The sequence below is a fragment of the Pholcus phalangioides genome, unplaced genomic scaffold (assembly GCF_987345545.1).
Source record: "Pholcus phalangioides strain wild (caught in Gottingen) unplaced genomic scaffold, Ppha-v1.0 ptg000024l_1, whole genome shotgun sequence".
NCBI lineage: Eukaryota > Metazoa > Arthropoda > Arachnida > Araneae > Pholcidae > Pholcus > Pholcus phalangioides.
Genome location: NW_028301616.1, coordinates 12,990,747 through 13,062,835, shown reverse-complemented (window position 1 = coordinate 13,062,835; position 72,089 = coordinate 12,990,747). Strand labels below are relative to the sequence as shown.

The window sequence follows — 72,089 nt, the reverse complement described above, 5'->3', positions numbered from 1 at the left end:
TAATAATGTGCATAATATACAGTCATATGTATCCGAAAAATATGAAATAAAAGAAAACATTTGATACAAATCAATAGACATAAAATAAATTCTAATTTTTTACATACCAGTATCTTGAATTAAGTATCCAAGAGTGCCGGCATGGATAATCAAATTTTCTGAGGAGAGATAGAATAGAATCAATACACTAGTAGCAAGTTACATTGTAATATATACAAGGAATAATTTTCAAAGAATATTCATTCTAGCATGCTGTTCTCCAAAAAAGGAAAAAAAATCTCATCACCATCATTCTTGAGAGAAGGTTCCTATGTTGTACCCATAGCTACTGCTGCTACCCAGATATATTCCAACAACATTGTTTCCCCAGAGAGTGACACTGATTTTGAGAAATACCTATCTATCCCATAAATTTTCTTTTGTTAGGTTTCTACCGAAAGCTTTTTTCGGGTTCCACGATGGTAAAAGCTAAGCACTAAAATAATACATAAAGTGAAATCCACAATTTTTCAATAATAACCATACTGCTAACAGCATCCAGTAGCTTGCACAAATTTGACAACTGATGCAAGATATAGCCAGATTTGACAAAAAGGAAACTAATTATTCAATTAAACCAATTACTTCTGTTATAATACATAATATGTTATGATTTTATTCACAAATAGCAAGATGGCATAAACACACATTATTAGCCTGCACTATATCTTGAACCACTAACAGTACAATCATACACACCATCTCCATAGATTGCTCTACTTTTTGTCAGTTTGAGTGCAGATCCATCACTAGAAGGTGTGGCCTCAGACATGCCAATATTTTCCACAAATTCACAGAAAGTCTGGATGCCTTTGATAAGCTTCAGCACCTGTATCATAAAGATAAAAACATCCATTAGATAACAAAGAATCAGTTCTGTAGATGAACTACAGGGTGGCAAACAATGTTCTATGTCATACTGCAAATGCTTCCACTCTACAGATACACCACTATGCAAAGGAACGTTACATTTTATAAAGTGACAATTTGTTGAACTACAATATGATGCAGAGTAACAGGGCTGCACAGGAAAATATATATGTGCATTAAAGGCAAAAATAGGTGGCACGTCTGGTATCATCCAAATAGAATTGATAACCCTTTCACAATGTGCATCCATTGGTAGCCAAGCATTTAGTATAGTATAGACTATTGGCTAAAGTAAATACAGACTACTTTAAAATTTTTCACTTTTACATAAAAGCCTCAGATGAGGTTAATGGAGGCTAGATGGCATCTAAAGTATCAAGTGCAATTTGTACATATACAACCATGACATTATTTTATTCAAGGATAATGAGCGACATGCACACAGTTAATGCAGACCACTAATTTGAGATGCTATAGTATTTTCTCATCACCAGCAGAAAATCAAACAAGCAAAACTTTGGCAACATGTCAAATATGTTAGGGGCCACACATACACTCACAGAACACACATTCCTTCATGTACCAATTTGTTAGAAATTCTGTAAAGGAATGTGTATGAGGTGCATGTGCGGTTAAGTAATAAGTAGCAGTATTCTAGTATGCACAAGGTGCAATATCAGATTGCAACTGATTTCAACAGTTTCGACAGGGTGACTTTGACAAACTTCTCTGAATCATCTGATTTACTACTTACATTTTAAGGTGTCTATTCTGCTTCAGATATAATGCCTAGGGACTATATCTTCTAGGACTGCCAGAATTGGGGAAATTTTGTACATGGCTTGCAGAGGATTCATAATTGTAAGACAGTCATCGCTGTAAAAAGCATGCTTTAGAACAGGATATGTCGAGAAATGTCACAAAAGCCCTCTAGTACTATTTTTCTTCAATCACCGGTCTGATCACTGGTTCAAGATTGCTTACTGGTCTGGGAAACATTTCACAGAACCCGGATTCCCGGAAAGAGAGTCCGGGTTTTAATTTATAATACATAGAATATATTTATTTAAACAACATGCAAGACCATTGTTTATTTATAAGAACCCGGATTCCCAGAAAGAGAGTCTGGGTTTTAATTTATAAAACATAGAATATATTTATTTATACAACATGCAAGACCATTGTTTATTTATAAGAACCTGGATTCCCGGAAAGAGAGTCTGGGTTTTAATTTATAATCATTTTTATTATTATAATTATGCTTGTTGGTTTTAGCATTTTTATGCTCGCTCAATACAGCTCTTATTTATGTTTCCATTGTTTTCTATGCTGGCAATTTTTTTTTTCGGGGCCGTAATGTGTCTAACGGCCTTGGCGACTTTTGATAGGGTCGTCGGACATGTTTGGCGCCGAAAATCGCCAACCTGTCCCTTATACCAAAGCTGTTTCCATTTCACCCCTTCATGTACCCATTACAGAATGTAAGATTAAGTAAGTAAAATACTGTAAAATACTTTATTGGTTTTTATTTTACTAAGCTGTCAGCAGGTCTGCAAATTATTTATAATTTCCCCAGTCTGTGAAATCATTAAAATGTTTTCACTGGTTAGTACGAGTAGAAAAGTTAAAGAACACTGATTTAAAAAATTTATTTTCAAGGCATTTATCTTTTCATCATGATCTGATATTTGTATTATTTTCATTAAACATTGCATCAATTGCCTATGTGAGTACAATGATATCTCGGCGAGTGAAGATAATTTTTTCCAGAATCAGATTCATTAGCAGAAATGTAATTTCTCATAGGGTTCTATGGAAAATTGTTTGATTCTAGGAACTTCCCAAAATTTCAATTAAACTTACGTAAAACACTAAGCAGCACTGCAAAAAAAGACAAATGCTGACAGAAGACTGAAATTAACAACTTCTCAATTGGATGGAGAATTCAAAGGAAGATTAAAAACCAAATATATATTTTACTTTAAGCTATGCAGTCGGGTTCATGAGCCATAGTGAAAAAAAAGTGTGTGTGGTGTTGTCCTATGTGATGTAGTCAGCTCATTTCTCTCTCGCACACATGCAGATGAAAAAGATAAGTTCCTGGAATGTCCAGACTGTTCAGTTTGCAGACGTGCCAACTTTTGGAATCCAGAAATTCTCCCAAAGGGGATAGGCATTCATATATCCGATCAAAAATTTTTTTGAAAACAATTTTTTTTTTCATCTATTAAAAAAAAGTTCCAACCATCCTCCCCTCCCCAGACAGGTTCTGCATTGTCCCTGAGCAGAATATAATTTAATGTGTCTTTCCATGCAGAGTAGAGAAATCACATCTACATACTGTTCATAAAACATAAGTGTTTTTACAAGATATACAGAAGACTGGATGTTGTGAAGATATTTATTATTTGAGATGTTAATTTTTTAAGGAAGGAAAAAACTCATCTCTGATTTTTTTGAGATGAGTTTTTTCCTTCCTTAAAAAATTAACATCTCAAATAATAAATATCTTCACAACATCCAGTCTTCTGTATATCTTGTATTAACAAGTGGAGAGCGACATTCATGTCATATATATAGCCCTCTGGTGGCTCGTCGTCCATGAGCTATTAGCTGATCGGTTTCACCGTCCATTGCACGGTTTCGTTCGGCATATATACGCTCTAGCGAAGGAAAATCTCTATCTCCTCTGTAGCTTAGTGGTCAGAGCACTCGTCCGGCAATCGAGGGACCCGGGTTCGACTCCCGGTAGAGGCAGAGATGAGTTTTTTCCTTCCTTAAAAAATTAACATCTCAAATAATAAATATCTTCACAACATCCAGTCTTCTGTATATCTTGTATTAACAAGTGGAGAGCGACATTCATGTCATACATAAGTGTTTTCTTTCGTGGATGCTATCAGTGACTGATAATCTTGGGTATATGAACTATTCTTAAAACCTTTATATTTAGCTTTATATAGCTAAAGTTCATATTTTCTTTCTGAAGACATATTTAATCAGAGGAAACAATTAAAAACTTCAAAATACAAAGCTGCTGACGAAAAACTTGTGTTTACCGCATGGCTGTAAATGAAATACAATAACGATTATACGGGATTTGAGCAACCAAGAATTCCTCTGATAAATGATTGCCGATAAATGCTACATAAACAAAAAGTCAAGTGTCGGCCATTTGCTTAAATGCAGTCACCAAGACTTTTTTACGGCTGCTCGATGGAAATTACCACAGCTGTCCTCTATGAGTGTTTTCCCTAATTTGACGGCGGCAGTCATTCACGTCACGACAACGTGAAAGCTCACGTAAAATCTAATTTTTTGCCAAAATCCACACAAATTTTAACAAATCTGTAAAGCAGGAGGGAGGATAAAAAATCCGGAGTCACCTGCCTAAATCTGAAGAGTTGGCAGGTCTGAGTTTGGTATTAAGAGTCTTACCATATCCCCGGAAACCATTCAAGTCTAAAGCTTTTATTATTTTTTATTTATTTTATTTTTTGCAAAAATGCATTTTTTCTTACCTTAATCACGCATTTCACATGAAATGACTCAAAATTTTTCTGAAAAATAGAGGTATATAAAGAAAGCAATTTCATGGTGGAAATGAACTAATCTGGCTCAAGTGATAGTTACCCATTAGATTTGTTTTGATTGGTAAAAAACTTTAGCTCATGACGTGGCTGTTTTATGTTAGTGCATGCATTCATATCAACTGAAATTTTCATCTGTATTCATTAGCCAAGGCAGAAAAACTTCAAAAAAATCGTTGTTAACCAAAAAATTTGTAAACCGAGGAATCACTGTACTATTATTTTACACATTACCGTATTTTACTTAAATTTCATCCATTAAATTTTAAGGAATGGAAAGGGTTATTGGTCTTGTTTTTACATGAAAAAATTTCAAATTGTTTTTCCAATTGTTGCCATACAGTTCATATACACACACAACTATAAATCTTTTAAAAATAACAATTTTTCTGAATTTGTTTTCAAACGTTTAAAGATAGTAATTTTTATTCCACACCTCTCAGAAAAAAAACCTGTACATAAGCAGCAGTATATAATGGCACCACAAATCTAATGTGTTTTCTTTTTAATGTATAATCTGCTCATTACTTGCAGAAAAAGACATATACAGTGTTTCTCCGAAAATAAGACCCGGTCTTATATTATAATTTTTGCTTTGAAAAATGCATTAGGGCATCACACGCTAAGTCTTATATTTTGATAGAATACTCTATCTTTTTGAAGGCATTTTTGAATGATAGTTACAAATTTTCAACTTCATAAACTATTTGTTTAAGGTATCGTCGTTTAAATTAAACAGGAGACGTTCAGTTTAAATTTTCAGAACCAAATGAGAGGCAATGTGTCCATGCGCATCGAAATACTCATCATTTTATTCGGTTCTCAGCACTGAACAATATTGGCTGTTTACTTATGGCCGAGATTAAACTATAAAGTTTGATAAAAGATCTCTCACAAAACTTTAAAAAAAAACCAATAAGTCTATTGGTCACATTCACAATCGAATGTAACTGATATACTTATTGGTTGCATTCTTCAAGTTTCATCAAACCTTTTATAAAACTTTTATAGTGAAATCCCGGCTTATGACAATGGCATTCATTTGGAAGCCAGAATATGTCATATACCGAGATTACACTATAAAAGTTTTAGAAAAGTTCGTTTATGAAACTTGAAAAGCAATCAATAAACCTATTTTGTTATATTTGCTTGAATGTAACCAACCAGCATTTTTTAAGTTTAATAATAGAACTTTCTAAAACTTTTGTAGTTTGATACCGGGCATATATATTGTTTTTTTATTTATCATCAGAAACACTGTGAGTAGTAATTTCCTTCGTTTTTCTTCAATAAAAGTCTCACATTTATCTGTTTATGTAGGCATTCACCTCTCATCCAAGGAGGCCTGCTTGGGTGTTAACGAAAATTTAATTTTTGTTCATAACTTATTTCAAGTACAAATTTCAATTATATTTATTTATATTTTTATTTGATAATATATAATAATAAAACCATTATCATTTTATATAGTTCAATACATCCGTCATGTGTTGCAAAGACATACTAAATCCATCTCATTGGCGATTTTAGGTAAATCTTACTTTTGGGGTAGGGCTTTTATTAGGAGCATCCTGAAAAACCATGCTAGGGCTTATTTTCGGGAAAACACAATAGTATTAATACTTAAGTATCATATTAAACTTACTTCAATCATTTAAACTATATAGTTTATTTTGTCAGTCATTTTATAACTTCATGCATAACTATTGGTGGCACAAATTTTTGTCCAGACTATGATTTGGCACATCTTTCTTATTTTATCGATTCAAACATATATTATATAGATGTATTATATGTATATGATTTCAAGCACATTTTTTATATTACATATAATTAAGGTTAGGTCATATTTCTGGTGCATTTTCAGATTTCATTAAATCTGTGTAAAAATCTATACTTAGTTTCTGGGAAATTCAAAAAATATAGACAACACATCTATTGCAAAGAAATGAAATCAGTTTCATACTAGCTAAAAACATATATAAAATAAAATGTCTTCAACACATTTAATATGTTTTGTGAAAGAATAAAACTGCAGGTACCTTTTGTGAACTTTGTTTTCCTGATTGGGCCAAAGAGCATGAGAGTTTCAGCAAACACTGTAGTTCAAGTGGAAATAAATCCAAGCTCTTTTTCACTAGAACACCACAGCCATTATCAATACCCTGTTATTTAAAGGTTGAAATATTTTGTGAAGTATACTGAATAATAAAGTCATCATCTGTTACTTGCTCGCAGTCATAGAAAATCAAATATTAACTGATAATGACTGAATAATTTAAAAAAGTCATACTTTTGTCCAGAAGTCTTTAGCAATTACTTCAAACTGCAAAGCAGATTCTATCAGCTGAAATATTGGCTGCAAATAAAAATATGAAACTTTTTTTCAATGAGATTAGACATAATAGAAGAAAATAAGGCATAATAGAAGAAAATAAGGCATAATAGAAGAAAATAAGACATAACAAAGAAATTCATTAAAGAATGAAAATAAAAATAGGACTCATAATATTTCAAAAGACTTGGCCTTTAGTGAACAAAAAGTACATCTCAAAAATTAATAAATTAATCCCATGTTATATTATGCATGTCAAGGGGGAGGGACAAAAGTTTAATGTGCTGAAAGCGCATGAAATGAACACCAAAACTCGGCCACTAGAATAATGAACGTGCAATATAACCCACGATTCCATCTTAGTTACATTTCTAATTCTAATGCAAGTTAAATTTTTCACTGTAAAAAAGAAAAAATGAGAAAGGCCCAAATATCTAAATATGTGCTACAACAAGGCGTGATTTAATAAGGAGCTGTGTCAATATACATAATTCTGGAAACATGCTGAAATCTACTTAAATATACACATCTGTAATAGGCTTTTCAATTTAGCCATGCAGTGGAGTCTGTATTATCTTGTCAGCCGTCTCAGTCGGACAACCAAGAAAGAATTAATTTTGCTACCATCACTTGTAGATGAACACAGAAAAAATTTCTTCTGTACCATAGATCCTTAAACCAAATCTTCCAACTACTATACTACAAACTGTGAAAGTCCATAAGATATCAAAAGCATTATATTACCTCAGATTTCCCAAGAGCACTAAGTTCAAATTCTGTCAGCAACTGGCAAAGCAATTCATAAGCGATGAGATTCAGAGTCTCTGTGACAACCTGAAGATGAAATGATTGAATATTATGAAATTTGAAGAAAAAAAAATACAAACCAGGCATACTTCTTTTTCACTAATAAGACACTATCTTAGGTTTGGAGTTAGGTGCAAATATAAACATGAATTAGTGCTCATAAAAAAACAATTTTTTTAGATATAAAAATACTTACTCCTTTCTGAGAAAAAACTGTCAATTTTGACGCAGTTAACAAATATTCAAAGACATTCATTTGTAGAGCAGAATTTCCAAGTGCAACTACGTTATTAAGATCAAAAGAATTCAGTTTTATATTAATCAATGCCCATGCTATCATTATAGGAGCATGCGGTCGTAAAGTGCCAAGACCATGAACTAAAGTATCCAGCATCTGAAAGGAATTAAATAAAGAGAAAATATGAATTTTAAATTGTTGTAATAAATCAGTATTTCAGAAGAAAAATTAATTTAAGAAATTAAATTTAAACAATGCTATTCATTAGAAAAACAATTTAATTTCACAGTCTAATCTATTATCCCCTCATCACGCCAAATCTTGTTATAATATGCATTTGGATATTCATGCATGTTATTAAAGCCACTGTTGAAAAATTAACTAGCATTAGAACCTATGTTTTAGAAAAGTAAAATGCTTTATACTATATGTTAATCATGACATGACAAATGAAAAAAAAAGTAACCTTCATTGCATCCTTATCTTTCAGCAAAAAATGGTTGACAGCATTCCTGGAGGAAGAAATATTGTAAAGTGAATCATGAAATTAATTCAACTACAAAATATGAAAAATCCAAAACTTTAAATAATTAATGTAGGAGAAAATCTAACCATTCTAATAGTATCTTTCTATAATTAGTAATTTTCCTACTGTAAATGGTCGATGGCATATTCATCATGAAGTTTTATCATGAGCTTTCAATTATGAATGATGGCACTTATCAATTTTGTAATGCCATTCTTTTAAGGATTCCAGAAGTAGTAACTGATACAAGCAAATGCTAACCACTTTCCACTACTTAGCAAAGCTCAACTGTATTTCGTTTTTAGAGATTTTTTACATTACTGTTTGATTTAGTAGCTAGTTTTTACTCAATAGTTTTAAGCATTATAAGATATAGGAGTTGTAAAGGATAATAGTATTGTATGCGTAGAGTAGCATAATAACAATGATTTAAAAACAATTTTAACAATGATTAAACTACTAAAAAATTTTGCATGTAGTACTGAATAGTTCTGGAAGAAAAGAAATTACATGGTGTCTCCAATATTCTCAATCAGCAAATCCAAACGAAAACACTGAATCACATTCATACATTCCAGATATCTAAAAAATAAAATACAGTTCAACTGAAATTAAGTCTGCAAATTTAGGAACAAAAAAGTTATACAGATAATTTATACCATGGTTCATACTCTTTGAAAGTAAAACATTCTAGGACAATTCAAGCATTTTCCCGGGGAAAATTTAAAAATTCAAGGACATTCATATCAGGATTGAAAAAAATCATGATTATTTTCAAAAAATAAACTTAAATAATTAACTTAATAATTTTAAAAAAATTTCAAGCACTTATAAGCACTTGAAAATGATTATTATTGTTTCAAGGACTGCAATGATTTTTCAGACTTTTTTCTTCAAGGATTTTCAAGAACTGTATGAACCCTGTATACATTGGTTTTTATAACTCTAAGAAAACATGGAAATTTTTTCGAATATTTTACCCTATTGCTTCTACTAGAGTATGATTCTCTTCAGATATAAACTGGCGAAATGGCTGTCTGGTGCCAAAACCATGCTTCTAAAATATTAAAAATATATAGTTTAAGAAGATTCAGAGCACAAAAAAAATTACAAAAACAAAAGAAAAAACATTATACAGTAAAAACCTGTCTTTAATGGAATTGGAAAGAACAAATTTTTTTCCATTGAACACAGGTTTCTCTGCTAAATACAGGTTCAATTGATACAATATGTGAAATTAGTTATCTCATATGTAATTGAAATAAAAATAGAGAGAAATAAATCAATGGAAAATAAAGTAACTAAATTAAAAATAAATAAAATAATGTAAATTTTCTCTACAATTACTAAGTATTTATCACTTGATATGATACATGCATATTTACTTTAACATGACAGTATATATACAGCAGATTACATACATTAACTATTTGAATCGCTGAATAGTGAATGAAAAGTTAAAAACAGTAGCCTGCCAATAGAAAATCAGAGTTCCCTATATGCAGTTCATATCCTTTGCTGCCTGACTTTTGGTAAAAAGTTTTGCTTCAGAAATCATACTAAATATCACCGAGTCAGTATGATGTGAAGCAAAGCGCTGCAGTTCTTTCAAGGTTTTGACAGTGTCTATATACATAAAAACTTTATCCTACACTGTTCTTCTGAAATGACAACATTCATCTTATGTTCATACTCCTTTTTTTGACTTTCTCTAAAATTTTCAATGAGAGTGTCAATATGCTGTCATGTTCAGTTTTATACAACGTCGTCTATGTTTATGTATTCCTTGGCACTGTAATCATGGAAAGCAGCTTGCATGCAATTTTGTGAGTCTTTCATATCATTTGGAAATCTAACCCTTTCACTGATTTCTCTTGTGGAAAAAACTACTTTTCCAAAACAAAATTTGTTAAAATTTCAAGAAGCAACTGCTTTACTACACATGGCTTATTACTACCACAGCCTTAAGTACAGAAAGTTTTTTGCTAATGTTAGGGGTGGATGATGTAGAATCCACATTGGCAAGTAGATTACATAAAAAAATTTCCAGTACTTTGAAGACCAGCACCTTAACACATTGTATGGTCCCTTAGTCACGAAACAGTCGCCGTGTTTCAGTGCAATTTTCTGTTAAGAGGGCAAAATTTCCCTTTCTATTTCCAGGTAAGACAGATTCTGTTTAATCCGGGTTTTTTAATATGTGTTTTGACATTGAAATCACAGGACCAAGTCTTTTTTTCATTGAAGACAGGTTTTCGCTTAATACAGGTTTCGTCAAAGACAAGTTTTATTATATCTATATATTAGTAGCACCCCTATTATCCAGCCTAACTGGGACCAAAAAACAGTTTTTGGAAAATGTCTATGCATCTATTTATCCCCAAACTGTCTCCTTTTGAGAATTACTATGCACTATATGATATCATAACTTTGATGTTCATCTGTGCAAGTCTGATGAACAAAAAATTCAACCTATGGTCTGATTCTCAGAAAAAAAAAACTGCTCATGAGTTGAGGAGTGGCTTTATGTGTGTATATATAACTACTTCAAAAAATGAGCAAGATTACTGTACTGATAAAAAAAACATAATGAATTACTTTGAAAAAGAATTAAGCTAGAATATCAATAGCAAATAAAAATATTCTTCACAGGAAGTTCTTTAATTTTCCTAATTTAATTAAAAAATATAAATCTCTTACATGAATTTATACATTTTGAAAGTATACAAGTATAAAAAAAATAGATAAAGAAAAAACTTTATATTACTGACCTGGAACATATTAAATATTTTTGTGATGTCTTTTACTTTCAGCTCATTAGTTCGACAGTACAGCAATAATATCTGAAGGATTTCACTCTAAAGAAAGAAATTTAAAAAATATTGATGAACACAAATTATTGAGGCCACAAATAATATCTGACACTGATAATGGTCAATTTAATTTGGTTATTTCATTAGTCAATTATGAAATTCATGCTGACAGATTTCTAATTATTTTTTATTCTTATTTTTTGATAAATCAGAGATGTCAAAATGCTTAGTTTGAAATTATAAAAAAAAAAGAAAAAAAATGTTTACACAACCTACAGCAGCTTTGGGTCAACAGTGCTATCAATTGTTCATAAATTCAAATGCAGTAGCAAATCGGTTACAAAACAGGTGATGAAGAATTAAAAGATTGATTAATGAAAAGGATTCAACAGAACTAATACAAATAAAATCACATGCAAAAAGCTCAACAAATACCTGATGTAAAAATAAACTCTAAATATTCGAACATTTTATTTTTATCTTTTTTATTTTATTTTTTGTGTAAAGAAAAAAGCAATAGTAAAGATAATTACAATAAAAAGAGCAAAAACAATATTCAAGTTTTTTATTAATGAAATTTAAAATTAATTTTCAGCCTCCCCATTCAGTATTTTGCTTGTTGTGGCCTTTGTATTTGTAATGATGATACTCACTTGTTCTCTCAGAGTATACATGATCCAACTATTCACAAGACGATCATACTGTAAAAAAATAAAGAGCCATTAATTTTTTTTTCAGCTTCTTATTTAACAACTCAAAATTGATAACAATAAACTGAAATCAAGGTAGCAAAGAGATGTTGAAGAATACTCTTTACTTCATTTTATGCTAGTGTACGTCTGGCATGCAACACATTGAAATTGAACAAAATGAAGTTACAATGCAACATACTAGATTTGGTACCTTGATTTTTGCTTTCTGAAATTCATTTGCATGCATGAAGTCAATCAAATGCTTAAAAATATTAAGAATTTTTTTTTTTGGATTTAAATCATTGGTTGGCACTCAGTTGAAGCTTGGAAAACACTCATTCTTTTTCTTTACAAGCTTCAAAATTAAATCACACAAGACTTCTTGAGTCATTAATGAAATAATGTTGCTGTCGTTTTATATCTATTTCAATTTTTATCATTTTACTAATTTCAGTTCCTAAATTCCCTTACATTGGGAAGTAGAACATGCCCAACAGTTGTAATGATATATGTGCACAGTATTGCATCACAAATTCCATTTATGTCATCTACAATGCAACTCATAAAACTTTCTTTTCTTTGGAGTTCTGTTCATTTGTTTACCCACATGTAATTTTAAAATGAATTACCAAAAAAATTTCTCTGGTTTTCTGGAAATCTTTAATTCAGATTGGAAACGCTATGACAATAGATTCTGAATAACACACAAATTTTATTTTATTTTTTTCTGAAATTTTTTACACAAAGCTCCAAAAACTTCTTTAATTGCATACCCTTCCTGTATAATAGGTATGGTTCATCTAATAATTACATCATTATATACACATTCTCAATATATGATAATCATTAAATATATTCAATCATTTCAATACATATATTTATTTAATTATAGCTTTTTGGGTCCATAATAAACTCACCAAAGACGTCCAGTAAATGTTTTTGACTGGAACCTGGGAAGCAAAAGAATCTTCTAATTGACCGATAACCTATTCAAATTAAAGAGTTTAGTTAATATGTTTTCCAATCAAATAGTGCCTAGAAGCCATATTAAAAAAATGTTATTCCATAATTCTCAAAGAAAAGTAGACTCTCATTTATCCGGCATGTATTGATATCAGGGTTGGTAAAAAAACCGTTTTTTTAAAAAAAAACCAAAAACTGGGTTTTTTTGTTTTAAGTAGTATTAACATTAAAAACAATAAAATTTTTGAAAAATCATTCAAACTTCTAAAATAATTAAAATAAAATGTTTATTAATGTAATTAACACTTCCTATATTAAAATGTAAGAAATATTTATTGATTAATTAACAAAAACAAACTTTTGCAATTTAATTATTTTTTGCTTAACTTGATGAATTACTTTGTGTTTGAAAATTCTTTTAATGTTATTATTAATTATATATAATATAAAGATGTTTTTTCGTAATTTTCAGTATGCTTAATTAGGAAACTATTTTGCAAAAACTATAATAACAATTAGGTGAATATAATGTATTTAATGAAGCGTAAATAATTCAGATTAATTAGCGATGATTTACGATATACAGGGTGATTATAACTAAGGTTCTGATTTCAAAACACTGTAAAAAAAAAGAAAAAAAGAACAATTGTCAGAATGACTTGAAAATTGACATGAATATTCCTGAAGAAATGGAATTTTATTTGGTAAAGGGGAAAAAATGAAATGTTACTTAAAAATGTAAAATTAATGAGATCATCCAACACATGGGAAATTTGCTCGCAGAATGGAAACAATAACCAGTCATGGTAAAATGATAACTTAATTATAGCATTACACGATTAGCCTTGTGCTTGTTGTTCTGGCTATGAGGTGAAAGCATAAAAATTCTTGTTCAACAACACATCAAAGTATGTAAGGTCATGATGTGGATGCTCTTGCAATTCACCTTTATTAAAACAAACGCGCGCCCCCACATTAATATTCCTGAGGAACTTCTAACATATAGGGGATGTGCTGGAGCTTGCAATTCACCAAAGCTTGCGATCCGACTACTGTTCATAACATTTTGAGGTACCCCCCACAGCCAGAAGTTGCAAGGGTTAAGGTCAGGTGAACTGATGGCCGGCCACATGTCGTGTCATCCTGTTATTGTTAAAATGGGTCTTCAGCAGCTGCTTTGCTGGTATTACAATGTGCATCTTGACAGAGGTTGTTCTATCCACACACTGATGCTATGGAAGTGCCGAAATGATACAGTTGCACAAAATAGATTATACTGCTGGCCAAATACAGCATCATCTACTTGCACCTTTTTTTTTCTTTTGCCAAAGAAATTTCCATTGTTTGAGGAGTATCCACGCAAATTTTCAAGTCATTCTGACCAGTACTTATTCTATAGTTTTGGGATCAAAACTTTAATTATAGTCACCCTGTATATAGCTGATTATTTTTCATAAATCTGTTACTACTACTATACAGTAGATTAACTGGACCTAACAGTGAAAGTATAAAAGAAACAACTATTGAATATTAAAACTGAGAGATATACAGTAGATGTGCTACTTCTTATGGGAAAGAAAATTAAAATGTCTGTGAGGTTATGTAACTACTAGTACACTAGTCTTTGTCCTTTAGGGACAGCTGGTGTCTTTATTGGATGACAGGACCACCTGCCCCTAGCATGATGGTGTCACCACTGTTGCTGCTTCTTTGTGAAGGGAAAAAGAAACCCATGAGATAATACACCACTACATTTAGATGTGTGAGAGGCAATCCTTATTCATTAATTTGCTAAAGATAGAGCATCAGAATGCAGCCAAAAGTTAGAAAATGTGGTAAGAATGAGAAATATTTTGGCTTATGTATATCACTTTAACTAAGATACTTTATATGAAAAAAATATATATATTCAGACCACTTTTATGAGACTTTTTGAAAAAAAACACTTATACCATCTTATGCCATTTAAAAATATACCATCAGCATGTACCCCAAGAATATAAAATGTGGCAAAAATGAAAAATTTTGACTAATAAATGACATGAAAAATGGTATTTAGTCCACTTTTATTTGATTTTTTGAAAAAAACCACTTGGTTAAAACCAAGGTTTAAACCAAACAACCCTGATTGATATGATACTGAATAAAAGTAACAGTTCAATTTATAGATGCCCATCCACACCCCAAGCAATGTTGAACAAACATACAGCAGGTCCCATGTGCTTATAACCTTTTTCAAAAAACAGTCATGAAAAAACGTTGCAAGAAGTATAATGTTTGCAACAGGAAATCTCAGAGTTGGAACCATGAAAATAAGTCATACTAAGCAGAGGAAAATGTTCTAAGTGGAAAGGTTACAATAAGGAATCTACTGTATATATTTTTTTGATAAATTGAAAAATGTTGGTATGAATTGCTTAAAACCCTTAATTTGAAAGAATTAAACTTATTGCAATATGAAAACGACAATCACTTTATTAAATTAATAATGTAAAATAATCAAATTAACTAAATAGATTATTCACCTTTGCAACAACAGCTTCATTTTCATTGATACATTTCAAAAAATCACCGTATAAATTCTGAAGAGAAAAAACATATATTAGAGTGAAATGACCTCAAAAAAAACTTTACCATTTAAGGAATTCAATTATCATTTGAAAAATAAAACTTTTCTTTCCAAGAAAAAGTGAATGAATAGACAAAGAATTACATTTTAACTCACCTTATATTGATTCTTCTCATCCTGCCAGTGCTGAAGGATGTGTTTCAAAGTGAGCAAACAATAAAGTCTTTCACTATAGTAGTAGTTCCATAACTTGAAAAATATAATAGTTTTAACTGCATCTCATGTTTCTTCTCCAATCAACACAAGATAAACAATATGACTAATGAAGTTTTTAATTGCATTCAATATTTTTTTACATATTTGAACCATATTTATACACACAAATGTAAAATAATATGATTTTTTTTTCTGGTTCATGTGCATGGGAATATATTACAAATCATCATGTACAAACTTTTTGGGTTGGTGTTTCTATTTCACCTCAGATTACTTTAGAGGCAGCTGCATAAGGGCTAAGTTACTTCTTTGAGGGCCAAATATCTCAATGAGAGATAATTACACTGATAAAATGAATTTGAGCAGGTTTATTTGATGCAGAGGTAGTGTCTGCATAGTTACAATCACATCAAAATCAATAACACATTATATAATTCAATTTCGCATTCATGGTTTCTTTTTACTACACATGCTAAAGCATATTTTGGAAAGTTTTCAAAAGAACCAGATTGGTCTATGGGATGAAGTTTATGCACCTACATTATAATCAGAGTTTGGGCATTTTACGAAGCACCAAGACTTTATACATTGGTTGTGCATGCACACACACACGCACAAAAATGTGTACATATCAAACCAGCATTCCCAAAGCTTTGAACAGCTTCTGGTGTGATTTATTGGTTTTCTCAATCATATAAAAGTTTGCAACAATTTTGTTTTACTTCAGTGTTTCACCATAGGTACACAGAATTCTAATAACTAGAGATGGGACGAATATTTGGTATTCAGCCTATTTGGTCTTTTTGCCAAATAATATTTAGCTATTCAGCAGAATAACTGTGTAAATTTAAGCCCAACAAACTAATTTTTAAAAATTATATTAATTGGAATTTTTGCCATAAATTAAAAATTTACTGATTATATTTTACTATGTGGTATATATCACTTTCTGTGAAAAAAGTTATGTCAGGGTGAATTTCTAGGATAAGGAAAAAATGAAACTGCAAATAGAATCCTATTGCTATAATGTGGAAGTGAGCATGAATTACTCAAGTTGACTAACTGAAGGATGTACCCAGACAAAATATGTATTGAGCTACTGAAAGAGGCAAAAGGGGCAAAGAACATTTAAAGAGGGAAAAATAGGGAAATAAGACGTTAATTTTATAATGCATTTCTAGTTGAGTAAATAATTTATACTCTTTTAATTAGATGTAAAATTGTAACAAGAGTCGAAAAAAAAAATGATTCCGTGAGTAATACTATAATACAATATATCATTGCTAAGTTTGATTGTCAGTATCATGGCAATAATAATCTTTAACCTACTAGTTTTTTAATATTTAATTAATAAATTGCATAATTGAAATGCAATATCAATCATTTGAAATTACCAATAATTTTATTTTCAATTGAAGACACCAATTTTATAATTGTGGTGAATTTTGAGAAAATTGATATTCAGCTACCAAATAATCAGCATTAGCCAAATATTGGGTTTAGGGCTATTCTGCCAAATCCCCATTTGTCCCATCCCTACTAATAATAATCTTTCACCTACTGGTTTTTTAATATTTAATTAATAAATTGCATAATTGAAATTTAATATCAATCACTATTACCCACTTGTGATTGGTTTTTTTTTTAGGCAGATTTTTCTCTTCCTTCCCTATATTTGTGAGGCTATTTTAGTGAAGAAATAATGATACATAAATCATAGTGAATACGATTGATTCACTCATTATCTAATTCTGTGCTCAGATGGCAAAATGTTATAAATCACTTTTCCCAAAAAATAGAGTTGTTGGCATTCCAGAGTCTAATTCGTTAAAATTTTGGAAGGTGACAAAACTTTGTCTTTTTCTCTTTTAGTTCATGAGGAAACAACAGAGGCAAATTGTAATGAATCAAAAACCCACAGTGTCACATGTTGGCAAAATATTATTTACAAATTCACCATCATGAAATTTTAAAAAGTGACTAATAGCGTTTTGCCATCTGAGAACAGAATATATACTTGTATTCTGTGTGTGAATATATATACTTACATTATATTAATATTACTTACTTCAAAGAGCATAGTCTCTGTGTGTCTTTCATTACTTAGCAATTTCTAAACAGAAAGAGAAAAAAATTCTGTTGATGAATAGTACTGAATATCTACAAGTTTATGATGCATCATATACAGGGCATCCATAATGAAAAGAACCTATATTAAAGTAGCCTACAGGCAAAATGCATCATATATGTATATTGCATCTATATAGTTTCTGAAAGCATCATCATATATACTATATATCTTGGTATTCCTCCCCACCTCCAGACTTGTTAGAGTGCATTCGGATATGTCGCATCTTTCATTAGAAGTATTGAAAATTTAACTAGAGTTAGAGCCTATATAACAGTGTTTCTCAACCGCCGGGCCGTGACATCATTCATACCGGGCAGCGAGTGATCAGCCGTTTTATTTCTCCTCATTCATTTTCTGTTGGCCTTTCACTCAGAAAAATGAATGAAACCAGGCCGCATGCTTGCCAAATTTGAGAACCACTGCTATATAATACCATAACTATTAGTCATTACTCATTATTAAACTTCATTGATAGCTATTAACCAAAACAATAATTTTTGTGTATTTCTGAATCACTAATCCTGCCTACCCAGCGGTAACTACATCACAAGTTAGGATCACTTCAGAAGCTAGATAATGGCAATATTTTATTTTATTGATAAGAAATTTATCTAATTTTTATCTAAATATGATCTAATAAGAAATAAATGAAAAAGCCTTTAAATCAATAAGAATTCGTGTTCATTTGATCAGCAGTGAAAACACAGCAACATTTTATAAATTCAGGTATAGTATTCACTCGAATCTAACAAACCTTAACTCTAACACACACCTTATTCTAGAGCTGTAAAAATGTATTGTTCTTTGATATTGACACAGATTCTACAATATTATGAACAGATTTGGAGAGAAAAAAATGCACAACAGATTACAGTATCAAGGAAACAGTTATTTTCCTGATATTTTTGCTGAGAGTAGCCTCTACTTCAGCTCCTCACGCCACAGTGCGTGAAATAAGGAAGGCAGGGTCATGTCTCCAGTGGTGTAGATGGTAGCATGCTTGCCCAGTATGCAAGAGGGCTGGGTTCGAGTCCCGGCGAAGACGTGGTGACTTTTCTTTCTGAGTTCACCTCAGCAAAAATATCCGGAAAATAACTGTTTCCTTGATATCTCGGGCTGAGAAAAAAGTCATCTGTCTCAGATTACAGTATATCTGTGAAACAGACTAATCATATTATTGGAATTTCAAATTTTATGAAAAACAACCTCCAGATTTTTTTTGGTTCCTTTGTACTCTCGGCTGACAAAAGACCTGAAAAGTTCAGAACACTGGACGACATCAATGTCCTATGGAAATAAATATCACAATTAAAAATTATTCTATAAAAAATATTACACAAAAATATTATCATTATCTGTCTATTAGGACTTGACAAATCAAAAAGTATTTAGGTGCTAGCCTAATTTCTTAGGAGCCAAGCATGGTTTCCTCTCCTCGCTCCAGAAAAACATTCCTAAATAAGATTTTTTTAGACTTTTTGGGACATAATGACCACTTCTCAGGTTGAAAGACACACTGCAATGAAATGTGACATTTTTTGTCATACTTGGATTCTAATCTAGAAATAACCAATGCAAAGAATATTAGGCCCTAATGCAGATTTTCTAGTCACCATAGGATTTGTCTCAAGTTCTGGTCTATATATTCTGGCCTAAGTACTCTAACTACATAGCCATAGATTTAATCTCATTAGCTTGCAATCATTCATATTAGCATAATATAGCTCATCAGTTTTTTTTATGTATCAAATGTGAATTTTAACACAAGATTCATTATGGTTATTTTTTTTCTTCTAAGAATTTTCCATGATTTAATTATAAAGCCTTTCATAAAATAAAACACTGGACAAAAATAAAAAATGGGTATATAGTCATATATTTGATGATTACCAAAATTTTGTGTAGCTTTCCAATGAACTCAATTTCTGCTTCTTTATGAAGTTCTTTGATTTGTGCTGTTGACGAGTTCCTGAAATATAAAGAGGAAAAAAACAAAGGACATCAACAAGCATAATTACTTGAATGAATATGACAAATCCAATGATCAATACTTTATTAGTGGAAAAAAGCCTACCCTGCTTTCCTGTAGTACAAAACACCATTGAGAAGCCATTCTGCATTATTTTGGAGTTCCAGAGCAATCATTTCCTGGAAGTAAAATTGACTTTTTCACTCACTATTTCAGCAGTTTCTTCAAAGAAACATATTTTTTCATTATTTTTCAGGCTGATTATAAGAAAAACATTTTTTCCCATAGAAAAAGTTTTCTACGTGTAACTACTAAATTAAAATCTGAAGAGAAAGCAAAATTTTTAAAAACATCGTCATTAAAAGTAAAAAAACTCATTTTGTATCATTCTCCTTGGAAAAAGTATGCTTGGCTTGAATAAAAATCTGGTGCCCCAATGGTATTTTGATTTGTCAAGCTCTGGTTTATGCACCTCCTGTTTAAAGACCAGAAATAGCAAATATGTACTCGTTCAAATGTGCGAGAGCACAGAGACACTTAACAACTGGATGTTAAAGAGATCATTTATAATGATGTTTCTCATCAAAAGACAGCTGATTCCAAAGGTAAAAGAATAGTTTAAAATATTTAACCTTTGTTGAAATAACGTAAGATTTTCAGAACTGGCTTCATGAAAGTAAGCGTTCAAATTTTGAATTATTTTAACCTTCAGCAAAAAATACAGTTGCAAAAAATATTTTTGCCAGGGCAGTTTTTTTCATGGTTTTTATCACTTTTTTTTCCACTATGGCAAAAACTTGCCAACCCCACTTCACCAGAATGTATAAATGAGTCAGGCACCATCCACCGCCCAGTTTTTTCTAATCCAATGCACCACTAATGGGGTCACAATGCACCACACCGGTTAGGAATCACTGATTTAGAGCATACATAAATATCACCTTTTGAGAAAGACAATTTTTTAACATGCAAATGATAAAAAAAAAAGATTTTAAAAAAAAACTTTTTTAACTGAAGGAGCAGTAAAAAAAAAAAAAATAGCAAATCTTCATGCTGCAAATGAATTAAGCATTAAATGTTATAAATCAAGGAATCACACATAATAAGAACATTATCATAAAAAAAATTAATCATTAGAAAAGCTGTATACAATGGACTTCAGAACAGATGTTCCGGACACCAAGGAGTAGAGGCTTTTAGCTGACCTAGAAAATAAAAAGAAAAATTATTCAGGAAAAATAATTAAAACTAAAAAAAAATTATTTGCATTTTTTTAAAAATTAAATCTGTCTTGGACCAAAAAAAATGCTTTTATAAAATATAAAAAAATCAATTTTAAAAAACATGCCGCCCCCCCCCCCCCCCCAGCCAGGCCTTCAGAGGCTCCTGGAGTAGTATGTAATAATGCAAACATTTGCCTCAAATCTTAGAAAAGAAAACTTTTGATGCAAAATCACATATGAGCATAACCATCAGAATTAACAAATTTTCAATAAGAGGCAACTACAGTGGAGTATGCTTAACATACCCTGGATATAACATACTAAAAGAATGGTCATAACAAAGAAACAAATTGTGATATAACAAACAAAAAAATATATACAAAAATACCATAAAAAAAAAGACTTTTTGCACAACACTCATTGCATGTGGGTGATATCTTGACGTTTTCGCACAAAAACACCTAATTTTTTCCAATAAACGAGAAATTACATTGTCAAAAGAGTTACATTTCTCATCAACACTTATTCATTTTCACTTTAGTGCTACTTCTCAGTAATATAAATGTAACAATAAAATTTACTTAACCGACTGACGGTTTGAGGGTGTTGAGAAAATCTACTTGAAAAAGGTTCAGGTAATTGTCACAGAACTGCTTCGAAAAAAATCCAACAATTTTTCCTTCCCCCCGTACAAACAGCGGGACATCGGATTTAGTGTTGTGTGGTTTAAAATTTTTGTTCCGCCCACTGTTGAATGCTTCTTTGTAGGAGAGGAAAAGAAAAGGTGTGTTCTCTCATAAAAGGATTCAAACTAAGTACAATACTTGGCTTTTTGTGGGCTCGTCTTTTTTCCCATTCCTCTGCGAACATAGTTTTTACTTTTCAAGTAAAGATCTGTTACCAAATTATTTCACTCAAAAATTTCAATAAACTTACCGTATTCCCACGCATTGGCCAGCATGCCGCAAAACACGAGGGGCACCAGCTTTTTGTATGTTGTGGTCTTGACCACTTTCGGCATGCCGGAAAAAGTGAGGTTATAATAGGATCACAGCATGCATTCAGCTGAATCAGTGGATTTTCCGAATAAAGTTGATATATATATGTATATATTTTTCTAAATCACACTTCCTCATTTTCAAAAAAATCAGTTTTCTTTAGATATTAATTTGTCTTGTTCTTCCTCAGGAATAAATTGAATCTATGCATTATCTTGTGTTCATAAAACTTTGAAAAGAAAGTATTTTACTTACATAGTTCCTGAATTTTATAGCTCTATGCCATCTGATATGAATTCAACTGTCAGCCTTCATTCATACACAGGGCCGCAACTGAGAGAGAGCAGATGGGTCTCGTACCCCGGGCGCTGAACCCGAGGGGGTGCAAATCTCATTCTGAAACCTCTCCTTTACCATTACAAGGGGGCGTAAAAATGTGCACTTCTCCCGGGTGACCAAGCATCTAGTTGCGGCCCTGTTCATACACATGTATAGAAGACTAATCAAATTTTACCTTTTTTCAATTACAGTACCGACATTGAACAATATTTGTGATTCTCTCTGAAATGTTTCATTTCCTTCTTCCTTCATTTCCATTCAGTTATTCATTCCAATATTAAATATTCAACTGTTTGTTTTCACTAACATCCAGTAAGAGCCATCATTGTTGGCTCCGTAGATATGTATAATCTATTTTCCTGATAAGAAATTAATAAAAAATAAAGATATTCAAGAATTTTCCAGAATCCGTGAATCGAATTTATCGGCATTCCGGAAAATACGGATATTTTCAGCATGCTGGTCTGCCTCACTGTTTCCCGGCATGCCAGCTAATGTGGGGGAGTACGGTAATTATTTTACTAAGAAATTAGTTTTTCCTCACTAATTGAATTCAATTGCTGTGGCCCGTTTTACACCCAGGAGCTGAACTGTTTTTGATCGTTAAATTTCTTCCTAAAAACATTATTGCGCAAATAAATGTTATGTTAGGTTGTTTGACCTCAAGACCTGTAAGACCTTTCTATTATGTGGACAATGGTGCTATTGGAAGAGCCGTAGCCAGAAATTTCTTGTGGGTTGGGGGAAGGGAACTGACAGTGCAGTACTTAGTCAAGATTTCACAATATATAAATAAAATTCTGGCATTTAGGGGGATGACTGGCAGTGGGGGTGGAGCCAGAGGGTGCAGTGAGTGCTCGAGTACCTACAGTATTCTGTACCACTGATCTGAGCACCCCCAAAATTCATTCAGGGATCAATAGTTTCCATGTAAAGCTCATGTCAAGCACCCACGGTTTCGTAACTCTTCCGATGTATCTAATGGCTGGGCCACCAGATCACTATCTTAGATGGAAAAAAAAGAAGTCAGTCAACCATTTGGATGTTTCGTTTGTAAAATCAGCACACATTTTATAACAAGTGTGATAAATGACCAAAAGATACAATAAAAAAATTTTATTTTATTTTTAAATTTAAATGTACTTTTTTTTTCGTTCAATGTTGAGGCATTGTGCTTGATGAGCACGTACAAGCTTATTCATGTCCTGTCACATAAGTGTGAGGAATTTATAGATGAGCTGAACATTTTTTTTTCTTTTTTCTGTATGGAATGCTTAATCATAAGCCGTGGCTCAGCTTTTACAGCACAATACTTTTTTACTGGATTTTCACTCGTGGCCGTGTATATTCTAGAGCTACTGTGTCGTCCCGTGGACATCACTCTGGGATCTCATCACGAGCATCCAGGTTTGTACCTCACTGGCGGCAGAGTGGTGGTCTACCGAAGTTCGTTTTCTGTGGTTTTTCAACTTAATGAATGGTTACAGCAGCGGTTCTCATCCTTTTCGGACTCGCTGAGCCCTTTTCAGTATATAATTTCTGTGGCGGAGCCCTGTTTCACTCGAAGAGCACTTTTTGCATATAATTTTTATGGTAGAATCTTGTAGGCCTCTTATTTTTTATTTATCTATCAAAGTTACTGATTTGTTTTATTTTCTTTTGTCACCGCGGAGCCCCTGGGAAGTGTACACGGAGCACCGGTTGAGAATCGCTGGGTTACAGGTTTATCCTGCTTGAAAGTTAGAATTTACTCATGACCGGTCAACAATGTGATAACATGCTTATATTTATTTCCACTTCCAACTGTTTTTTTTTTAAATCCTTACTATAACCGATAAAATTAAAAAAAAAAGCCACACACGAGTGCCCTTGCCTTATTTATTTTCTAGAGCATTGCTCAGCGAAGCGATGAACAATGATATAAAAATGTATATATTTGTATAAGGACTGGTACTAGCTGAAAATTATCAACTGAGCAATGAAATGTTGCAGAGATTGAATACATGCGTGGATTTAGGTATTGCAAATGAGCCGCATTCTCGATTTCACTGAACATTATCAAGGCATAGTTTGCAAAGCTAATAGAATTTCATACATGTTATGTACGCCTTACCACAAATGTGATGCGCATACGTTCCCATATGCTTTCTCTGTGTACGTTCGCCCAACTCTGGTTCACAAGTATGGGATGATTCAGGCATAGTCCGGGGGATATAATGTCTTCATGGGGCCTACATGATAAAATTCTGGCACACAATAATTTTCGAAAGTATGTAAATATGTAAGCTGTTACTTCCATCGAAATACTGAACCCCCCTTCCCGAATATCACTTTGCACGCGGGAGGGGGTGGGTTGGCGTGATCTTTGCATCACTGCCCAGCATATAACCTTCACAAGAGGGAAGCTCGCTGGACTCTAGAGACAGGAGTCTTGACAGACACTATGACCATGGCCCCCACATCCTGAAGCAGGGCCCCTAGGCTGGGATCTTTTACGGGCCCCCCGACCAGACTTTCACGGGGTCCCTTTATGATGAATTTATAGTGTGAAAAAACAAAAAAATAGATTAAAATCACACCGGACCCCAGGGCTGGAGCCTTGTCAGCCCACCCCTTGGGGGGGGGGGCATGACTATGACAGTCTTTGTTTATAAAAATTTCGCTTTCACTATATAATTTTTCAAAAAGAAAATAGTTTGTATACTTAGAAATGGTTTAGTCTGCTGGGTGAGGTTAGGGGCCCAGGCAAAGGCGGGGGCCAAGAAAGCAAGAAGTGAGAAGAAAACATGGTCCAAAGAGGGTTACCCTACCCCCTGGTGTAGGGTAAAGGAGTTAAGAAACACTGGTATCAATTATGCTTTGCGTAAATAAACATGATACTGTATTTTTTTGGTTTTCTGATGTAGGGCTTTCCAATCACATCGGATAATTGAGGTTCTGCCATATTGTACTTGAGTAGTGATAAAGAGGTAAAGATAAACAAATGAAAAATAAAATTAAAAAATTTCGCCTATACTGTAAAAAATTAAAATCACTGGAAAGCCAGGATGTCACAATTCGGGGGGGGGGGGGGAAATCCAGTTTATCTGTATTTTGCATTCAGTGTTTCGCCGTCAATGAATTTAGTACGATGAATTTTTTTTCATGCCAAAATAAAAGTCAGTACATATCCTACAATCAAGCGATAAGAATTTCTATAATAAGATAAAGACGTGCCTTTTAGGTGGGGCATTTCTTGCTGAAGAGCAGCCTTTTTTATACTTTCTGAAAATTCCTCTTCGTTTACAAAATGATTAAGGCTTCTTTGAACTGACTATTCGAGAGCTGCTTGTCAAATGTCTATCTGCTAAGTTAATTGTCCCCTCCCGCCGAAGAGGCAGAAGCCATTTTGTCGTTTTCAACGCCCAGCGCTGTTGCGAGTACAATGGTCATTTTGTGGAGAAAGGAGAGGGGCGTATGCTAAGCCAGCTTAGTGATTCTTTATGGGGGGAAAGCAAGGCAGTATATTTACGGCCAGGACCATTTGGAAGTCGAAAAGTTCACACGTGAAAATACGGCCTAGACCGTTTGGAAGGCATCAACTTCACACGTACATATACGTGCAGGACCGTCAGTCGGTTAATAAAATTTTTCATGCCAATTAATAAAATCCTGTCTTTCAATGCACACTGCATCAATGATATGTTTTTTTTTTACATTACACAAAAATAAGATTTTAAATGCAGACTTTTGCAAATTTTTTTGGAAGACATGCATTCAATTACATCCACATCTGCATCAATTGAGAGTATTTTCTCTACTTTTCAACTAGTATGGTCAAAACTGAAAAACAAACTTGGATGTGAAAAAGCAAAGAAATTAATGAAAGAGATCACTCAAATCAAAAGGTGTTATTGAAAAGGATTGGTAATTGTGATTTGGAAAACATTCATGAAAATGTTTATTTTCTTTACTTGTAAAAAAAGGACAATGATGGACAAAAAGGTGTAATTTTTAATGAGTTTTTCTAACTCCTATAATCTAAATAGCATTGAATACACAGATTTATTTGTGTATTTCTTTTGAGATAGAGTATGACAATGCAATGACATCGTTAGAAAGTATACTGTTTGCGAGTAAATGCAGTTTTGAGTTGTAGTTTTTGTTGGGTTTTTTCATGGGTTTTTTTAAGGGTTTTTTCGGGTTGGGCAAAATCAGACCAACCCTGGTTTTTAGGCTAATGCCAGATGAGCACAATTATCATGGAGGCCAGGGGGTTCTCAAACTGTGCACAGCCAACATTTGTCAGGGAGCACCACAGAGTGGTGATACTGTCAAAGGTTCTTCAAAGTGATCCTTTGTTACTGCTTGGGGAAGCCGCGGAGAAGCATTGATTAGGAAAAGGGACACAGTAGCTATGAAAAAGGCGTAGGCCAGAGGAACAAGTAATATAATAGGAAGAAAAACTGCCTTCTGTCAAGTTATGTGTGATTTTTGCCCATCCGTGATCATCTGGCAACTAGTTTATTCTTTATCCCCCCAAAGGTTTTACTATTTTGAAGTACAAATGAAATATTCTCCTATCCTGTATTGATATAACCTGTAGGTTGTTGAAAAATAAGATGGCGAGATACCTAGTTGTGTTCTTGAATGAGGGCTGTATACAGTTTTCCAATTTTTGAGTGTTTTTTCCCCCTGCAGATTACATACTGAGGGGAAATTACTGTACGCTCACAGCTATCTACTGCCATTCAAAGACAGCATCTATACGACGTACTTTTGCTACAAGATTGCAAATGCACATTTTTTTAAAAATCTTAAAGGACTGTGGAGCCTATCAAATAGCCTATTCAAATAGTTAAAAAAATTCTGAAATTGTTGGGGAAAAAAACGAATTTGTAAAAATTCTACCTTGAATATCCAGTTTTGCCATCTAGCTGCTATGTGGTCGTCAGTTTCTTATCACGAAAATCAGAGGGTGTGTATGCAGAATCGGCCTTTGGAGGGGTACACAGAATTTCTTCCACAGAGAAATTTTGGATCACTAACACTCAAAAGAATTTTAAATTAACAGATAGTATAAAAATGGCTGGGTTTTTTTTCAATATTTTAATTTTCTACAAAAATATTTTCCCTTTTTGACTTTTACCCCCTCTGCCCTCTTTGTATTACACGTTTGGTGAAAATTTAAATTTGGAAGCAACAATTTCACACTGGTAATCGGCTAAATTAGACTTTCAAAGGTCTTCCGATTTTGAGTTAGCTATCCGTTTGGGAAAAAGCTCTGTTGCCACAATGATGATCACAGACCTACAACACAAATATGTATAAATTGAATTTCAAATCCAAACATTAGTCATTTGTAGGATAGATGGCCACCTCTACTGAACACAAAACCCACCACAAGTGAAAATATGTGGTAGTTAACTGGTGGTAGATCAGAGTCGCGGCCCATCAGGAATTCCACCAGGAAATTGCTTCACAAGGATTTACAGTCGAATCCCGTTTTTACAAATATCGTTATAGCAAAAATTCCATTGTATCAAACACTTTTCTAAACCCCCAGATAAGATTCCATAGGAACAATGTAATTCCTTTATAATGAAATTCCATTATGAAGAAGTTATTTCTCCGTTCTCTTGGTGTTCGTTATAACAGGATTCAACTGTACTCGCACACTATCCGGAGTGATTGGAAACGAGAGACATAAATAATATAGTTTCTACCACCATTTCATAAGATTTCTTGAAACAATTCACCACCCGTGCAAGCGAAACATCAAAAGGTAAAACTTTATTTCACATCGGCCTAAAAACTGTGAATTTCGCAAAGATGGTAAATACTTGAATTTTCATGTTGTGTAAGTATCCTATTGAAGGTCTCCCTGCTCTCTGTGAAGAAACTTATTTCAAATGGGGCCAGGTTGCATTCACGCCTAAAATTCAGAAAATTGTAGTATACCAACTTCAGTGGACCACAACTGAGTTCAAATCTGGATCCTCACTGTGAGAGTCCAACAATGAGCGTTAGTGAGGAAACGAAAAAAACCATCACTTTTACAGTTTTTATTATAATCCCTTTTCGTAATACCCTGTGCCTTAATGTTTGTGGGAGGGGGCGTGGATAGTTATTCTTTGTTGCAGCTGCTTGAAAGACGTGATAATAATGACCAAGGGAAGAATTTTTATGATCATTGTTTGCAATTACAACATGGCTTCATTTCACCGGGCAGTCCCTAAATCACTTATCAACCATCCCGAGCAACTGAAAACCGAAATAACACATTGAAGCTTGCGAGCGGCGAATAGAAGCATTGTAAAGCCTGGTTTTCTTAGAAGCAGGTTTCTACAGCGCGTGCAGAGTGAAAACTCTGATTGGTCAAAAACACCTGAATTTCAAGTTTTTAACCAATCAGCGTTTTCACGCTGTACACAGCGAAGTTCTATTTCTAGGAAAACCCGGCTTAACTTTCATGATTTACGGAATCATAGATATGAATATATAACATGTCGCTTCTATCATATCTTTGAACACATTTTATAATAGCAACTGAGAATTCTGGATACTTATCGCTCTTCAGCGATATAAATATTCATAATATTATAAATTTTTATAGAAAATCGCAGTACCTAACATTTCCCGCCATGATTGTTTTTAAACATTGAAGAACTGGGAAAAGGAGGATACGTCGAGCAACACAATTTTGTAGATTCATTTAATTTTGTCAAAATTCTATTCGCAGCTAAAAAAAATATTTCTCATTCCTTTGGCGAATTATTTTTCATTTATACATAAATTATTACTCAAAATGAAATAAAAATTGAGAATGTTCCAAATTAATGTCCCGGTTAAATGGTTTCAAGATATGGTCATGTGTTTTGAATCGGATTTGTTTTCTTGTCTCCCAACCCGTTTTAAGATTTCAATATTCACGTCTCCTTAGGCTGACCATATTCTCTCGAGAGAAATACGGGACATTAAGATCCCAAGTACGGGAAAATACGGGACATTGCCAATTATCGCCAAAAATGACGCCAAAACCAAACAAAGTTGCCAAATATTGTTGAAACTACGGAAAAATCAAAATGGCGGGAAATGAACCATTACTGCAAATTGAAGTGGATTAAAATGAATTCCACGAAGAAAAACGTTCACCAAGATGAATATGGGAGATTAATATTCTCTTTTATAGTTGTAATTATCATAAAATAATTTATGAGTTGAAAAATAATGTCAATCTTTGACTTCAATAAAGAGTAAATTTTGTAAGTAGGCTTCGTGTAAAATACGGGAAAAACCGGGACACTTTTGCCAAAAAGTCGGGACGACCAAAAAAACAGAAAATACCGGGACTGTCCCGGGAAATACGGGACGTATGGTCACCCTACGTCTCCTCCTTGTTTTTTTTTTACGGTTACTGTACCGTTAAAGTAAATTTTCTGCTTGTCATTGTGGCCGGTGTTTTCAATTTTCCTCGACAGTACTTTTGATTCCATACCTATCAGACGACAGAAGATAGTTTTCTGATTCCTCCCGACACAATTCTGATTCTCCAGACGACTCAGGATGAGTTCAATCGGCACGGGTTATGACCTCTCGGCGTCCCAGTTCTCACCGGACGGTAGAGTTTTTCAGGTCGAATACGCTCAGAAGGCCGTCGAGAACAGCGGTACCGGCATCGCATTGAAGGGCCGAGACGGCGTCGTTTTCGCCGTCGAGAAGCTAGTGACGTCCAACCTGTACGAGGTAGGTGCCAACAAGCGCATCTTCACCGTCGGCCGCCACATCGGGATCGCCGTCGCTGGTCTGCTCGCGGACGCGAGGCAGATCGTAGAGACGGCCAGGTCGGAAACCGACAACTACTTCTCCGATTACGGCAGTCCGGTCCCGATCAAGTACCTGAGGGACCACGTCGCCATGTACGTGCACACGCTCACACTGTACAGCTCGATGAGGCCTTTCGGCGCGAGCATCCTGCTCGGCTCGTACGAGCACGGCGAGGCCCACCTGTACTGCATCGACCCGTCCGGCACTTCCCTGGGATGTTACGGGTGCGCCATCGGGAAGGCGAAACAGGCCGCCAAGACGGAGATGGAGAAGCTGGATCTGAAGAACATGAGCTGCAAGGAACTGATCAAGGAAGCCGCCAAGATCATCTACATCGTGCACGATGAGGTCAAGGATAAGAAGTTTGAGCTGGAGTTGAGTTGGGTTTGCAAGGAGACCGATGGGAAACACCAGTTTGTTCCTCCAGACGTGTTCAAGGAAGCCGAGAAATATGCTAAAGAAGCCGTTGCCGATGCTGATTCTGGAGATGAGGACATGTAGATTTTATGTACTTTCCTATTTTCTTTGTTTCTAAAATATTGTCGACTTGTTATTCATTGAAACATTGTGGCCTTGCGGATGCATTCTTTTCTTTCTTTTTTAAATAAATCATAACATTAAATGTAATAAAGATGATAATTATGTATCCTTTTTGCATAGCGAATCAATGTTATGTCAGATGAATTCTATACTTTTGGTAAAACTTTCACGGGAACACAATTAGCAATGCAGTGGAACCTGTGTAACAAACACTCCCTGTTAGAGGACACTTTTAAAATCTGTGAAATGATCTCTCAATGTATTTCGCTAGACATTGAAGTATATTCCCCCTGTTAGCAGATAAAACTTTTGATCCTGTGGTGTCGGTCATCGAGATATTCCACTATATCACTTCCAACTTGATAATGTGGCGATATGTTGCCAACAACAGCAATTTTCTTAATATATTAGCCATGGGTGGAGCCCAGGCCAAACTGGCTCAGAATTTTATATGGCACGCAAAGCGATTCCAAAAATTCACTCTAAAAATGCAGATTACCATGTTTTTGTCACCAAGTATCCAATTGTGTTAAAACAATTATTTGTTTAAAACACGGCCATAGAGGCTGCTGTATGCCCTTTTTCTAAAAGGGGTCTGTGCAGACTTCTTTTGTAGATCTGGTTTTTTTTTTGAGAAAATTACCCATAATTGGTAAATTCCCAATTGCAGTGTACCATTGCTTGGCAACTATGTTTTATTGCCAGTCACGATTTGGTGTTTAAAAATATGGCAGAGAGGTAGGTAGGTTAGCGTTGGAAATAGTCGAAATCTTGCTGAGAGAAAGTGTATCGTATATTGTGAACTAATCCCATCATTTTGTGGGAAGCTAAGCAATCTATTTTGCACAAAAGAGATTAAATTTCAAATTTATGGTTTCATTAATTTGTATTTCGTTAAAAGTGGTTTTTTTAAGGTCAGGAACTTTGTCGAGGGTCCTGAAACCTGATCTAAATTTTTAGATAGGCAGATCACTGATTTCTTCCTATTTTGTTTTTGTTGTTATACTTTCATTGCCTTTGTGCCATGGGTTAATGCCCAATATACAGTTTACCTATTTGTCACCTATTTTTTGCCAAAAAAACGATACATCGCCAACACTGTTTTTTTAATGGCTGTTCCTATTCTTTCAACAGTAACTCTAGCAAATTGCCTCAAAGCAGGTCTGGCAATGGGGCGAAAAAAAAATTCGCTGAACAATGGTATACTAAAATTTTGCTTAAAAGTTTTCAGGTTTTTTCGCCGACGTGAAGTACAGTTTACGTCTTTCTATGTTTCGTTCGCATGAGTGGCGAACATCTTCAAGAAATCTTACATTACCAGACCAGCATCAGATGGTTGCCCCCATGCCCAGCCAAAGAGGCTGATAGTGGGATTACAAACGGGTCCTAGATGGGCCTATGAAGAAGAGAAAAATATGTTAGTCAGTAAATGCGTGCATGAAAGTGTAAAAAAAATAAATTTTGTCAAAGTCGGGAAAGTAGGTCAAATTTTGGTCTAAGACGAAAAATGCCGCCAATAACACTTCAGGAAGCTGTGACGTCACATCAGGATTATCCTCATTGGTCCAAAACAGGTAGCTGCTTCCCCATTGGTTGAGGAGCCGTTGAACTTGAAAAACATGATGCAAGTCGAATTCATATTCGTTTGGGGTGGAATCAGGGGGAAAAACACCTGCCCTTAAGGGCTGTAACGCAAAAAAACCCTTATTTTTCGTGATGTTCAGTCCTTCTTGATGACCGAAATCAACTTTCTGATGAGAAAAGCAGATTTTTCAATACTAGTTTGTAGCTGGTGGATGAGATCCGTTAGATTCAACTCGCTATTATCGCTGATAAACTTCATGATGAACAGCTCGATTTCCACAGCAAGTTCGTCGATCGGATTAGCACAGCTGTCGATGCTCTTGTCCCAGGAGAATAATTGGGAGATGCAGATTTTTGCGCAAAATTTTTCAGATTGTCAGATTTTTTCAACTTTTTCAGATTTTTGCGCAAAATTCAATTGCAGATTTTTCCACAAAAGGCTACTACTTGGCCTTCTCCCTGCTTGAGTCACGCAGCCTCGTCGGGATTGGTCTGTCACAGACCAATAGTAAGTAGTAGCCTTTTGCCCGCTGTAATGTAAGATTTCTTGAAAATGTTCGCCACTCATGCAAACGAAACGTCGAAAGACGAAAACTGTACTTCATGTCGACCACGAAAAATTTTAAGCTGAATTCTAATTTACACGATGGCCACAAAAGTCTTTTTTTGTTTCAATGGTATACTGTTTGTTACATTGGTCGGATGAGCTCCAGATAGCAGAAAATATTGTGATTAGTTGACTTTTTGCCGTGAAGTTTGCAAAACAGTGAACACTGAGTCAGGTCCAGGTGCCGTTGTAGAAATATCCAAATGTAAATTCTCAAAAACAAAATATAATCATGATAATTAGACCTATAGTTTTTATTTCATTTCATGGTGTTTTCAAACAGTTTTTAGAGTAACTATGTTGTTATGTATCATTCTAGTAACTCTAATAGCACCACATCTGGTCAAGCTATGGTCAATTAACTTTAGATGTTGCTCGTAATCATTCCCCTGTGGAATTTCTAATGAATTGGTACATGCCGGAATTTGCATTCTGAGTGTTATATTGGTCCCCCCCCCCCCCAATGTATTAATGTTATCAGAGATAGACTTAGGCTCAAATTGTTTTCTGGTGAATGTGTATTCGTTGCAAGGCCAACAATAAAAGAACCCATCTGATGTCAATTCATCAGAGACTTGTGTCTCACCTCCCAAATCATGTATTGCGGTTTTTCTCAAAGTAGGTTGTGCATCACTGCTTCTAGGGGCATTGCAGATATTAATTTGTGTGCCTATTTGCACTTTGATGTGGTTCTTTTATAAGTGAAAATATCTACTAAACTAGAACTGGTGAGATGCAGATGAATCAAAAAAGGGAGCAGATGGTGACAAACGTTTGAGAACCACCGATGTATTGTGAAGAAGATATGCCAGCTATCAATTCATGCACTGGTAAAAAACTTGCCCTTTTGTCTGACAAGAGTCAATCTGAGAAGTAAGTGTCCCAAGCACTCATAATGTGATTATCTTCAGTCTTCTTCATTTGAACAATTTGAGTAATGTTCGAGTCCGAAGCTAGAATATTTATGGGTTAATGTGTAGTATTGATGCTCATCAAATGTTTTAATTTTATTTTGGCTGTTTGTTAATCAGTGACAATGAAATTGTGGGATATTGCTCCCTCAGTCACGAGTTTTTGCCAACTCTTCAATACTGATTTTTTAACAATCAAAAAAGAAAAACATCTGTAAAATTGCCAACCTACGCCCAATAAGTAACTTCAACTTATTTCTGACAGTGATTAACCTTTTCGTGAAGTGGCTGGAGTTCAGACATTCACCATGTAAATAACAGTATGAGAGAAATATTTGAGTGTCCGATGGAAACTTTTAAAGGAACTTGTCAGATTGACTCGAGAATAAGATTTTCCTCTTACTGATCAAAAAAGGGGGTGTTGGAATCTTATAACTGCTGCTTGACAAATCAAAGTATTGAGGTGTTTGCCTTTTTTTTCCTTGAAAAGCAAAAATTTAACTTTACCGAAATGTAATGCATTTCGTCCATTTGTATATATGAACTGTATTTATACCATAATGAACTGACATCATCATGTGTGTACCCCCCACCAGACGTTCAAGTCTTTCTCTTGCATGAGGGTAGGGGGGACCCTGGATAAGACGAAGTAAGCCACAAGATAAAATATATATATATATGGTTTTTTTTTCAAGCCGAGCACAACTCAGGTCTATCGCTATGGGCAATTTACTACCTAGTGAGTTGTGCCGGAAGTGTAAGTGCGTGTGCCTAACAGTCTGAGTGCGTATCTAGTGTTGTGTATGATTTTTCAGTGCTGCCATCTATATCTCAGAAGTGAAGCGAGTGATGTGTAATGACTGAATATTTGTACCGTTTGTAGGACTGTTGCTCTCTGTGGCGAGACTTTTTAATGGGGAGATCGGCTCGCATTTGCGCCTTGAAGTTGGGAACTACAGAAACCCAACTTCAGCCGACCACCACTGTGGTGACAGTGGGGCTCGAACCAGGGTTCCCGCGATGCGAGTCCGTCACTATGACCACTCGACCACCACAGCAGCAAGATAAAATATTGTCTAAAGGGAGCCATATGCTGAAAAAGATTGAGGGGAGAGAACACTATTAGATCACCCACACACACATCATTGTTGGGGTGGCTTCTGCTCAGGGGCCCATTTATGGTTTTGCCACCTTTCTCCCATTTTAGTCCAATTTTCTTCACATCTTTTTTCCTTGAATTTGCTGCCCAGGCTATAACCAGCTTGGCCTCGCCACTCCTGCAAGTAATCCAGTGTCTTTAACTAGAAAGGTGTGTCTTAACAAAACTTGAAAATTTAAACCAGATCTCATTTTCATGAGCCCCTGTTTTTGAGGGTGTCCGGGTAGGCCCATGTGTTAAGTACTGCTTGACAGACAGATTTATATATATATATACAGGTAGAATTAAATGTTTCCACCCTTCTCCCATTCTACTAATTTTCCTCGACCACTCATTCCTCAAATTTGCTGCCCTGGGCCTGCTAAGCCCCTGTAAATTCACCTCTGATTCTGCCCATGCCGAAAAGGCATAATAAATCAAAGGCAAAAGAATTTATCAAAAAATGGAAAATCTTTCATATTGAGGTTAAAATTCTGTAAATAGTTTTGAGGCCTATAATCTGACTCAAGTGTGTGGGCCTTATTTCAGGATTATGAAAATCTGTCTCGCGCAAAGAAAGTTTTGAAGCTTGGAGAAGAGATATAGAAGTCTTCTCTGATGAAATCCTCCTCCCCAACAATAGGATAAAAGATATTTGTAAATCACCTTGAATATATGCTGTTTTAATTAGGGAGGGTGCAGCACCAGATTTTTTTTCCCACACAGTTTGTGATCAGTGGCGTATTTACAGGAAAGCTTAGCGTGCTATTGTGCGGAGCAGCAATTTCAAAGGGGCAGCAAATTCTGGTAATTGGGGGTGGCCAAGAAAATTAGTAGAATGGGAAAAGGGTGGCAAAATTTGTATAACCCTTAATAAATATGCCTCTGCCTAGCGAGGGAGTGACCTAAAAAAAAAAATTGTAAGTTAGCCAGCACGTGAGTGAGCAAGCATGTGAATGACCAAACGATTGACATAGAGCGAGGAACCAGGCAAGTGAGTTACTTAGAGCATTTGCAAGTATGTGAGTAAGCATATCAATGAGCAACCTACAGAGTATGTGAATGACCAGACGAGCATAGGCGCACATAAATTTTAAAAGGGGGGGGGGAGCATGGTGATGATGTCAATTAATATATACATTATATCAGTCGACTCCACCTTTGACGCTGCTCCCCCTGTATCTCCACCCATGCAGACTAGTGACCTGGAGCGCGAGGGACCAGATCAGTGAGTATATATTCTAGAAACCTTGAGTGAGTGACCTTAGAGTGTGTGCAAGCATGTGAGTTGTCAAAACAGTGTGCAAAAGAGGCAGCAAAAGCAAAACCATTGACAGACCGGAAAAAATCAGAAAATAAAACCAATTATGGAATAACTGCTGCCATCTAGTATTTGTCATTTATTAACTAAAACTCAAATATAATAGACCTTGAAAACTAGATCGCAGTAAACGTTTAATCAAGAAATATTTTTCAAACCATGTGAAATTGTATAAGTCAAAGCCGTACAGCTATTTGAAGAAACTGCAGTAAGTCAAGACCGACCATATTTACATCAGTGACCGGGATGTTAAAGCCTGGTTTTCCTAGGAGCAGGTTTCCTGTGTCGCGCGCAACGTGATTCGCCCAGCGCGACACGCCGTCCACTCACCAGTAAAGCCGGGTTTTCCTAGGCGCAGGTTTTCTGTGCCACGCGCGACGTGAATCCCCCAGCGTGACACGCCATCCACTCACCAGTATGCAAGGATGACGTCACTCTCCGCTACCATATGAAGGTTTTTAACTGGCTACAGCGCTTTACGTCGGGCGTTATTGGCTGACTGCTTCTGGAGGAGTCAAATGCGTCGTGCGTTTCACCGATCTTCCCTTCATTTTTGTTGTTTTCTTGCCCTTCTCTTCAAACCGGAGCATGCAGACGACAGAGTAACTGTGCCAAGACCATATAATATAATGTAGCCGTCCTGATCTGATGCGCCACCCTAGGAAAACACAAACGCGTAGCATAATTACGTAACACGTTTCTGCCGGTCTAATTCGGTTCACGCGGCGCAAAAAACCTATTCCTAGGAAAACCCGGCTTCAAGGCAGGGCCTTCAATGGTATTTATGGCAAATAATTAAAAAAATTCCGTGAAAAATCACTTTCAAAAAGTAGCCAAAGATGCGGACGAATTCGCTCCGCATCCGCATCGTGTGAATAGCGCCGAAAAACCTATTGTCAAAACTTCTATGTGCGGATGCGGAGCCCGCACTTAGGTTTTGACACATGCGGACGACGTCCGGACCCGCATGAATATTTCCTAGGTGCGGAGATTTTTCGGCTCGTCTGAAAGGCGCAGTATATTCCAATTGTTAAAACTTCTTCCGGACCCGCATCCGCTCTGTGTGAAAGGGGCCTTAATTGGTGAGTGGACGGCTTGTCGCGCTGGGCGAATCGCGTTTCGCGCGGCACAGGAAACCTGCTCCTAGGAAAACCCGGCTTTAAGGCAAAGCGCGAATTGAGCCGCGTGCAGCGTTCGCGACACGAAGCAGGGCAGCACTCTGTTTTGCGGCCAACGGAAATCAGAAAGACAGCGCAAATTGAGACACGAGGTGACACTACGCTAAGCGCGTGTACTCGTTGGCACTCCTGTTGAGCCGCAGATTCTCGTGTCCCGCGCGCACGATTCTTTGTATTCGGTAGGGGTTTTTTAAAAATAAACCGTCATTTTGATAGAGTTCGTATTCTCTTATGAAAAATGTTGTTTAATATCAACGTTATTTACACGTATAATAAATTATTTCTTTAATTAAAGAATTAATTAATTCCTGAATTATTTTCTTTCTTTCCGAGTTTTTATTAAATATTATTGTTCTTTCCAAGGTTTTGACTTTTCATTAGCTCTAAATTTTAATTCATTATGGAGTTATTTTTCGGAATTCATTTTGGGATTCATTAATTTCAGAATTCATTATGGGATTCATTAATTTCGGGATTTTCACTAATTTTTTGATTCCAAATTTAAAAAATTGTCATTAATTCTGAATTTTTATTAATTTTTAGAGGAAAAAAATGTACTCTTGTTTAATAGCCTACAAAATATTTTCCATTAAATTTCTGAATTCGGCTTTAATTCCGAATATTCATTAATTATATTTTATCGATCGATAGAGGAATAATTTTTCGTTAAATTTGAAATTTAATTATTAATTTCACTAATCTATTTTTCTATTAAATATGAATTCCCAGCAGTTTTGGAATTATTTATTAATTTTAAATTGTGATCAATCGTTTCATTTGTTTTAACTTTTCAGAATTTCCAAATTTTCATTCTTTATGGGATTAATTTTGGAAAAAATCAAGGGTGGAAATGTACAGTGCTTATGAATGACGATTCGAAGTTTTCATAATGCCCACAGGATGAGCACCGACAAAGGCAATGTAATCACTAATAAGAAAGATGACTATGGGTCAGTCGCCGCATAGATACAATATAACCATTAATCTTATGTTTATAATCAGTCACATATCTTTGGCTGGCTTGTTTGAATAATTTCACATAGTTTTCATTAGCGTCTAAGCTTTTGGTACAAGGTTGGTGTGCTTGGTCTACATATTTCTGTTGTCATAAACATGGAATATTGCAAAACCGAACGTGGAAATATGTTGGTTTAAATGTGTGTTTAAAAGTTTTTCCCCCATAATTCATGTTCCGAAATTAGAAAAACTTTCAATGCAATTCAAAATTAATTAGGCTATAATCAGAGGCGGATTTATAGTTTTCCCACCTGTGGGCTATTCAAACCTTGCCTTTTCCTTCTTTTCTAATTCATGTTCTTGATCACCAATTACTTAATTTTGGTCACGCCCTTTCACTTGAACTTGTCATCTTGGGATAAAGCCCACATACCCCTTCCCCACCTAGGAATTATACCTCTGAACATAATCTTACATTGTCTGTTAATGTTAATTCACTTGTATTGTAAGAAGAAATTTTTACTAATCGTTGACTGGAGCCGTAGACCAAGCACACCAACCTTGTACCAAAAACTTAGACGCTAATAAAAACTATGTGAAAATATTCAAACAAGCCAGCCAAAGATATGCAACTGATTATAAACATAAGATTAATGGTTATATTGTATCTATGCGACTGACCCATAGTCATCTTTCTTATTGGTGATTACATTGCCTTTGTCGGGGCTCATCCTGTGGGCATTATGAAAACTTCATCGAATCGTCATTCATAAGCACTGTATAGTCCTCCTACCACGAGATGAGATTTGGCTACGGGACGTCATGTCAAACGATTCTATTTTATCCTAGAAGGACATGCCAATCGTGAAAGCTCAGTCACTGATGAACTTTTCTCGATGTGCAATCATTTTACCAAAAAAAAAATTGAATAAAATCATCCGACGTGACGTGACGCAGCAAAAATTCATCTCGTGGTCACAGGATGATACATTTCCACCCTTGATCTGCACCCAACTCCCTTCGCTGTGAGAAGTAGAAATCCCAACAAAAACGGGAAGTGTGGCTTATACGGTGAAAATTAAATATTAATTTAATAGAATTGTTAATTAATTAAATATTTCAGGTTCTTATGGAGATACTGTAATGGTAAATGTCGGTGACTCTCAAAGGGGGGGGGGGGGGACTCTCGAGCCCATGGGGCAGACAGAAATTTACCGTTAAAGATAGGCTCACTGTAATTTGGGGAATATCATACAAACTGAAATTTTTCCACATGATATTGAAATTTTATCACGTCAAAAATCAATTATTTAACATTTCAAATTTTTATAACCGAATTTTCAAATATAATTAAACTTTTATATGCAGTTAAATTTTTAAATGTAATTGATATTGTAATTTTAATTTTGAGTATCATGTACATGAAGTTACATACAATGGGCTAATTAAAAGTCATTTCATTATTTTTACTCGAGAGTTGTTACTTTAGAGTTGAAAAAAAAAAATCAAAAATCGATTGGCATTTGCAGTGGTGTCAGAGACGCTGTTGGTGCCCAGGGTACTTTATGGAATGGGTATGAGCACCCAGAGAATTGGTTCAGAAATCAAAATTTCCTACTTCAAGATCAAGACAAGAACCCACAAGTTCCAAACACTTCCGGCATCCTTTTCCAGTCAAAGGTGCCGACATGAAGGAAACATTAAGGAGGTGGGGGGTGCTGAAAATCGCCATTCATTCCGTTTATAAGGGACTCAAATCCCGACAAAAAGTGTGAAATGCGGCTTACACAGTGGAAATTCAAATTTAAAAATTTACTTGATCTCAATTTTTTATTTGGGTGAGCTCTTCAACATCCCTCACTGCGAGAAATGGAAATCCCGACAGAAATGCGGCTTATATGGTAAATACAACTGCATAAACTTACATGGCTGAAGTTATGTACCTTATTAGAAATTCTTAATTTACACATACCCGAATTAATACTGTACAGTGGAACCTCAGTTAAATTACTTTCAGATTTCTACGACGTTTGGCTTCTGTAGCAATTGGTTCCTATACATTTTAATATAAAAATTTATTTGATGCAAAACCACAATTATTCAATGTTTTCACTTTAAATCAAACTCCAAATCTTTTAAAGAAAAGGTCATTTATATCCACCAAATGAACACAATTTCTGTAGGCAGTGAAAACGCATTACTTAAACAGTTCTTGCATATTGTCACCACAAAAGCCATAAATGTTAGGTCGATTCCTGACATATATGAAAATAGCCAGTTAGCTTGCTGATGACTATTTAGAATGAATACACGAGTGATTTGTTTATTGCTTGTTTCTGCGAATATGCAGATGTGGTAAGCCCCAAAGAAACAGGTTTCTATTGTTTAAAGATGGCACAATGGCCTTCTAGAAATTTTCTACCAATGTTTCAATGTTATCGCCATAGGGTGGGGGAAAAGTCTATTGTAAGCATTTTGAATGGTACAGGTATGCCAATAAAAGATACACATAGTTCTGTATCAGTTCTTTCAATTATTTCCTGTGGAATTCTCTTTCGTTGTGGTGCTTAGCTTGCTGGCTGTGCTAAATCCACCGTTCACAATGTCCAGAAAAACAAAAGATGCTTTCTCTGAAAAAATTAAATTTTGGAAGAATCCGACAAGAATTTTAAATTGATAAAAGTTGATCATACAAAACAATTGAATATCCATTTTAACTGCGAAAACAATCATAAAGCAGAGAAATGAAATGAAAGACCAAGTTGCAATTAGAAATGTGATTTAAAAAAAAAAAATTTCTTTTCCTAGGTATGTGTATGTGAAATGATTTATTCTTATAACAAAATTACAGATGCAATCAAATGCAGAGAATTTTATGATATTTTGTTGGGAAGGGAAGTTATTTTTTTATTTTTTTTTGCAAAGAAGTCTCCGTTTTAGGACATAAATTTATACACTGTTTTGACCCCACCTCTTGAGCATCGTATACACGAGATTCCACTGTATATGGCAGCATCAAAATGCATGAGGTGGAAAAAAAATACATTACCGGTTAAAACTTTCACACACCCTATGAAAAAGATTTATCCAGCCCTGATTGGGAGGTGTTTAATTTTTTAAAGAATTAGCAATTCTTTAAAAAATAATGCTGCAATAGGCAATATTGCTTTTGCGATCATCATGTACATAGTTTAAAAAATAATTTAAAAAATGAACGTCATGAAGACGACACTATGTCCTTCCAGAAATTTTCTCCCAATGTTTTCAATGTTGCTGACCAATAATTGAAGTTTGGTCACTTCTCAACAGCAAAAGGGGAAAAAACTCAAGTATTAGAAAATTCATTTATTATCCATGATATTTATGAAATGTTTGATGAAAAAAAGGCCATATAGTAGGACATAATATTGGCAATAAATTTCACATGAATATAAATACTGAAAATAGTTCTGCCTTGATTATGGCGATTTAAACATCTTTCAATTGATAATTTGTTAAGAGAAAAATGGAGTGTGTGAACTCACAATTAAGCTACTTAGTAGCTGTTTACGTTAGCTCACAATAATATAATCTAAATCAAATATGTGCTAAAGAAGCAAATTCATCGTTCATATGAGAAGATAACATAAACCCAGATTTTTGAAGGAAAAAAAATGGGAGCTTTGCCACGAGATTATGGAAGGTTTTTTGGAATAATATTTGATTTCTTCAAAGCTGAGGCAATTGATCAACTGGTGTGAAAAATTTGAAGCCGTCTGGAAATAACTGAGCAGCTTGAGAATACATCAACTTGTATGACTGTCTTATGGTAACATCAGCAACACCTGCCGTATCTCCAATGTCTGAAGAAGAAAAAACAAATCTTACAATCATTTCAATTTTTTCATTAATAAATTAAAGGGAAAAATTTCACATTATCTTTTCAACTTTAAACTGTAAATTGGGATTTGAAAAATTTAGGCATCAGCCAAATTTCTTAGGATCAAAGCGTTTTTTTATCATTAGGAACTTGGTAGTCTATTTCTAAGTTGGAAGATGAACTGACACAACTTCCAAAAGTTTCTTCCCCCAACACTAATTTTTTCATTATGATGCAACTTTGCACCCAGTGTATGTAAGCCAGACTGTTGTTTCCTAGAAAAAAATCAGCATCGACTTCACGACAAAAAAGCTTGAATGCCTGATGCTTCAGTTTTTAATGAATGCATCACATGGTGATCTAAACTATCCACCTCCCACAATCTAGGAAAAATGGCTAAGATATGCAGGGTACACAGATAACAGGACATATCACATGTTACTGGCAAACCGCTAATCCTATAGGTACACTTCCAATTATAAAAAGCATCCAAATATCAAGTAGTACTCAGATATGTCATTTATGTTGCAAGGGGTTGTATAGTTATTAAAATAAAAATATTAAATTCTTATACGGGCACCCTGTGTGTGCCCCAAAACCCAACAGCATTTTAAAACTTAAGTGTTATCAAGATTAACTGACTAATCAATGTTTAGTTACATAAAGTGATTCCTCACTTGTACATTTATCTCATTTATAAGACAATTATCTGAACTCCCAGTCAAAGATATAGGTAAACAATGACCTGTATGTGACTCTCTTATTTCTGGGGTTTTTTTTCTTGTTCCCTTGCACTGATGCATAAGTGAGAGGCCACTGTATTTTATTTATTGTTGATTTTCTCTTCTGCTGCGAGATGGCATCAATGTTTTCAGTGAAAGTTTCTGAGACTGTGCTTTCCAGTTGCATCTATCCTTTGGGAATGTTTGAAATCACGTAAGTGATGGAAACCTAGGTGCGGCTATTCAGGTTTGGTGTACATCAAGTCATGTTGTAAATACTCATTTACATATATATATACACATGCAAGAATATATTTTTTTTACTTTCATACATAAGTGCTCAATGTGTATTAAAAACTAACTCAGTCGTTTTTAACGAAGGGGAAGAGATGGGGAAAATCACATACGAGTTGTTTATTCTATAGATAATTATTGTTCAAAGGGGGTGCAAGATTGCAATTTGAAACCCACTGGGGGTACAGAATTCAAATTGAAATTCATTTTGAGAAGCAACATTTCAGTTTAGAACCACTGTTTTCGATCATGAAACACTAATGTTCTAATATGAGGAAATGTGAGTGAGAACACTAGAGCCCCAAGAGTGTTATAAATGTATTTTTTCTATTTTCCCCCTCTTTCACGAAAAATTTTCTCTTCCATACTATAAGCATGGGCAGAGATACGGGGTCATGGGGCCTCCCAAGATCAAAGGTGGAGTCAACTGATTTAATGTATATGTATATACGAATTGACATCATCGTGCCATCCCCTCCCCAGACTTTCAAGTCTATCTCTGCCTATGACTAAGATGCTACAGTGAATCCCACTTATAACGTTTTTACGGGAAATTTCAATGAGTATTAGTAAGAGTTGAGATGACAAAAATAAGTCCACTAAGCAAGAAAAACATATTAAGTGGGAATGCTATAAGTAGGATCTACTGTATATTGTGTATATTATACCTGTATCTTCACCTCTAACAGATAATATAGCTCACTTTGAGAATCGCTGATCTAGAGCCTCAACAGGAGGTCGGCTCAAGCTTTTCTCGGATAGGGTCCTATTTTTTTCAAAACAAAATTCCTTATTTTCATTAAGATGGTCACTAATTTTGGGGAAAATGAAACAAACTAGTTTATTTTATTTGTTTTATGTATTCATAAAACAAAATGCAGAGTTTATGGTTCCGTTAATTTGTTTTCTGTGAATGGTTTGTTTTTCAGATTCAGAATTTTGTGAAAGGTTTGGAAAACAGACTCAGATTTTGGCTGAAAAGACTCCTGCACATACTTCTTTTCCACACTATATATCCTCAGTCCCCAGAAGACTCCATATTTTGGGATACTACTAGACCAAAGTATAGGTTCAAAAGTGGTTTTGAAATCATAAACAAAGACTGTTGATGATAGAAGGGAGACATATATAAAATCCCTTACACCACCTTCCCCCCCCCCCCATGAGGCCTGTATCTCTCTGCCCACGTTTATGAGTAGAAATGTTAGATATGGATGAGCTTTACTATATCAAGACTGTTTCTTACAAACCTTTTTGTGTCCTCTTGTCTTCTGATGCTTGCGATGCCATGTAAATTGCAGCTGCGGCCACCGAAATTGGACTTCGGCTAAATTCAAAAGCAAGAAAAATGATAACTATGAAATTTTTGAATAACAGTCAATATTAAATAACTTTTAGGGGTCATTCAAGTATTACGTAAGCAAATTTTTAGCCATTTTTGACCCCCCCCCCCCGTCAGCAAAAGTCAGCAAAGCACTGACCCCCCCCCCTTTGTCAGCAAAATTTTGCCCCTCTGAATCCTAACTCATATTTTCATAAAGGGTGGTTGCTGACGTAAGCATTATCCAAACCCCCCCCCCTCGTCATCAAAAGTCAGCAAATCGAAACCCCCCATCGATGATGACGTAATACTTGAATGGCCCCTGAAATGGTAAGAAATATGCCATAACTGAAGAAACCCCCCCCCCTAGAAATTAATGTGTTGAAAATATTAATAAATGATTCAGTAGCCTACTAAGCTCATCATCTACGAATTAAATCCAATTTACAGAAAAAATTAAATCTACTGATAAAACCCATCACAAGATATTTTCCTTATCTGAACTGTAGGAACAGATATGACACAGGCTCTGTCCCGCAGGTAACCCTTTCATGCGGAGGGGGCTGAATTATGCAAAAGGTAATGCCAACAGCACGCACTGTTTCCAGGTGGTCACCCACCCAAGTACTAACCACTTAGGGTGCTGCTTAATTTTGGAGATCAGATGAGAATGTGTTCTTTCAGCCAATTTGAACTGGTGCTGTTTGAAATTTTAAAAGAAATGAACCAATAAAATGACAACAAAATGTTAATTTACCCAGGAACGATGTCCATCTCAACAGCCTTTCTGGCAATGTGTGTTGCTGCACGTTGTACGTTATGTGGTAATCCCAGGTTGCTACAGAAACGAGACTGGAAGGAAATACAAGTCAATGTGAGAAAAACAGAAATTAAACAATTTTTGGAATAATCAATAAATGATTACATATTTTTCCAATACAGTGATACCTCAGCATGCAAATTTCTCGGTTAATTAAAATTTTTTTTGCAGTATATTTACCTCTGCTAGCAAATGTTTTGACGGATGTGGATTCAATTGTTAGCTGTGTCAGAATAACTGTTACTCAAGCTTGATTTATTATCTGAATCAATAACTTTCCAGATATGTATCTCAATTTTTCTTTCTGAAAGCCTCAGAGCCATTTCATGTAAAGTGAAAGAAAATAAGCTAAGAGAAAATGTGTTTGAAAAAGTGAGCCTAGACTTGAATGTTTTCAGTGCAGAAGATAAGACTCTTAGCTGCAAACTGAATGATCTAGACATTCTCTAGGAGCTTATCTTTTCTTTGTAAGAAACACAGACAGAAATGAGCTGACCGCATCATATAGAGGGACATCTACAAATCTGACTGAGTGCAAAATTGAAGGTCTTCAGCTCCTCATCTTCCTATAAATTCTTTCATTCAATTGTGAAGTTGTTTATCTCAGCCTTCTGTCAGCTTTTATTTTTTATTTATTTACTTATTTTTCACAGTGCTTCTTGGTTTATTTTATAAAAATTATCTTTAAATTTATAAATCGCTAACTAGACTGAATTAAACAATTTTCCATAGAAACCCATGGGAAATCTTGTTTCGGTTAATGAAGATTTCAGCATTAGATTAAGGAACGAACTATCTTTGTTAGCCAAGGTATCACAGTACCGTATTTACAGTATTATGTTCAACAAATATTCAATTATTATGCCAACGTACATTGCACTTATTTTCACGATAAAAATTCTTATGACTGGAAAAGAGTTACCATAAAATCTCCCGTGGTGATCAAGTCAACACTTGTCTCTAGTGCTTTTAAGATGAGCTTGAAACAACGTCCGATTTCTTTCTTTGAAACTTTGGAAACTGCACAGATCTCTAATAACAAAAGATAAAAATAATTAATATTAATTATACAGTGAAACTATTAAACATTACATTTTAAAAGTTTAAAATGGAAATAAGCTGGACATATTGCAATAAAACAGGACAGCAGATGGACCACAAATATTCTGGATTAGTACACCCAGTAGGGTTAAACGTCTGAGAAGGTGTCCAAACACAAGATGGATCGATGAGATCCAAAAATTGACTGGAGTCAACTAGGATGACAAAAGCGTCAGACACAGCAAAATGGAAAAATTTAGAGTAGAAATTCACCCCCCCCCCTTCTAAATTATGGTGGACAGAAAATAGTTAAGTGAAACTTGGTTTAAATTAACGAATTAAATAAGTCTAGTATTTTCTGATATCAATCATTGCTTGTTATATCTGTGAATAAAAATGAAAAAATTGTATCCGATATACCAAGTAGTTTATAACAAATCATTTTATTGCTACTAGATATAATATGTACCGCTGCCTGAGTTTTCCCCATACAATGGGAGCATCAAAGAAGTGACAAACCATTTTAAAGAAATAAACATGTCTCAAACACATTGTTTGTGAGCCACAGCAAGCAAAATCATTGTTGAGACCTAAGAACTATTATCGTCCGAAAGTTTTTTTTCGCGTATTTCTGGCATTTGCACAGACTCTGGTGAACTTTTAAAGTCGTATATATATATATTTCATAAAACTTGGCAGAGATCAGTCTAAAATCATAGATTTGTATAGAGAACATACAGACAAGCATGCACAATACCTTTAAATGTTCGAGGAACACCATCCTGTCGACATGCAATGTATAAGCAAGAGGAAGCAATGGCATCATTGCTGCGCCCTTTCAGGGTCTTGCCATCATGGACTTGCTTAAAGAGGCTATTTGCTCTGTCCTACAAATTTAAAAATATTAAGCAAGAAAAATAAAATTCTAACAGAGTTCATTAGAGACAAGAAATAATTGACTTTTAAATTCCAAGTCTGACAATAATACATACAAAATCAATTTAATAATTTTGTATGTAATCCAATGGCCATATTACATACAAAAACAAATATTACAATACACCAGAAAAAATCTATTTTTTTAAAAGTATGAATGTTCAACATGCAGCTTATATTGATATACTCAAAATTAATAGTTAAAATTTATGCAAAATGATATAGTTTGTTGATATGAAAACAAAAAAATTAACCCCTTACCCACATTGCCTGAACTGTATTTGTATAACTGTTATGAATACAATGTGAATTAAATGTCCTAGAGTGTTTAACCTATTTTTAGTTAGAAAAAGAATAGCTGGGGTGAAAAAATGAAATTCATGCTTACCACAATAGTCTTAGGGAGATTTATTCTGTCAGCCATGTTTGTTATTTCACGGAATGCATTGATAAGTGCTCTATCAGAACTGCTCATCTGAAAAAAAATTATGACAGAAATGTTACTTTAACCTTTTAAACAACATAGCAGACATCACTAATTCCCTTACAAGGCGCTGCAACTTTAGTGAGTAGGGTTTCTTCCAATTCTCAGTAGGTGCAAAGTCTGTAGAGAAAATTGTTCCATTGAGAAATCAACTTTACAAAATATCTGTGCTTGTCAATGCTAAAATAAGAGGCTTTTAAAGAAGCGAGTTATCTTGTCAATACCGCTTGAAGGGTTAAAAAAAAAAGAATTAAAGTTAGATAAATTTAGTTCATTCCTGAAAATATGCAGTAAATAAAGGGAATAAGATAATTTCCATATAATAAGAGTAATAAAAAAAGCATAATGGTGTTACTAAAAGTGAAGCTAAAATCTTCTAGAAGCATTATGCATGCCCCACCCAATTAAGAGATTTCATGAGTTTGTTAAAAAGGAGAAATTTGTAATTCATTCTAAAATAACTACAGAAATGGGAGACGTGCACATACAGATTTGGATATTTTTTTTTTCTAGTTAATAGAAAAATTTCTGATGCATGGCAGTAATTTTCAGCAAAGTAGTTTCTACAGAAGTCTAAATCCACAACCAATGAATTAACTATTCATAGTATATTATTAACAGAGTATATCATTAATTTATATTTTTTTCACATCATTTACTTTTATCCATGTTTTAACTTTGATTTTGCATTGCCAGAAAATTTTTCAGTAAATATGAGATCATCAATAGAGTATTTGAATCAAAATGGATATTATATAATTTCCATTTTATAATATTTCTTTTTTAATACACAGATAGTATATTAACTAAAAAATTCTTAACAAGGTTTGAAATTGTTTAAAAGTCAAAACACATAAATATAATCATGTCATCATAATGAAAAAAACTAACATGATTCATGTAAAACGTAACTCACCGTTCTTCTGTTTTGATATTTAGCAGCACCAGATTCATCAAAACTGGCATCTCCAGTTGCTCTACCAATCACAGTGGATAAATCACTTCCATTGAGCAGAGGATTCTGAAAGGAAAAGAATGTTTACTATATTAACAAGAAAAGTAATTGAAAAGGCAAACTCAATTGAATCAAATGCTTAAATATGTTCTGTATACAGGATGGATGCTATCGACCACCCATTACACGCGATTCCTTGTGAAAAACTAATGTAGAAAATTATTTTGTTTTTAAAATTGGACTGATATTTAGGGAGTTATATTTTGAATTTTTGTGACGTATCAAATTTTTTTGTAATGGTCAATTACATAACACACAGCCAATGAAAGTAAATTTTTCTGCACAGCAGCGGTAGCAATTGATGTCATTCAATTGCCTGCAAGGTCAGTTGAATTTTTTCTTGCCTAAAAATCATCTTTACATCAGCCAGCTGTTAAAAACATTTGTATGGATAACGAAGAGTGACATCCTCTGATAAGTCGCCATCTGGTGGCAGTATCAGCAATTGTGAGCTTTGGCCTGAATTAGGTCCGACCATACATGTACAGTCCCATTCAGTGCACACGAGCTCTAAGGAAAGATTAAGGTATTCGTTGCCTTTGTAGTCTAGTGTCAAGGGCAGTTGAATTTTCTCTCTTTCCTAAAACTCATCACATCAGCCAGCTGTAAAAACCTTCATAAAGATGAAATATGCTACTCAATCATTTGAATTCCTGCATTGAGGCCAAATATAACATGATGAAATGAGCACAGACAGGTATAAAAGCTGAAATTATACCATAATGTGTCTGTTTATTAAATAGCCATATTTATTATTTACCTAACCTTTTGACAGCCAATGTTCCCAATTGGGGAACGTCAGTTTGATTAATCAGAAAAAAAAAATTCTTGTTCATGAAAGCACTTGATTTTTTTTCTCCTGAAGATGTCCCAAACTTAATTTACAAAACAAAAATTTCAATTGTTTCAACACATATGCCACTAATTTTTTTTTTTTAAATCACCTACTTTTAAAGGAGAATAAATTTTTTTGTTAATTTTAAGGTTGCTTCAATGGACATGGGCAAGTCCAGAAGACAGAGAGAAAAAATTTTTACTTGAATTTTTAGATTGACATGTCTAAATTGAAGCATCAGAAGGTGAATAAAAGGGAGAAATTATAAAAATCAATATAAATTCAACTGGTAAAAGGTTAAAAATACAAGGTTATTTTTCCTGTCAACTTTTGTGTGTATGTGAATTATACACTTTATATAGTGTTCACGAGGTTTTTTGAGAAACATATCCCATTTATAAATATTTACCTCTGCAGCACCAACTCGAGATGGGTCGCTGTCAGCTTTGTCATTACTAAATGTTCTCCATTCTGAACCAACATCAATGACTCTGCAAGAAGAATGAAAAAGAAAAACTATAAGCCCTCTATGTAACATCTAGGATAATTGAGGTAAAAAGATTAAGCAAGATTAAACATGATTTTTTTGGGGATGATCTATTTTCATTTTATTTTTCACTTAGAAGCTACGAGGTAACACAAAGTTATTGTGATTTTTTTATTGTCTTCAAAGTTACCCCTATCAGCATCCAGCAGTTTTTGTTAGCATGTACCTCCAGCTGTACAATGCCTTGGCAGTAAAGTTGGGAAGTCTGAAGATGCCAAGCAGTCTGTGAGTGCTTGTTGCACTCCTGCCTCATTTACAAAGGATTTCCAAAGAATGGAAGAGCAGATAATGTGGCAATGCAAAGTCTGGGAAATACAGTGAACTTGTCGGAAAAGTGCACCAAGAGCAGCCGAGCCTGAACTAGAGGGGGAGAGGACAGTTATTCCATCTAACAACCTTGAGGGAGTGGGGGTAGCCGATTTTACGGGAAATAAAAAATAATGTTATAAAAACATCTACTTTACAGTATCAGCAGAAAAATTATGGTTGCCTCCTCTTCCCAGACAAAAATGACCCAGACTTCTAGTTATAGCCCTGAAATGCTGCTACCAACAATACAACCATCACTGTAGACTTTTTGTAGCAATTTAATATTATAGCATCAATTGTAGCATCACTAGATTTTTTGTAGCAATTAAAATATGCATAGCAAGTGCTGAAGCAAAAGCAGACAGTATTGGCTAGTTACAAATGATGTATTGTACCATCATGATAATACTAGGCCAAATTTGTAGTGGGTTACCAGAAAAACCATTAAGTAGCTTTACTAAGAGACAATGTCTTCTATGACTATTCTTTGAACCTTGTAGCATAGGTGGATACAGAGCAGAAGCGATTTTCCCCCAACCCCAATCAAAGAGCCTGTATACGCTTATGCCCTGAAGATTATCACCTCTTCTAGTCCCTAGACAAACATCTTGATACAAAGGTCGTAGGGTCATCTTAAGAGCATCATGGGCGCCCCTGGGCCAAATGATTTTTCTGAAACCCTACCAGGCAAGTTTGCATGCTTACTCTTCAAAATTTCAACCAGATCTCATTTGTATGAGTCCCAGGGTGGGCCCATGCATTAAGACTGCACTGACAGGACCTACTGTAATCTTAGTTTTCGTGTAGAAGTAGAAATCCCTGAACTGACGATTGTGAGGTTTTTTTTTAACCTTCTAAAAAGTAACATTTTAATTTGAAAGAAATTGATTTAATTAATATACTGAGATTTGTTTACTTTAATACATTTCATTTTTTAATATTTTTTTTTTTAAATCTTTCTTCTTTTGGAAAGGGGGAGGGGCACCTGCTCTTCAAACTTCCTCCTGTATAAATCTCTGCCTTCATGGTGAAATCCTTTGCGAAAAAGACAGCCACTCAGACTTTCACAACCCCCAATTTTTATCACCATGGTATTATGAAGTTGAAAGCACTTTGGCGAATGATGCTCGATGCTAATGAAAATCGCTTTAAAACCTAACAGTGGCTCGCATTTATTGCAGGACTTTTTTTCTGATAAAAAATGACAATTTTTTTTTATCACCTCTTACATTATGATGCAATGATCCCTAACATTTTCACTAGGTAGCACAACTAGTGCACTGCGAGAATTCTCTCTTCCCCTCCAAGTATATAAAACACATTTGTTTACCCCCCAATCAAATAATAAACGAGCGATAGAATATTTTCAAGTTTGTCTTACTATGACTGGTGCATCCATGATTAAAACACCAGTTATGGTAAATTTTAAAGATAAGGTTTCTAATAAATAAGATAAACACAGCCAGTTTTGGTAAAAAACCTTCGGTTTTTTTTTTAAAAACCAAAACCTAGGTTTTGTTTTTAATAGCATTTACATTAAAAACAAAAATCATTCAAACTTCTTATAATTAAAATAAAATGTTTATTAATGTAATTAATACAATTCACTCATTAATTAAGCAACAAATATTTCTTACACTCTAACAAAAACCAACTTTTACATTTAGTTATTTCATAGCTTAACTCAAGGAAATATTTTGTGTTTGAGTATTCTCCCTTAATATTATCAACCCTATAATAAAGTTGTGTTTTCTCCAGTTACTTTCAATACGCTTAATTAGGACGTTACTTTGCAAAAACTATGATAAAAAATAGGCAAATACAATAAGTTTAATGAAGTGTAATTAATGCAGATTAATTAGCAATGATTTACGATATACAGGGTGATTGTAACTAAAGTTCCAATTTCAAAACACTTAAATAAAACCACAGGTCAGAATGACTTGAAAATTTGCATGAATGTTCCTGAGTCAATGGAATGTTGTATGGTCAAGGGGGGGGGGGGGAAATATTTAAAATATAAAAAAACTTAAGTCATCCGGCACATGGGAAATTTGCTCACAGAATGGATATTATAGCCAGTCAATGCACAATGATAATGCAATTAGCATGGCACGATTTCAAAATTCATGGAAACATCACAAAAATGAAACCATTTAAACAAACTATAACTTACACAAGAAATGTTAAATATGTTGTGCACCATGTTCTGGCTGTGAGGTGGAAGAACAAAAATTCTTGTTCAACAACAGATCAGTGTAGGCCTATATCATGGTAATGAAGTGGATGTGTTTTCAATTCACCAAAGTTTGCAATCTGACCACTGCATATAACATTTTGGGGTATCCCCAAAGCCAAAAGTTGCAAGGGTTACAGTAACGTTCACCTGTCAGATGAACATAGCGGCCAGTTGGTTGTCAATATGGTTCTTTAGCAGCTGCTTTGCTGGTGTTGCAATGTGCATCTTGATAAAAGTTGTGTTATCCACCGGGGCTGGACAAATAGGAAAAAAAATTTAGCTGCCAGCCAAATTTGTTAAGAGCGAGCATGTTTCCTCCCCCTCCCCCCAGCCAAGAAAAAGTCTTTTTTTTTACTTTTCCGGAACTTTATGACCCATTCTCATGTTGGAAGACACATTATAACAAAATCAAAAAATTTTTTTTTCATACTTACACTTTATTTTAGCAATGATGCATATAGAATTTTAGGTGACAAAACCAATTTTCTAGTCGCCTTTCCAGCCCAGCTATTCACACACTGATGCTGTTTAAGTGCCGAAATGATGTGGTTATGCAAAATAGTAGATTATACCACTGGTCAAGTGCAGCATCGTCTACTCAAACATTTAATTTTTTTTTCTTTCACCAAAGAAAATTCTATTGCTTCATGCAATCGATCCATGCAAATTTTCAAGCTATCCTGACTAGCAGTTCTTATTCGTGTTTTGGAATCAGAACTTTAATTATAATCACCCAGTATATAGCTGATCATTTTTAATAAATCACTTACTACTGTACATTCTAACCAAATGGTGTTCCAGTCTATTCTAAAGAATTTCTAACTGAAAACTATTTTGACAGGGATCACTGGCCACTTCATGAACTGGCCAATTTCGGCCTTTTACTACTATATAGTAGAACTGATTAAGCCTGGTGGTGATATACAGTATAAGATGTGCTGCTTCCTTTGGAAAGAAAATGAAAATGTCTGAGTTAATATAACTACTAATATACAGGTCTCTGTCCTTTAGGAGCAACTGGTGTCTTTTTGGATTATAAGACCACCTATCCTAGCATGATGGCGAAGTCACACTACTGTTGCTACTTCTTTGTAAAAAAAAAAGTCTATGAGATAATACACTACCACCACATATGTGTGATGCAATCCTCATTCATGAATTTGCTTAAGATAGAGCATCAGAATGTAATGCAAAGTTACGAAATACAGTAAGAAAGAAATTTTGGTACTGTATATAATTTTCAGCAACTAAGATAGTTAATATGAAAGAAAATTTATGTTCAGGCCACTTTTATGAGATTTTATATATATCATCTTACGGCATTTAAAGATATAACATCAGAATGTACCCGAAGAATAGAAAATGTGAAAAGAATGAAATATTTTGACTAATAATAAACCAATATGATATTTTTCAGGGGGAAAAATTATATTTAGACCACTTTTATGTGATTTTTTTGAAAAAAAACCAGACGTTTTTTTAAAATCACTTGGTTAATAGGTATTTCAGGATAAAAGTAGTACCTGTCTCCAACAACAAGACCGCACTCTTGGCATATCATATCACCAGCTCTGTAGTCTTCAATCAATACCGCTTCTGGATGGTATGGACAGCATATTTTTGACATGTCCCTGTGTGTAAGAAACAAAGGGAAAGCAAGGATAAGAAACAAAGAACAATGATATACATGATTAAATAAGAAAATAGTGAGCTTTAGAGAAAAGTGTGATATAACAGATATTAGATTGAATGCAGGATCGTCATGATAGCATCACAGATCCCCCCCCCCCCAGGTGAAGTGATGTTTTAAGCAGAGCCATCTTAACAGTATCGTAGGTCCCCAGACTGAGCAATTTATTAGGACGCCCCTATAATTAATGCCAGTCACTATCTAAGATCATCAGACACCCCACCCCCTAGACCAAAAGGACCTCAAGTCGCATCCTAACGAGTCCATGTATTAAGATGACCCTGTTTCTGGGTTTCCCTCTACCTGTCAGTGATCAGCTGACCAATTTACATACCTACTTAGAGATGTCACTTTACTTTTCCTACAAAGTATAAAACTGAATACACACTCTCTCTCTCTCTGTGGAGATGTAATCACTCATATCACAAGGGGATGGTGATTTGATTACCCGAAGACACCAGTAGAATTTTCTTCATAAAATGTATCTCCCAATTGCACCCAGATCTTTAATGCCAGCGTTTCTCATCCTCTGGGCTGCAGCCTGGAACTCGGCCAAGAGTAATTTCACCGTTTAAGTTTTTCCCATTTACTCCCCATTAGTCGTGTGTATGACTAGGCCTTTTACTAGGAAAATTAAATTGACCAAATCGCAGGCTTTCAAAGATTGAGAACCACTGCTCTAGCTTTATTACATACTTACTATAGAAAAACATGATAAAGATCTTGTCATCATGGAACCCTATGCAGTCGAGTGAACCAGGTATGAATCCAGCAGTGAGGGATGATCACCCTACCCAGGACAACTGAATGATAAAAGAAAACTTTGCTTGTCCTGTAAAATATGGGACGATTTTACAAACTCAGACAATTCGCCACCCCTCCCAAGACATTAATCTCACTGGATTGGATGTATAGGTTAACCCATGTATCAAGATGGTGCTGTTGAATGTGAACCTGTATTTACCATGGACTCCACAAGGGTGTGGATGACTGGACTTCAGCCAATAATGATACTTATCATTTTTTGTTTTTTCACATTATCAATTCCTTATTGGAAGGCATTTGAAGAATCTGACCGGGGACCCAAGATCCCAGCCTGGGGCCATGGCACTTACAACAACATTAACTGTGTGGGCATAGTAATTTCCAGAGTTCCCCATACTTGGTTAGAAAACCAAAATACCAGATCTCATTGTGATAAAGGACCCCCCCCCCACCACACTAGAGGGGGTGACAGGGGCCCCAGCCTAGGACGATTACCATTGTTTGTTTTTAATGCTATAGAGGGGCCCACCATGCCCAAAGGGTCAGGCACCTGAGGCATCCAGCAATCCAGAGAGGGGCAATGCCCCTCCCAAGAGCCAAAAAATGAGAGAAAACTTATGTCTAGTAAAATACAGGAAATGGGACGATTCAACAAACCTAATTGTATCTCATTACATTCACAGCTGATTGTATCGGCCTCCATTCAATTTGAAGCTGAATATGTCTGCCTCCGCTTCTTTTGTAGCTGGAGAGGTCGCTTTGACTTTATTTTCAACTGATGATGTCTGCCTCCGCTTCATTCACAGCTTAAGGTGTCTGACTCTGCTTCATTCACTGAAGATAACCGCCTCTTCATTTGTAGTTGGGTGTCTGCCTCAGCTCCATTCATAGTTAAAAATATCTGCCTGGTCTTTAATTCCCAGCTGAAGATGTCTGCCTCAGCTTCATGGGCGGAGATACGATGGGAGGCATCAAAGGTGAAGTCGACAGATCTAATGCATATATGTATAGATGAATCGACATCATCATCATCGTGCCCCCCCCCCCCAGACTTCCAAGTCTATCTCCGCCTATTATCAGCTCATGCGTGAATAAATATGGGGGGGGGGGGGGGGTTGAGGCAATCGCTGTTCCCAAGACTCAAAATGAGGGGAAAATGTAACTGTCCTGCAAAAAAGGGGACGGAATTAAGCCAATCGAGGACCCCCCTCCACATGCCTGGGTAGGGTCTACGAGTTAAGACAGCACTGTTGAATTACAATTTTACATGAAATCATGTCTAAAAATTTGCAATAAAGACTGACGTATAATCACAAATACATATGTTCGTACACAGTTTTTTTTTAAATTAAAAAATATATTATTTGGAATATTGGTTGATACCAACCTTGAAGTAGAAGCCATGCTTCTTCCTTCCTGGAAACAAGACTTTCTACACAAATGAATGAAAAGTTATTTTTTTATTTTGACAACACATTCAATATGCCTCTCCTCGTGAAAAATTCTAATTCAACTATACGTGCTAGGTTCTCAGCAGTACATGATCAGCTGTGATGCTATGAGGTCGCTTGGGCGATAAGACCTAACAGCCCGTATAAACATTTCCACCGCATGTGTAAATTCCAAATGATGTTTTAAATCAATAATTAATTAACTTTTTCATTTTAATATATAAAATTCTCATAATTTTTAAAAAAAAATTTGTTTTCACCAATTTTGGATGTTTGAAATATTCCCTACTTTAAAAACCTCCTTCAATATCGTCAAGAACCGTAACCGCGTGATTCTGCGACACACACGTGCGTGTTGTGTTTTCGTTTGAAGTCGGTCGACGAAATGCCGAAATCTAAAAGAAATAAGCAAAGTGAGTAATATTTTATAGTGTTAACTTCATCTCCGATAAATTAAAATTGTATTAAATTATTTAAATTAAAGCTTTTTCGTTGAATAATGGAGTATTTGATTCTCTCTATATTTATCACGACACTGTACTAATGCAATGTTTGCTTGCTTTCATTTAATGCGATTGTGTTTACAGTCATCATTTTATAAGAGTGTATTTCCGCGGAAAAAGTTCTTTCATGAGTACAAACACAAAAATGTTAATTACTCCATTGGGTTGCTAAAGGGGAAAATGATAGAGAAATGCTTGTACTCAATGTGTAGTTGTTGCTCATACAGTCAAATCTCGTTTTAACGAACACTTTTAAATCCCCCAAATAAGTTTACATAGGAACAATGCTAGGTAACCTGGAATTCCTGTATAACGAAATTTCGTTGTAACGAAGTGATTCTTCCGGTCTATTGGCGTTCGTTATAACGGGACTCGACTGTATTTATCATTTTACACACTGGGTACTTGTAACTCCTCTATACAGTGATATAATTGTACAGGGTGGTCATATGTTTTGTTTGCTATGTTTTTGTTTCTCTACTCATTATCAAGTGGATAGTCTGAAACACGTTTGAGAGTGTACAGAGAGGATAGTATTGACGACATATCACTTCTTTGGGATAGTTTTTTTCCAATAAAATGGTGCACTATAGGTTTATATGAAAGGGAATTAACCTTCTAGTTGATTTTTCAGCCAATGAATTTTTCCTAGATGCAAATACAGAGATTTTTTTTTACTTGTCACTGTTACAATCATTGGCTCTTTTATCTGTGCTTTTATAGTCATTTATTTGCATGTATATATCCTATCTCACATGTATATCAAAACATGTTTCATTTTGTGTTACAGTCTCGCTCACTAAAAAGAAAAAGAACCCATTGGAACTGAAGAAAAATCTTGTTCAAGAGGTAATTAGTTGTAATTTAACTTCTGAAATGAGTTGCTTTTCTATTTGTGGTAAAAAAAAACTTGGTTCTTCCAGAGCTGTTCCCATTCCCCTAGGCTGGCCATACAATGATTTTGGGGGGATGTAGTTTAAACGTCGTAGCTGGGAAAAGCTACGATAATAAACTATTATCAAAATATAAGGAAAATAGTTAAATTCATAAAAATTAGTTGTACTAAGCGGGAACATTATAAGTGGCATCGACTGTATATTTATATATATTACAATACAGTACTATAAATAATATTTAAAAACATAATTAAAATTTAATAAAAAATTAAATCAGATTTTAAAGCTGCATAAACAATTTTATTTAATTAAAACATATTTTTTTCATACTTGAACTAAATTGATTTAAATCAGTGATTTAAAAAAAATCAGATGATTTAAATCAGTGATTTAAAAAAAATCAGATGATTTAAATCATGATTTAAAATAATGATTGGTTAAAATTTTTAAATTTATTAATAAAATTTTAAATCATGATTAGTTGTATTGATTTAAATCAGTTTCTTTAAATCACTAGAACATTATTTCTAGGTATAGCCACCCAAAATATTTTATAATGCAATGTTCTGTATCAAGTTGCCACCTATAGTACGTTTCAGGTTAACTTTGCAGTGAAGGGGAAGCTACGAAGGAACCGCATCACGCGTGCTATGGGAACGAAAGCCTCTTAACCAATGTACCGATGCGTCTGTAAGGTATGGCCGATTCTCGCCAATCTCACTAAGAAAAATATTTTTTACATGTAACGTAATTGCACAGTTAAATTAGTAATAATTATAGAATTAAAAGAAAACCATTGCCGATACTTTCAGAAATTAAAGTGAGGTTTTTGAAATCATTTGTTTTTTGATTAGAAAGCGTTTTAAAATTTAGAAAAAATAACTATCTTCTATCAGTGTGTCATTTACTCTTCATTGATGTGCCGTAAGTAACACTAAAAATTTCAAAAAACAGTCATATGTTTCCGCAATATTTCCCTTCCCTCAGCTGAAATTTATTTACAGAAAAAAAATCCAAACAATAGTATGAAAGCAACGTATGATTTTAAAATACTGTACATTGACCATGGCTCTCAAAAACTTGGGGATTTTGAATTTTTTCTTCAATTTGAATGGAAAAAGAATTAATGTTAAATAAAATTGAGAAGAAGCAGATTAACTCTATTTTCACGTGTAAATGCAGGAATAGCACCAAATAATAATAATGATACGGAAAAGTTTAGAATTTTTCTACTCACTTTTCTTGCCAAAATTTCCGTCGCTCGACCCTCCCATTCCCCGAACTGTATACGTCGATGACACTTGTTTTCACGACAGTTTTAGTCTTTTGTTACGGTTGATGTGTGGCTGCTTATGGTTATTACGGATGATTTTTATCGAGTTTTGTTTACAGCGAGTATTCAAAAACCAAAAATACAGTATTCAGGAATGGTAGAGCAGAGAACTTTAGCGTGGCTTATCTCTGGTGAAAATAAAGACACAACTGTCATGTAAAAGATGAAAGCCCAGACTACTGTGGACCCCCCCCCCTTCCCAACTCTCATTTATTTTATCTGAAGAGACACTAAAGGCAAGGGGCATCGAGAGAAAGAGGTGGGTGGAAGATGGCGTCCGTTCGTGTGAGTGGAATTCGTGACTCTGTCAACACTCTCCATGATCGAAACTAAAACTATCCCATAAACATGACAAAAAAATAATTTAAAAAAAAGGAGGACCTAAATACAATACCTACAAAATATCAAAGAAAGAGACTGCATATATTAGGGCCAAGATGATCTTTGGAAAGAGAAGTTGTTTGGCTCCACCTGGAATCAATTTGACTGCAAGAGGGCAGAGGTTTGAGAGACCAGGGCTGCCCTTATCAGTTTTTGGGCCTGTGCAAAAATATTTTCAGGATTTCTTCAGCCTCGATATTATATATTTTGTGGTGGGAGAGAAATCAGCATCCAACGATTCATGCATTTTATACGCAGGATTGCTGCAAAATATCAACTTGCCCAACGAAAGTGCAGAATTAAAGAAAAAAATCCATAAATTAATGAAAATTCAGAGTTAATGAGAGAGAATATCCCAGAATTCATAAAAAATCACAGAATTAATGAGAAGAAATCTCAGAAATATGTATATAATGGGAGAAAAAAATCTCAATCAAGATAGAAATTCAGAAATTAGTTTACTACAAAAAAAATGTATTTTGTAATATATGTATATTTTTTCACTTATATTTAATAAGTGCAGGAACCCCAAACTGATCCCAGTGCGACCGCACCTGTCTTACACCCGTAAGGTCGCACACAAAGTAGGGTGACGAAGAGGTATAGGAGTTTATAATAGAGGTTAACAGTAGAAACTTTTCTATTGTTTTGTTCTATACGACACATACTGTAGAAGCAAGATAAAGAAAAGAAAGACGCCACTTAATGAGGTACACTACTTGAGCAAACAAGTTCATTTTCACCTCGATCTGCTGATTTTTGCCATCTGTCGATCGATCCATTTTCTCTTTCTTTTCTCCCCCTCCCCCTTTTAAAAGAAACAAAGCTTTTGCAGAGAGATCATCATCACACCCTTACATTTCAAAACACCTCCAGCCATTTTCTATATCTTCCTCTTTTACTATGTGCTGACATTTCTTCCTCCACCCCAATATGATTTTTCTTCCTGGTCACAATTCTTGTAACTCATGCATCTTTGTCTCATTGTGAGTGCAACCTTTGGGTGACTGGTGGAGCAAAAAAGCTTTTCTTTTCAAAGTTCATCTCGGCACTATTATCCAGAAAGTCTTTCTTTAAGAGCTGTAATATTAAACAAAAATTATCTCTAATTTTTGTCAGTTAATTGTTAGCTTGATTGTTATAATAATTTGAAAACCACGTGGATCGCTTTATGTCAAAGGTTGACAAATTAAAAAGATTGGTCAAGCATAAAAAAAAATTATAAAAATATTTTTGTTAGCTCACAGGCATTGAATATTGTCACCTAAAGAGGCTTGAAATCCTGTTTCCAGCAGAAACTTTTGTTGAATGGGTTCTTTGTTGTAGAAGTTGGTGTAACATCAGTTATAAATTTTTTTGTTGGGGATGCCATATCAGCATCAAATTGTCAATATATGCAGTCTTTTATTTTGCATATCTAGTGTTATTTTTAGGCACACTCAAGACTGTTACGCACATACACCAGGGTTTAAGCTGGATAAAAAATTCCTTCCGCAAAAGATAAAAAGCTTTAGTAAAATGCTACAATGTTAATGTAATGCGTGATGGTTGGATGTCTACTCATTTCATACCTCCTGTACTCATTTTTGCGAAAGTGGCTATTGCTTTTCTCACATTCTATAATTTTTTTTCCTATTTTGCGAAAAATGCGACCGTAACTTAAACCCTGACACACACACTGTTCCAGACTAAATGTCACATAGCTGGGTTTTCACAATGTTTCTGCATTGTTAGACGTGCTGGCATAAATTCTTTAAAATATTGTTTTCAGACCCTCATGCAGTAATTCCAAACAAAAGATTTCTACTACCAGTATAATTTCTTGTTTACCAAGTCCACCTGGTGCCTGTAATTGGTTGAACCCTGCTTCTATGATAGTAATTTTTTTTATTTATCTTTCATACAGGTTCAGTCATGTGTCGATAAATATGCAAACATATTTTTGTTCTCTGTCTGTAACATGAGAAATAACAAGTTGAAAGAAGTTCGCGAGGAATGGAAGGACAGCAGGTTGGGAACTATTTTTTTTTATTTGTTTTTATTCATTCATTAGTTATTTTTCCTCTTATCAAGTTTTGTTTATGAAATGACATGAGTACTTTTTGAATTTTTGTATACTAATGGTTTAGAATTGTACCATAAATGTGTGTGGCATAATTTTTCCTCAAAGTATTCTAAATTCCATAATAATCTAAAAAAATAATTTGTGAATAGACAAAATTCAGTTATTACATGGTATGTCTTGATCTTTCTGTCTCAGCACTTAAATTTATAAAAAAAAAAAAAACATGGTTTTAGAGACTTGCAGGATATATATTCTAGTTTTGTTCTGAAAAACACAATCTTGAAGAACTTTTACTGTGAGCATTATTGATAGCATTCAAACATCAATTAATTTAGTGGCGTTTTTCGATTTTCAGAATTGGTTCTAAGCCAGGGTTTGACAAATCCAGACTTGCCAACTTTCCGGATTTTGCAACATGTACAGAGTTCCCGTATTATGAATTCATGTTTCTGGGTTTAAATTATATTTGAACATGAAAAAAAAAAAATCTTGAAAAATTAAGGCAAGAAACATTGAGTTGGCAGTTTTATTCTGTCGGTTTTCTTTTCTTTAGAAAACAATCCCCATTTACATGGAAACACTCTTGAGAAATTGCATCCCTCTGAACACTACCTGTATGAAATGTGGTCAAAGCCATCCAAATCTGTAAATGTAAAAAAAAGCATGGTGACATGTTCACATTGAAAGCACTTCCTTTTTATAAGTGTTTGATTGTAAGACAGCTGTTAGATAATTCAATAGATATTGCTATGCTGATTATATTTCACAGTGAAAATTACGGGAAATCAGGATCTATGTACGGTAAAACCCCTCTTAACAGATACCCTTCAGATGCAGTCACCCCCCCCCCCTTTTTTTTTTGGTCAGATAATAATTTCCCCTTGTATAACGAAAGTATGCATTTCAAACCCCTAATAACGGCCATCCTTTTATAGACAATTTTTTTGTCCCGTCGGTGACAGCAAGTGAGAGGTTTACCGTACCGTAAACTACAGGATATCACTAGTTATGGGCAAAATTCCTATTTGCTAATGGGAGGAAATTGGGGGCTTCTATAAATCTGCTAATTAAAGTAATTTCACGAAAAAAACATTTATCGTATCAAAAATGACATAAATAAGTGCCATTCAGCTAGGCCCAACCTTATGCGGTACAGTACTTGCATCTTCTATGGGACAGCCTGAGCCATGTCTGGTTTTTTACACAGTAAGTATCTTTCAAGGAAACATCATTGAAAAAAATAGACATTCTCCTTCAGAATATTAGGACAGCAAATGTTCTTGAAAAATACAGGAATATATCCTGTAAAATATAGGTTGTATGGTCACCTCATGTATTACTTGTTATTATGGCCATAAAAAAATTGGGATGTTTGTCAGATTTTTAAATAAATTGTAGGATTTTGGTAAGAAAGTTACAGGATTTTTACCTGAAGGTTGGCAGGTTTGCAGGTCCCAAATTATTGTGGCAACTAGAAAAATCGGTATTGGCACCTAAAATTTTGTTTCTGAATTGAATCTATGAAAGATAAAAAAAATTTCTGATTTTGTGTCTCTCAACATGAGAAGAGGGTATAAAGTCTCATAGAAGTAAAAAATAACCCTGTTTAGGACCAGTTTTCTTCCAAACAAAATCATGCTTATTGTTGCCAGTCACAATTTTAATTGTTTTTTATGCAAATTTCAAAAATTTTAGTTTAATTTTTTTTACTGTTGGCAACACTGCTTGGCTCCTATCTGGCTGGCATTTAAATTATTTTTCAATTTGGCAAGCCCAGTTCTAAGCATGAGGAAGCGTTTTCTAATAAATATTCATTTTTAGAACAGAAGAGAACAGTCATTGTATCTGTTAAATTTTACTCTAGAGAAGTGCAGCATTTACATTGTGTTAACAAATTCCCTTTATTGTTCTAAGTGCACTATGGTGCTTATTCTTAAATAATATAAATCTTTATCAACATGGGTGAAATCCTACTTATAATGGGAGGAATATACAGTGAAACCTCATTACAATTATACTTGTTATAATGATAAATCTCTTAACAACGATAATTTTTCAAGGCTTGTTTGGTAATACCTGTAGTCTAATGTTAAACTACCATCTCTCGATATATAAAGGTAATCACTCTACAGTGATATTTTTTTTCTTTGTCTGCAGAGTATCGTTAAGGTAAGGTTTTTCACTTTTCCTGATCTTAGTTTTGGTCTGTTTCTTTTGCTTGCTGAGTGAATGTAATCTTGATTTGTGCATATTTATTATTATGTAGGTTTATTTGATGCTCTTTTAATCTAAAAGCTCTGAGTCATTTCTTTAGTTTGTATTTTCTAATTCTGTAGATTCTTCTTTGGCAAGAATAAGGTGATGGCAATAGCCCTGGGTAGGTGCTTGGAAGAAGACTATAAACCAAATCTTCACAAGATATCCAAACGTCTTAAAGGGCAGTGTGGTTTGCTGTTCAGTAATAGAGACAAGGCTGAAATTTTGAGGTTTGAGAATATTACAAATTTCTCCTAGTTCATGAGTTTTGTTTGGATACAGTGGATCCTGTTAATATGTCGGTAAAAGCATTGAAGATGGTAAACCCTAGTTTTACACCAAAGTGAATTGGTATAAGTTAGGTGGACATGCTGTCGCTACTATTCAGCAACTGATAATTATAATTAATATTCTTTGATAAAAATTTAGTGTAAACAAAGTGGTACAGTGGACTCGATAATCTGGCCTTGCCCTTGTCCAGCCCATCTAGTTATCCGGTGTTTTATGCAGATTTTCTTTCAGCGTAGAAGAAAAAAAAATGTCACAGCATGTGTTTGTGCAGAATTTTGTATTATTTAAATGGGCTTTTTCAACTGACTTCCAGTAATCCGGTTAGAGATTGTCAGCTATACTGTACCTAGAGATGTAAAATTCTCGAGAGTAATCTTTCGGAGAATATTCTTGAGAATATTTAAGGTTTTAATCTCTAAAGGTTTCTAAAATCTTTATAACCAAACTTTTAAAGCCTCTCAAGAAGAATATTATTCTCCTACATTTAATAGTAACTATATAATAATACTATTATTAGTACTAGTATTATTAGTACTAATAATAGTACTATTATTCTCCTGTTATTTATAATATAGTTACATATAATATTTTTGTGAATAATAGGAATTCACTCCTTTCTCTGGAAGGACTAGTTTCATAAATTACTGGGGAATATTCTTATAGAAAATAATAAGAATTATTCTGAAGTTAATAATAGTGCTTGCAGAGAGTATTCTTCTCGATGAGAATATTATTCAGTTACCGAAATCTTTCTAGAGAGTATTATCAAGAATATTTGTAATAACATGTATTATAATAAATAATCTCGATAAATAACTTGAGAATAATTATTATTTTCGATAAGAATATTCTCTAGTAATTTATAATAGTAGTCCTTTGAGAGAATATTCTGTCCCCGTCTCTTCCCGTCAAGAAGATGGGAACATTGAAGTTTGTAGACCACAAATATTTAAGTTTTAAAGCAAGAAAATTAAACCAACAGGGCTGAATTGCACAACTTTTAAAGAAATGTGAGTGATACAGAATTTAAGTGTATGTGCATTGAAGAAAACAACAGTTCTGTATCTTAGAATGAAGGTGATTATATAAGAATAGCTTCCTTTATCAATCAACTTTGGTTTAATTTCTTTTGTTGTGAACTTATTTCTGAAAATTTATCTGATTTTGAAAGAATTTTTTAAGGTTTTAATCTAAAGGTGTCTAAAGCCTTTATAACCAAACTTTTAAAACTTCTTATCATGACCTGGAGAATATTCTGAGAATATTGTCGAACTAAAAGTTGTCATTGGGGTGATTATACCAAAAATTGTTTTGTTGTAAATGTTTCAAGCAATGAAAACTGATTTATATTTCACTATATAAACAAAATTAGTAAAAAAATTTAAATTATTTTTAAAAATGAATATTCTAGATTATTCTCCAATTTTTACATCCAGGAAAATGTTATATGTGAGGTGAGAACTCTCACATCTCTAGCTGTACCGAAATATTTCCCACTTTAGACATTTTTCTGCTTGGTGCATTTTTTCAATGTCTGAATGTCGATGCTTTGACAGGGATCCACTGTAACTCTTTTTTTCATTGATCATTCTTAATTTCTTATTCTGATACATCACAATTTTTTTTCAGCTGGTTCAACTCACTAATCGTCTCAGATTTTGCTCGTTCTGGCAACAGAGCTACTTATTCTGTTCATCTTCCTGAGGGTCCATTGCCTTCATTTCCTCATTCTATGGAGCCATATCTGAGGCAGCTGGGTTTGCCTACTACATTGAAAAAAGGTTTTTTTTCCCCTTTGTTTAATTTTTAGTATTTGTTTCCTGAGCATAGTCTTTTTTTTTTTTATTTCATATGTTTTGATTTACAGTAAAATGTAATCATTAATTAAATGTTAATTTTCAAAAAATTATATATGTAGTCATTGGCGTATGCAAGGGAGAGGTTTTGGGGTTCAAACCTCTCTCTTGAGCTGAGATTTTGGTATTATTTTAAAGTAAAAAAAACATGAAATCCCCGGGAGAAAAATTATGGAAAATTCCTTCCTTGAGAAAGTTCTAAGTATGCATGTTTGCAATAAAAAAGAAATGTACAGTCTAACTTTGTTAGGGCAAACGTGAAAAAAATTTCTTTGTACCAATTTAATTTTGATTTGATCAATTCGAACAGTGATTTGATTTGTCTAACATCTGTTTTAACAATATTTGAATGTGTTGGTTTTATTATGAGTATTTCATTGTTGTCAAATCACTTGGATTTTCCGGGTGGCTCCCAAATTTCCATTCCATCTTGTGAATTCATGAAAAATTCTTAAATCTCCCGAATTTCAACCATAATTTTAGAAAAATCCCTAATTTTAAGGAAAGGGTTATTCCTAAAGAATTTGCCCTGAGAAAAGACTTGCTTTCTTTTTTAATCCCAAAATGATGTCACAAGCATAATGTCAATTGTCACCATTACGTCAAATATCATTAATATTTTATTTTTGGATGGAAAAGACAAGATTTGCCTAATGGCCAGCATCAATTTGACTTTTCGTCATTAGAAATTTGCAGGATGACTTGTATTTACTTTTGTTCTGTTGATTCCGTATGTCTGGTTTCGGGCCTAATGGCAATTTTTTTGTTGCCATGATTTGATTTGAGAGTAGTAATAACAGCAATAATGAAGTAAGAGTAGTAATAAAGTGAGTTTACCTACGAGTTGGTACTAATCGGCAGTCCCTTGCACAATGTAATGTTTTTGCAAAGAGAAAAAAATCCTTACAATTTTATTTTTGATAATAAGTCCTTACATTGCTTTAAAAAAATCCCTTCATATTTATTTTTGTACAAGATTTGGATCTGCGCCAAAACTCCTTAATTCTCATTCTTTAAAGTTGGCTGATATGGTGTTATTAAGAATCTACTGTACACAATAGCCAATGTTTGTGCACATAATATTTGTGAAATTTGAAAGAATATATTCATACATTAGTCTTCTGTCGGTCAATCTTCAATCATTACACTTCACTCATAGTTAGAAAGATTGATGGCAGATAGCATCACACTATACAGAAACAAAGTTTACAGTAGGTTCACAACACAGACATTCCAATATGTATCAATTCGTTAGACGTTCCCCAGAGGAATGTGGAAGATGTGCATATGCGGTTTAGTAATAGTAGTCTTCTATCACTGCTGTAAAATCCAGGTCCCAAGTTCCCATTATTTTTATGATGTTATCACTCACTAATAGCAGTAACAATAGTTGAATATAAACCAGCTTGTTTTATTTTAGGAATAGTGTGTCTCATTAAAGACCATCAACTCTGTGAAGAAGGGGATATCCTCACTCCGGAAAATGCTAGAATCCTGGTAAGCATCCCCATAATTTTTCAGTAAACTGTTATGCCACTTCCCTAGTTATGCAGATAATCATTTATATTAAAAATACTCATTAGTTCCAGAATAGAGTTTGATAGTTTTTAGCAGTATTAGAATTAATATTAACAATATTTTTTACTGGATTTTTATTTTATTGCCTATCAAAAAAATACATGTTTGCAGAATTACTTCTTGAAAAAAAGTATCACATTACATAGTTATAAATATACACCCAGTGGCCAAAAAATTAGGAACACCCTGCTATTGAGCAGGTGTGGACCACCGCACAATATTGTGTGGGACCACCTCTGGCTTTGATGACAGCAGATGTTCTTCTAGGCATGGACTTTACACAACCGTTGAAGGTGGTGTTTTAGAGGTTTTGATAGACCTTTCAACCTTGTCCCACAAATGCTCAATTGGGTTGAGATTGGGTGACTGGGGGTGGGGGGACATTGAAGCAATTGAAACTCTGAATCATGTTCCCTAAACCAATCTGAGATAATTCCATCCCAGTGTGAGGATTATTGTCCTGCTGGAAATAGTCATCACCATCAGGAAACATGGCTATAAACGGGTGCATATGGTCAGCAATGATGTAGAGGTAGGCACTGGCCTTGAAGGATGTCTCCAATGGAAATAAGGGACGAAAAGTATACCAGAAAAATGCTCCGCAGACTGTGATTCCGTTGCCACTCGTTTACAGGTATCATGTGGCATGCTAGATCCATAACTTCATGCTGCTTGCACCACACATGGATCCTGTAATAACATCATGGAAAAGAAATCTTGATTCGTCAGACCAGATGACTTTCTTCTATTCATCATCAATTCCAGCATTCTTTAGACCACAAAAACCGTTTTCTTCAGTTTCACAGTGAAATCGAAGGTACTCTATTGGTCACTGACTATTGAAATCCATTTGTTTTAAGATTTGTCGTGTAGAGCATACATATATGCTTTATGATGATCCCAAGTTGTATTGTACTGCAATTGGTTGTGTTGTAGGTCTTCTGTTGCTGCACACAAAATGCGCGTCACCTTGCACCTCTTTCGTTCACAAGCAATTTGTGCCCACTATTCCACTTTCCGCTCGAAGTTTTGTGGCTTAGCTGTCATTCCTTGAAGGCTCAAGATATTATTGTCCGAGAAAAGCAAAGAAAATTAGTTGCTTCTGAGATACTGGAACTGCCACTCCTGGTACCCACAATGGTAGTCACTCAAATCTCTTGTTTTCCCCATGAACAGTAAATCACAACGTTAACTGGTGCTTCTGACCACGAGAAAGCTTTTTATCAACAAATTCAGTTTATTACATCAGTGCGCATGCTGCACGGGCAAGTTAAAGTAGTTTGAGTGGGGGGTGTTTCCCAATTTTTTGGCCACTGAATGTATATTTCAACTAATGAAACAGGTTCTTATTTAAACCTTTTTGGGGGCTATGGAGTTTTTGCTAAAAATAGTGTACTGTAATACTAGCCCACTGCTGGTGCGACTTTATAAAATTGTTCCCAGCAGCTTGGAAAATGAAAAATGGTCTGGGAAAATGTTAAATACAGTTAACACCCTTTATTGGAATCACAGATAATGTTATTATTGGGGTGTTATCACTATGGTGAAGTACGGAATAGTCCAATTTCATGGGGGGAAAAATTTGTTTATAGTTATCAGGACTTGGTTTATGCTATCAATGTTTTTTTCATCAAAAGTTTTTTTTTTTTTTCATATTTGGAAGCTGAGGTTGAATCAGACTCATATTTTTTCCAAAAATTAATTATCAACCTGTATGACTATGTAAGAGTTCAGAAGGTATCTTTATTGACAAAAATTTCCGTACTCAGGTTCACAATGTACTAATTTAGTTGTAATAGCCTATATGATCCGTGTATGTGCTGTGCTTCTTTTGCAATGACTTTTCGGTAGGGAGGAAATGTGTAACGTAAAAAAAGTTGCTTTCTTCAGTTTTTGTCAATTGACCACATTCACAGTTCCTCAGCTGGAAGACTTTCCCAAGGGAATTTATAAAACATACCATAATCATAATTCATGCCACACATTAGACAGTTCCATTCAAACTCCTTGCAATGGCTAGATAAAAAACGGTTTCAACTTATAAAGAGGAAAAAATCCAGTTTCAGATTAATATTGGGAGGAAGTAGTGTGATATTGGATATTTTGCCATCAGTTATGTGGGAAAGAAAAGCAGAATCATTCCGTATCCACATGTCCTATTTGACCTAACAGAAGATGTATGGTCATCATACTTTTTTTTTAAACAGGCTTCTTTGCATATAGTTATCAATCAATTATTGCTATTAGAAACTCTGAGTCCCAATATTATATCAAATCAAGGGGCATGCACTGTATTTGGCAAAATTCAGGAAAATATGCAAGTGCTTGATAAAAGTCAGGGGAAAATTCTGTGAAGGGGTAAAAGAGGGAAACAAACTCTAAAACATTTGAACAGATTAATATACTGAATTTTATCTTTTTCTTCTGGCGTTTTGGTCAGGGGGAAGTTACCGGAAGTATAGGGGAACAGTTGCTCTGGACAGAAAATTTAAAGTGAAAACGAAAAACCTGGGAAAATCATTGAATTTCGCAGTGCCCCCCCCCCCCCCTCCCTCTGACACACACATATGCACACATAAAATACTGGTTATTTTCCTTTGTGACACTTCAGTGCTATATGAAGTGATTTTTTTCGATACTATTCTGGAACACCACAGGCGGGAAAGGTTTGAGAACTACTGTATTATTGTATTGTAAGCTCCTGTTATAACTGATTTTTACCACAAGTAGCTGTAGCAAGGCATGAATGCCACTGGTTGCCCCATTATCCATCAAAAGATATTTTGGACATTGTACTAAAATTGATTTCCTAGTACTAATATTTTACATATAAAAGTAATTTAATGTGATTTATATGTTTCATTGTGTTAAAGAAACTCCTTGGACATGAAATGGCAGAATTCAAAATAACACTGGAGTGTATGTGGAGCAAAGATGGAACGTTCATAGAGCTATCATCACCTGATGAATTGAATGAGGAAATGGTGGTTGACAAATCAGATGAAGAAAGTGATGACCAGCTTGCAGAAGATGCTCCTGAATTGAAATTGACCAATGGAAAAGTATCTTTTGTTGGTTCTGACGATGAGGCTGAAAAGAAATCTGAAGAAAAGATGCCTGACGATAACGAATTGCAGGCAGAAGTGTATGAATCTACCAGTAATGTTGATTCTGGCGACGAAGTTGAAAATAAATCTGAAGGAAAGATGTCTGATGATAACAAATTGCAGGCCGAATTGTGTGAATCTACCAGCAATGTTGAGTCTGTCGAAGATGTTAAGGAGAAATCGTCAAAGCGCAAGAGCAAATGTGAAGAAGAAGAAGAATGGAAAGAAAAAATTAAACGCAGTACTCCTATGTCTAAAGTCAAAAACATGGACAAAGACGTGTGCAATGTTGTGAGCAGTCCCGAAGACAAGAGTCCTTTGATCAGAACATTGCGAAACCGCACTGTCAAAGTAGAAAAGAAAAAGAAAAAGTAGTAATATGTGGCATGTGTGTTTCTCCCTGTAAATCAGATTAGATTGGTTATTAAAAGAAGGTGCGACTCTACTACCTGTATTTACTTAATTTCTCTTAGATCTCTGTGTTCTATGTATATTTCATTCCTGCCAGCTGTTAAAAATTTATCAAGTTCATATGATTTCATGCTATTGTTTCTAAAATATACAATTTTTTACCGAGTCACTAATATTGTTTTCCTGCATGTCGTAAACTGGTCTGCATTAGAAATCATCAATGGTCCGTTGGTCGACATCACTCTGTGGAACCCAGCCACAATTTCCAGCACTTTCTACAGTGAGAAAGAGTTTGTTTTACCAGTGTAGCTTTTGCTCTAAAATGACATCTCAAGCGTCTGTATTAGACAGTATACTGACAAGAGCCGAAATGTGTCATCCTCAAAAAGTTTTGAAAAAAATCAATTCTACTCATTAAAATATAAAAATATCCGGCAGAATTATTATGGGTCACTCAACATTTTTTTAAAATATTAATATTTTGAATGCCAAGAATGAATTTAAAAATCCTGCAACACCACCCCCCTCCCCCTAGTCTTGAGTGAAGTTATTCAAACAGCATATAATCACAAATTTAGAGATCACTGTATTTAATCATCAAAATTTTACCATGTTTGAACAGTTTTAAACCTTCAACATCATGAAACACCAAACTTTTTAACATTTGAAGACACTAAGTTATTGTCAAGGTTCTGTGGTTTACTGGTTGATGTTCCAGATTCTG

General features: G+C 34.5%; 3 protein-coding genes and 1 pseudogene across 4 annotated transcripts in view; 2 read left to right on the top strand and 2 right to left on the bottom strand.

Annotated features, from left to right (window-relative positions):
- Window positions 1–28,963, bottom strand: part of Nup188 (nuclear pore complex protein Nup188) — a 79,076-nt gene extending 50,113 nt beyond the window's left edge. The window contains exons 1-20 of the mRNA XM_089250682.1: window positions 28,927–28,963; window positions 20,909–20,963; window positions 19,864–19,937; window positions 19,680–19,758; window positions 18,996–19,076; window positions 17,727–17,771; window positions 15,599–15,691; window positions 15,399–15,455; window positions 12,828–12,896; window positions 11,872–11,919; window positions 11,177–11,263; window positions 9,386–9,462; window positions 8,916–8,987; window positions 8,346–8,391; window positions 7,838–8,035; window positions 7,579–7,668; window positions 6,793–6,858; window positions 6,542–6,664; window positions 739–868; window positions 108–158 (exon numbers count right to left, since the gene is read on the bottom strand). Coding sequence (XP_089106808.1) covers window positions 108–158; window positions 739–868; window positions 6,542–6,664; window positions 6,793–6,858; window positions 7,579–7,668; window positions 7,838–8,035; window positions 8,346–8,391; window positions 8,916–8,987; window positions 9,386–9,462; window positions 11,177–11,263; window positions 11,872–11,919; window positions 12,828–12,896; window positions 15,399–15,455; window positions 15,599–15,691; window positions 17,727–17,771; window positions 18,996–19,076; window positions 19,680–19,758; window positions 19,864–19,937; window positions 20,909–20,963; window positions 28,927–28,943 — 1,558 coding nt within the window. The 5' untranslated portion in view covers window positions 28,944–28,963. The remainder of the gene's footprint in view (window positions 1–107; window positions 159–738; window positions 869–6,541; window positions 6,665–6,792; window positions 6,859–7,578; window positions 7,669–7,837; window positions 8,036–8,345; window positions 8,392–8,915; window positions 8,988–9,385; window positions 9,463–11,176; window positions 11,264–11,871; window positions 11,920–12,827; window positions 12,897–15,398; window positions 15,456–15,598; window positions 15,692–17,726; window positions 17,772–18,995; window positions 19,077–19,679; window positions 19,759–19,863; window positions 19,938–20,908; window positions 20,964–28,926) is intronic.
- Window positions 28,964–29,696: 733 nt separating this feature from the next.
- Window positions 29,697–30,770, top strand: LOC149068761 (proteasome subunit alpha type-3 pseudogene; annotated as a pseudogene). The gene has a single exon (XR_016195132.1). The product of XR_016195132.1 is annotated as a proteasome subunit alpha type-3 pseudogene (transcript).
- Window positions 30,771–41,690: 10,920 nt separating this feature from the next.
- On the bottom strand, window positions 41,691–57,008 carry TfIIB (transcription factor IIB). The gene is made up of 10 exons (XM_089250423.1): window positions 56,625–57,008; window positions 54,306–54,413; window positions 50,097–50,178; window positions 48,754–48,858; window positions 47,742–47,828; window positions 47,175–47,304; window positions 46,299–46,408; window positions 45,314–45,408; window positions 44,486–44,562; window positions 41,691–42,202 (listed from the first exon to the last, which is right to left on the bottom strand). Exons 1-10 carry the CDS (start codon window positions 56,639–56,641, stop codon window positions 42,069–42,071), a joined length of 945 nt encoding a protein of 314 aa, XP_089106549.1. The 5' UTR covers window positions 56,642–57,008; the 3' UTR covers window positions 41,691–42,068.
- Window positions 57,009–57,015: 7 nt separating this feature from the next.
- Window positions 57,016–71,399, top strand: RpLP0-like (ribosomal protein LP0-like). The gene is made up of 7 exons (XM_089250422.1): window positions 57,016–57,101; window positions 57,982–58,040; window positions 61,708–61,811; window positions 64,203–64,352; window positions 66,043–66,194; window positions 67,690–67,766; window positions 70,721–71,399. The coding sequence occupies exons 1-7, from the start codon at window positions 57,074–57,076 to the stop codon at window positions 71,327–71,329; spliced, it is 1,179 nt and encodes a 392-aa protein (XP_089106548.1). The 5' UTR covers window positions 57,016–57,073; the 3' UTR covers window positions 71,330–71,399.
- Window positions 71,400–72,089: the final 690 nt, after the last annotated feature.

Bases quoted from the DNA above. Each gene is read 5' to 3' on its own strand.
- TfIIB (XM_089250423.1), bottom strand. The intron at 46,409-47,174 runs GTATTGTGCATG...TTTTGTTATTAG, and splicing joins TGTTCCTCGAACATTTAAAG to AGATCTGTGCAGTTTCCAAA. The intron at 42,203-44,485 runs GTTTGTAAGAAA...TTTCTTCTTCAG, and splicing joins AGACAAGAGGACACAAAAAG to ACATTGGAGATACGGCAGGT.
- RpLP0-like (XM_089250422.1), top strand. From the start codon at position 57,074: ATGCCGAAATCTAAAAGAAATAAGCAAA. The intron at 58,041-61,707 runs GTAATTAGTTGT...TCTTTCATACAG, and splicing joins AGAAAAATCTTGTTCAAGAG to GTTCAGTCATGTGTCGATAA. The intron at 61,812-64,202 runs GTTGGGAACTAT...CTAATTCTGTAG, and splicing joins GAGGAATGGAAGGACAGCAG to ATTCTTCTTTGGCAAGAATA.